The sequence below is a fragment of the Solanum tuberosum genome, unplaced genomic scaffold, assembly GCF_000226075.1.
Source record: "Solanum tuberosum cultivar DM 1-3 516 R44 unplaced genomic scaffold, SolTub_3.0 scf00503, whole genome shotgun sequence".
Taxonomy (NCBI): Eukaryota; Viridiplantae; Streptophyta; class Magnoliopsida; order Solanales; family Solanaceae; genus Solanum; species Solanum tuberosum.
Window position 1 is genome coordinate 38,913 of NW_006239427.1, and position 68,668 is coordinate 107,580.

Here is a 68,668-nt window from a genome sequence, read left to right on the forward strand (position 1 = left end):
TGAGTACCTTTGTTGAGCTTGAACTTGCATTTGAAGCAAGTATTGTTAACTTGAGCATTTTTTATAATGGTGAATCACAATTTGAATCTTTGAGTGCACAATTGATCATTGCATGAGTAAGTTGAGCCTTGTTGTGTGCATTCATGTTGAGTCTTATGCAGCACTATCTGAGACATCCTTTTTGAACTACTGATCTTGAATTTTACTTGAGGACAAGCAAAAGTTTAAGTTGGGGATGTTGATGAGTCCGATATTTGGATTCATTTGGGGTTTTGTATATATAGATTTAGTGTCCTCAAATGCTTAATTTGTGCCATAAACTGATGTTAAAGCCTTGATATTCAGGTATGTGGATGGAGGAGCAAAGCAAGGACACTAACAGGTAAAAATGTTAAACACAAGCTGAAGAAGGGGAGAGAAACAAGCCTGACAATTGACAAGAGCACTCAGCGAATCACCGAATTACCCCTAGACCGCCTTATTTTATAGAACATTGTGCCTGAAATGAGAAAAACTTAGGCGAACTATGTTCTATATCGGCGAATTATCGACTTCATCGGTGAAGGAAGATTGTTTCGCCGAACACACTGATCGAGACCAAGATAAAATTAAATTGACGAGCTAAAGGACTAAAGGGCGTATCACGAAAGTGATCGGCAATCCCAATCTAACTCTCCTAAAGATACAATGCTTGATGGAGGAAAATGTGAAGAAAAATTGGGCGATGGACAAGGACGATCGGTGAGTCACCGACTGGTCAGCGAAGCCCAACTTTCCTCATCGATCAACTCCAAAAAGCCACATCTCAGATCAGTATAAATTGACTTTTGGAAGAGAGAGAAGGTATCCAGTCATTTTGGAATGAAATAGAGAGAATAAAAACACTATTCTTGTTAATTTTAAGCAAATTTAGCAAGAGATCTCAATTGTGTGTTGTAATAGATAAGATATTATTCATCTAAGAACTTCGATTTTCAATACCCAGCTATGGAGCATGTATTAGGTACTGAATTTCCTTCTTTTATGATGATTAGCGAAACCCCCAATCGTGGGGGTTTGACAATGTGATTAATTGCTGAATTTGATTTGATGGGTGTTAGTTATTATCAATTTTAGTGCTAATTTGAAGTGGGTTTGACTTATGATTGTGGTTTAACTACTCTATTGTATGTTTATTTCAATATAATTTTGTGTTTTATGCTTGCTTGAGAAAGAAGTGTAAAGCTAAAGTGATAAGTTGACACTCATAGTTAGTGGGTTATGATAGATTCAGCTCGAGAGAGTGAATCCCAAGACTCATTCTATGTATCCAGATTGAGAGAGTGGATGTGGTAAGGTTGTGGACTGGTCTATATGTTTAGAGCATTGAGGTTCGAGAGAAGTCAATTGAACCAAGGTAGTTGTTCGAGAGAAAAGTGCCTCATCTAAAGTTCATCTTACCCATGAAGAGTTAGCACTTTTGGTTAGCAATTTGCACCCATTGAGTTGAGTTTAGCAATTGGTTGGTCAATCCCCAAGTATCTTTCTCCTATTTGGTTGTTCCTAGTTACTTGTTGAGGCTGCTTTCTGATCTAAAAACCCCTCACCCTGACATTGTTGTCACCCTTCAAATTTCATTAATAGTTTTCGAAAATCTATTGTCCTTCAGCTACAAAAATCACTATTGTAACTTCATATTTGAATTCAAAATAGAACTACTCTTTGTGGGATCGACCCCAAATCTTTTGTTGGGTTTATACTGCTTAACAATCGTCTACACCTAGTATCGGATGAGGTGTAGTTGATGCGTTAATCACAATTCCATGACTGTACCCAAATTGTACAACAAAATTAAACATCCTATGAAAACTGTAGGAAGAGGTGGAGCATACCACGTCACCACTGAACCCCAAATCCTAGTAGAAAGGTCAATAAGAATTCCTACCTAGACCTGCATGCATGAAGCAAAAATGTAGTGGCCACAGGCAATGGGACATTTGTATAAGTAAAAATGTACCGGTATGTAAGGTAGAAAGTAGAATCATAAATAGGTGTTGTAAAAAAGGTAATAAAGATACCACCAGAAACAGAAACTCTATAGCCTCCATGGCTTACATATGACCTTATACAAATTAAATATGCATGGTATGCTAGCATAATCGTATGTCATGAATACACACACACACATATGTATGTCATACCCAACCAAGTTCTAGCAATGGTGGTGCCTTACGATAACTAACCGACACCCTATTCACCAACTTGTAGCCATCAGTGTCTCATACGTACAAATATAGGCAATAGCCCCCATACCTTCCGATTATAACTTAGAATAGAATGCATACCATGTCATGTCATGGATTTGTGATACATCTATGTCACCATAATCATGTTGACAATCTTGGCATGTTGGTACTCTTGTTCTCACATTTTCGTTATCACTTTCATATGCTGAGTATCTCGTAGATCCTCATATGCTTGTATATTAAACTAGAACACTTAACTTGAATTAAGAAATGTAACATAAACTTGAGGATGTTCATAAAGAGCTTAAGGGGCTTCACTTAGTTTCTATATATGTTTCCTTAGTAATTTGTAAAAGAAAATATTTGGAAAAAAACATGTCCTTTAGTAGTTTAAACGTAGAACTTACATTTAAGAGTTTTGGAAATCGACATATTATTTTAAAGTTTTTTTAAAACAAAAAATTTAGTGAGGAAGGAGGAATTATTTCAAATTCTTAATGGTCCTCCGTAATCTTTTTTAACTTACAACACCTAAAGAAGAATAATAATATATACACATGAGCCTATAGTTAAGGGAATAGAAAAAATGACATATAGACGCCGAGTACCCTACATAATCGAATGAGAGGAATATCAACATTATGGAGTCACAAAAATACGTCAATTGTAATCCCAATGCCTTTCACATAAGGTCCTTCTAGAAAAAGAATAGTAAAACAACACTTGACCATTTAGGATCTAAAATTTGTGCTCAAAGGAAATACAACACTTAGCCTTAACATACCTCAATTCTGGGTCTTGTGGTATTTATATGGACTTTACCCCTTCTTATAGTATGTACTATGCACAAAATCTGTAAAACCCCGTATCCAAAAAAAGAGAAATGGACTAAATTTTGGGAAGTTGTAGGTGCCAGCCACGGAGGCAAACCACGGCCCTTGGGTTGAACCATGGACCGTAGGTGGGTCAGTGGGTTGGCTACCCTGCCAAGTTTTCAGAGGCTTAGGACCACGGCCCAACCTACAGACCGTAGGCCAGACCACGGTCCATGGCTAGGGTCCATTGTTTGAGGCCCAAAAATAACAGATTTTCTGATCGCCAACCAAGGTCCACCAGGACGGATCGTAGGACAAATCACGGCCCGTCGACTTTGGTCCGTCGGTGGCCAGCTGTCAGTTATTTTTAAGGGTAGTTGGGTCTTTTCCTAATAAATTAGTTCCTATACTACATCATTTTACCCTTCACTAAAACCCCTGTATAAGCCTTTTCAACCCCCAAATTAACCCATTCACTTCATTCTTCCAAATTCACAAAAGAAAACCAAATCTCCTCTCCAAATATTTCTATCTCTAGAAAGAAGAAGAAGAAGATTCAACCTAGGATTTCAAGTCAAGGTCTCAATTCCTCCATTGAAGGCTAGATTTTGGACTCAAGGTATGATAGTTTTCATCCATAGATTTCTTCCATTCATGGAGTTCCCGAATTCCTTTATTTCAAAAGGTAGAATTCCCAAATTGAGTTAGGGTTTTCTTTGATTATCATGGGTTCTTTTCATTATTGATTTAAACGATTTGATTATGATCTTTTATGCATAAATTGATGAAATATGATGATTTTATGATGATTTCCCCATGAACCCATGTAACCCCCATATTTTTAAGTTATGAATCATATGATGTGAGATTTTGATCTTCAAGGAAGAGTTTTATGAAATTGAGTATGTATTGCAAGCTTTACCTGTATTTATGACGAAATCCATATCTAACCCATGTTTTCTAACCATTGATTATTGAAAGTGGGTTTTGAACTGCAAGAGGTAAATTATGGACTTATGCATTGTTTTAAGAAATCTATGCAAATGTTTTTAGGGTTCTTTGAGAGTAAGTACAAATGATGATGTTATGATGTGAAATTATATTCTCACTAAACACATAACTAGCATGATGTGAAAGGTTTTCTCACATAGAAAGGATTCTTAGGTTGAAAGAATTTCTCACCTAATTGAATCAAAGACAAGGAGTTATCTTAATGAACTAGCTTGGTTTGGTTGTCTAAGGGCACCTTTCCATGATTAATGAAGTCAAGTAAGAAATGACTATTTCGTAGGATTTATGCTTAGCACCGAGTGGATATTGATGATAGGATGGAAGCTCTCCTGTTAGTAGAGGCCGGGTTTCTAGAAGCAATCTCATGAGATAGGAGCTCCCCCGTTAGTAGAGGCCGGGTTTCTAGTAGCAATCTCCTTATCCCTTAACTATGTGCCACCATAGGTTGTGTAACACCCCGTACTCGAGAGAGGAAAAGTTAGCAGATTGTAAGAACTTTCAGATGTCACACACTAGGGCCAATGACACCACGTGGTTGGACCCATGCCCCATTGGTGGGCCTTGTGGATAGGCACCATGGGAGACAGTATGGGGTAGTGAACCACAGACATGACCCAAACCCCGTGGATGGGTCCACACCCCGTGGTTAGGAGTCATGGGTAAAAGTACAGAAAATCAACCCCAGAACACCAACACACAGTTCACCCATGGTCCGTCGATGAGGTCTCGTGGGTGGGGCCTGTGGGACGGTTAAGTTGAGGACTTAAGGGTCTTTTCTGATTTTAATCCAACTTAAGTGAAGTCATTTTTCCTAAAATTAGGGTCACTATATAAGCCTTTTTAACTCTTAAATTCACCCAATTAAGTCATATATTCCCAAAGTTCATCCTCTCCAAATATTCTCTCTCTAGAACTTAAAGAAGAAGAAGAAGAAGAAGAAGAAGGAAGTTAGAGCTAGGGTTCAAGAAAAAAGGTTCTTCACATCAAATTCATTGGGTTTTGTTGTTAAGGTATGGTAGATTTCATCCATGGATATATTTCATTCATCGAGTCCCTTCAAAATTCCAATTACGAAGATAGAAATCCCCAAATGTTAGGGTTTGATTCCAAAGTCATGGGTTCCTTTCAAAATCGATCCTAATGATTGAATTATGTTATATTAAGCATGAATTAATGATTTCCTTGGTTTTTTATGATGAACCCCTAAGAACCCATGAAATCTCCATATTTCTCAATTGTAATCTTGTGATGTGGGTTTTTGTTGATGAAAGAAGAATGTTATGAAATTATGCATGTAGTGATAGAATTACTTGAAATATGATGATATACATGTCTAATGTATTGAATTCTAGATGTGTTTGATTTAAAGTGAGCTTTGAACCTTAAAAGAGCAAATTATAAGAATTATGCATGTTTTTATGAAATCTATGTAAGTACTTTAAGAACACTTAAAAGTGAAGTTTCTATGATTATGATGTAGTTGTTGTGTTTTCGAAAGGATATTCGCATATACACACTTATGCATGAATATGATATGATGTGAAAGGTCTTCTCACATAATGAAGATCTAAGGTGGAGAGGCTTTCTCTCCTAATTGAATCTTAGACTTGTATGTAGACATGCATGGTGAAAAGTTATTATAACGCATGATCTAAGAGCTATCTTATGAATTAAGCTTGGATTGATTGTCAAGGACATTCTTTCAAGAATATGAGTTAAGTCAAGACTTAATAAGTACACTATCAGAATTAATGCATAGCACCGAGTGGATATTGAATATAAGATGGAAGCTTTTACGTAAGTTGAGTCTGGCTTCCAAATGGGATCCTTTTACACTAGTTGAGTCCGGGTGCCCAAGTATATATCATGAGGTGGAGGCTTTTTACGCTAGTTGAGTCCGGGTTTCTAGTAGCAATCTCCTTATCCCATAAACTATGTGACCCCATAGGTTATTTAGCTAGTGGATCCACCTAAGCTAAAGTTATGGTTCTACCTTAGGCAAGTAGGACACCCTTTTTTGGTGTGGGTAACACCAGGGGATCATGTATAGCTCACATGGTCTCATGTTCGTTAAGGCTTATTCCAACATCAAGAACAAGAATATGAATTATGAACTATGTTTACTCAGTAAGCTTTGTATATGAGTTTCCAAAGGCTTTTAAGATGATGATGACTATGTTGGCTGTCTTTTATGACTTATGCTCTCTAAACTCTTAAATCATGTTTGAATTGATAAATTGCATACTTCCAAATGAAATGTCCCTTTTAGCATATTTTCAATGTTTTCTGCATGGCTATCATACTTAGTGCATTTTTGTACAAAAGTCTACTTTTCCTACATTTCTCCCAAGTGTATGGCCTGGTTCTCGAGGTGATCATTCTAGAAGCTAGAGCTTAGACTTGAGAATCTTCCGAGCTTGTTGGTGAGTCCTCATGGTTCGAGGATGGTTTTTTTTCCATGTTGTAGTTTCGTTCATGTATTTCGCTTTTTGGACATATTTTATGGGCTAGGCCCTATTTCATTCAAACATTGTAATTTATGCCTACGTTGAGACTTAGTGTCTAGACTTCTGCTTTTCTTTTATGAAAATTTTGGACATTGAAATTTGTTTTAATATAATTATTCTATTGCTTATGTTGTGAAGACTAAGTTGCTTGTATGGAGTCCTTCCGGGTTCTATACGCCATGTTAAGTCTAGGGGGTACCCCTGGGTCATGACAAACTTGGTATCAGAGCACAAAGTTTAGAATGATTCTAGGATTATGTCTCATAAGCCACGTCTAGTAGAGTCTTGTTCATGAGTGTGAAGCACGCCACATTTATGAATAAGAAGCTACAAGATATTTAGGAAATTCCACTTCTTTCATTATTCTTAAGTCGTGCGATAAAGTTTAACTCTATAAGGTTTTTCTCATAATCCTTATATGTTGATCTATAGGATATGACTACCCGAAGGGTGTTCACAAGAAGGAATGATGAAGTTTATTATATATGTGAGAAATCAAAAGCAGGACCATCAACTTTTCGCAAAGTTTAGTAAGTGTGAATTTTTGTTAAGATATGTGGCTTTCCTTGGTCACATTGTATCAAGTAGGGGTATTGAGGTGGATCCCAAGAAGACGGATGTGGTCAAGAGTTGGCCAAGACCTCTATCTTCTTTGGACATTAGTAGCTTTTTGGGTTTGGCCGGTTATTATAGAAGATTTGTGGAGGAATTTTCTTCCATTGCCTCTCCGATGACAGTTTTGCCTTAAAAGAAGGCTAAGTTCTTTTGGTCGGAAGCTTGTGAGAAAAGTTTCCATGAGTTGAAAGATAGACTTACTTCCGCTCCGGTGTTGACTTTACCAGAGGGTACATATCATTTGGTGGGGCCTATGGGACGGTTAAGTTGAGGACTTAAGGGTCTTCTCCGGTTTTAACCCAACTTAAGTGAAGTCGTTTTTCTAAAATTAGGTTCACTATATAAGCCTTTTTAACTCTTAAATTCACCCAATTTAAGTCTTAAATTCACAAAGTTCATCCTCTCCAAATATTTTGTCTCTAGAACTTGAAGAGTAAGAAGAAGAAGAAGTAAGTTTGAGCTAGGGTGCAAGAAGTAAGGTTCTTCACATGAAATTCATTGGGCTTTGTTATTAAGGTATGGTAGCTTTTATCCATGGATAGATTTCATCCATGGAGTCCCTTCAAAATCTCAATTACAAAGATAGAAATCCCTAAATGTTAGGGTTTGATTCCAAAGTCATAGGTTCCTTTCAAAATCGATCCTAATGATTGAACAATGTTATATTAAACATGAATTGATGATTTCCTATGGTTTTTATGATGAATCCCCATATTTCTCAATTGTAATCTTGTGATGTGGGTATTTGTTGATGAAAGAAGAATGTTATGAAATTATGCATGTAGAGATAGAATTACTTGAATTATGATGATATCCATGTCTAGTGTATTGAATTCTAGATGTATTGATTGAAAGTGGACTTTGAACCTTGAAAGGGTAAAGTATGACAATTATGCATGTTTTTATGAAATCTATGTAAGTGCTTTAAAAACACTTTAAGAGTGAACTATCTATGATTATGATGTTGTTGTGTTGTTGAAAGGATATTCTCATATACACACCTATGCATGCATATGATATGATGTGAAAGGTTTTCTCGCGTAATGAAAATTCTAAGGTTAAAAGGATTTCTCACCTAATTGAATCTAAGACTTGTATGTAGACATGGACGGTGAAAGGTTATTCTCACGCATGATCTAAGAGCTATCTTATAAATTAAGCTTGGATTGATTGTCAAGGACATTCTTCCAAGAATATGAGTTAAGTCAAGCCTTAATAATTACTAAGTGGGAATTAATGCTTAGCACCGAATGGATATTGAATATGAGATGGAAGATTTTACGTAAGTTGAGTCAGGCTTCCAAATGGGATCCTTTTACACTAGTTGAGTTCGAGTTCCCAAGTTTATCTCATGAGATGGAGACCTTCTACGCAAGTTGAGTCCGGGTTTCTAGTAGCAATATCCTTATCCCATAAAGTATGTGCTCCCATAGGTTATTTAGCTAGTGGATCCACCTAAGATAAAGTTATGGTTCTACCTTAGGCAAGTAGGACACCTATTTTCGATGTGGTAACACCGGGGGATCATGTATAGCTCATATGGTCTCGTGTCGGTTAAGGCTTATTCCCACATCAAGAACAAGAATTTAATTGATGAACTATGGTTACTCAATAAGCTTTGTATATGAGTTTCCAAAGGCTTTTACGATGATGATGACTACGTTGGCTATGTTTTATGGCTTATGCTCTCTAAACTCTTAAATCATGTTTTAATTAATAAATTGCATACTTTCAAATGAAATGTCCCTTTTAGTATGCTTTCAATGTTTTATGCATGGCTATCATACTTAGTGCATTGTTGTACTAACGCCTACTTTTCTTTCACTTCTCCCAAGTGTAGGGTCCGGTTCTCGAGGTGATCATTCTAGTGGGTAGAGCTTGGACTTGAGTATCTTCCGAGCTTGTTGGTGAATCCTCATGTTTCGAGGACGCCTTTTTTTCCCATGTTGTAGTTTCGTTCATGTATTTTCATTTCTGGACATGTTGTATGGGCTAGGCCCTATTTCCCTATTTCATTTCAAACATTGTAATAGATGGCTGCTGATACTTATTGTCTAGGCTTCCGCTTTTCTTTTATGAAAATTTTAGACATTGAAATGTGTTTTTACTCTTATTGTTGTATTGCTTATGTTGTGAAGACTAAGTGGCTTGTATGGAGTTCTTCGGGGTTCTATAAGCCATGTTACGTCTAGGGGGTACCCCTGGGTCGTGACAGTTTTATTAGCTAGTGGATACACTTAATCTAGAAGTTTATGGTTATACCTTGGCAAGTAGAACAACTCTTTTCGGTGTGGGAGACACCGGGGGATCATGTTATAGCTCACATGGTCTCTATGTCGGTTAAGTCTAATTCCCCACTAGTAATAATGAATTAAGGTTACTTCAAGAAGTATCGCATTTGATTTCAAAGGTTTTAAAGATGAAGTTAGCTTGCATTTACCATAGTTTATGACTTATGTTTTATCATTCTTTATTATCATGTTTAGCTTGATCAATTGCATGTCATGAAATGAAATGATCCTTTTAGCATGATTTAAATATTTTATGCATGGCAGTCATACTTGGTACATTGTTTTGTACTAACACATACTCTTGCATACATTTTTCCCAAATGTAGGGTATGATATTCAGGGTGCTCAATTTCGTGGCTAGTGGGTGAGTTGATATACTTCCGAGCTTTTGGTGAGTCCTGAAGCTTTGAGGACGGACTTTCATTGTTATAGTTTCTTTCTTGTATTTCTCTTTTGAAAATGATGTATGGGCTAGGCCCAATCTCATTCTATTGTATTAGATGGATATGATGAGACAAGTGTATTAGACTTCCCCTTTGCTTTTATAAAATGTTTTGGGCTTGGACTATTGTTTTATTTCTAATGTTATGAGAACTAAATGCCTTGTATGAAGTCCTTCGGGGTTCTATACACCATGTTGCATCTAGGGGGTACCCCTGGGTCATGACAAACTTGGTAATCACAGCATAAGGTTTAAAATGGTTCTAGGATGTATCATAAGTCAAGGTCTAGTAGAGACTTGTTCATAAGTGTGAAGCGTGCCATATTTGTGAATGAGAGGCTAAATGATGATTAGGAAACTCCACTTCTTTCATTACTCTTAAGTCGTGCGATAGAGTTCAACTCTATAAGGTCTCTCTCCTAATCCTTATCCTATGTTCTTCAAGAATGGCTTCACGAAGATCCTATACTAGAAGGAATGCAAGGGAGAATGCGGAACAAGAAGCTCCTCCCCAAGCACCTCAATTTCCGGTCGATCCTTTGGCCGAGCAAGTATCTAATGCAGAGTTTAGGGCTACATTTCAAGTATTGGCTAAAGCCATAACGGCCCAAGCTAATAGGGAGGTAGTGGTTCTCATGAACCCAAATGTGGGTACGACAGCTTCAAGAGTAAGGGACTTTACAAGGATGAATCCTCTGGAGTTTCATGGTTCTAAAGTTGAGAAAGATCCTCAAGAATTTATTGATGAGGTCTATAAAATTTTGATGATCATGGGAGTTACGGTGGCGGAAAAGGTGGAGTTCGCCGCTTATCAACTAAAAGGTGTGGTTCAAATATGGTATAACCAATGGAAGGAAGAGAGACCGGAAGATGCGGGTCCTCTTGATTGGGAAAAGTTTAAGGCCACTTTTCTTGATAGGTTCTTTCCCCTTGAGATTAGGGAAGCCAAGGTGCTTGAGTTCATTAACCTTCGACAAGGAAGTATGAGTGTGAGGGAATATGCTCTAAAGTTCACTCAATTGTCTATGTATGCTCCATCCATGGTTGCCAATTCAAGGGCTAAGATGAGAAAGTTTGTTTCGGGTGTGTCCGAAATGGTGGTTAAAGAGTGCCGCACTGCTATGCTCATTAATGACATGGACATATCTCATCTCATGGTTCATGCACAACAAATTGAGGAGGAAAAACACAAGGAAAGGTCTAGAGATGTAAAAAGGGCTAAGACCAGATATGGAAATTTCCCTAATGCAAGGTCTGATGGACAAGGTCGTCCTAGATTTCGACAAAAATTTTCCGGTCATGCTTCCTCCATTGCTCCTCCTAAGTTCAACAAAGATAGGGTGTCTAACCCTAAGCCTCAAGGAGTAAATGGTAGTGGATCTTCATTGCCAAGGTGTAATTGCACTAAATGTGGAAGGAAGCACGAGGGTAGGTGCCTAACCGGCACAAATTGTTGTTTCGGTTGTGGTAAAAGTTGTCATAAAATGAGGGATTGTCCGATGCTTACGGCTAAAGGAAAAGTGGGCAAGCAAGCTACTACTAGTTGTGCAGGTCCCTATGCTCCTAAGGAAAATCGTTTCTATGCCCTTTAGACTCGTGGTGAACAAGAGAGTTCTCTATGGTGCTTAAGAAAACCTGAATACAACAAGAAGTTATGTTGCGGTCACTAATCCTTTTTGATAGAGTATGAGTTAAAGCAAAAACTAAAGTTCTCGGATGATGATCCTGATATAGTTACAGTGTTAACTAACAGTCAATAAAGGCCAATGTTTTGGAGAGTGCCAGACTTCATATTGGGAAATGGTGAGGAGAAAACAGCTCCATGACAGAGAGATATGAAGAAGTCAAGTTGGCAAAGAATTGACGAACAATCTTACCACTAGTTTGTAGGCTCTTCGCACGCTTTGGCGTATTGTTGGCACTCCTGTCCTATAAAAGATGAAAAACACCAAAATTACTTGTACATGGCAATATAAAGGATCAAACTTAAGAAAATCAATGCTTAATGACCTCTACAAGGATTCAACAGCAGACCTTTACAATTGGCTCAGCAACCTCACCATAACCAAGAAGGTGTTGCTCCTGCCAGCCTAGCCTACAACGAGCAGCTGAATCTCATATTGCCCTTCCTGATGCAGAAATTTGGTAACCACTTCCCTGTAGAATTAATTTAAATAGTTCATATTTGTATATATATGCAAAACAAAATGCCCAACTTCAGTAAATAATCAAATCAGAACAATAAAGTTCATCAAAAGCTTTCTTCTACATAAATATGATGGTCCAATCTGACAACCCTTCAGACACTTCACTTGAGGCTCAGACTGGGAGATTGAGGTCTTTGACAGCAATGCGACTGCAGGAGTATTGAACTGCAAAGAGACAGCTATGAGGTGTGCACCCACCAACTCCCTCTACAAGTAAACTCCTTCTAGTTCAACCTCACTTTTGTCAAGGACTTTAATATATTACTGTCCCATCACCATATGGCAAGATGGTGGTACCAAGCTAGGCTGGATTTTTATCACTCATGTAGTTGATAATGTTTTACATAACTAGGTGGACTATCTTGATGGATGACTCTGGCAGGGGGAATCAAGCCCTTGATATATGGTTGAACAATGAATTCACTTTTCTTTATTAGCTACACGTTCTTTTTAGAGAAAGGTAATTGTCTTACAAAGCTAGTACTAAGTAAGTGTTGTAGTAAGTACAATTGAGAAAAAAAAAATCCCTATCTAATTCCTATAGGTATTGTAAGAGACTAAGTATTGATTATGCTTAATTTACAAATTCCTCTTTAAAGCTTACACCAAAAGAAAGCAAAAGTGCTTGAGTTAGCTATGCCTTCAAAGCAACTATTGTTCATTTCCTTCAAAATAGTCGACCATAAGCATGTTGGAGTTACTTTTTTTTTTAAAAAAATTAGTTATACATTGTTTACAATAACAAATAGAAACTTTAGCTACACATGGGCACAACCATATATGTCCAATCTAAAATCGAGTTACTCCTTACTTAAAACAAGTCTTTCCCTAGTGGCCCTTATCCCAAAGTAAGGCCATACTGATTTCCGTCGAAGTCAACAAAAGAAGGATCTCCATGATCAACTTTGAGAACTTGATCAAATTTAAAATACGTCGATGATTCAACTACTTAGGGTAATAGGCTTCCCCATATATCAATTAAAAGGTGTACAACACACATCATATGTGAAGATACATCACATAACAACAAAGTAAACACAGTGTTACCTCATTGTCAACACCCAAAGAAACAGGCAGAAGAGCAATAGGAATTTGAAGCTCTCTATTTTGTGTCCTATGCCTTTCATATGGTAGAAGTAACTAACATACAGAGAAATCATGAGATAATAGAATATACAGAAACAAAAAGTAAGAGACAAATAATTTTTTAGAACAAATTCTATTCAAAATCACTATATAAGTTTGGCAATTCAAATATGGAAACTTTCCAGTAGAAGTGAGCTAGAATGTCCAGCTGCCATCTTACAATCATATAACCAATTGCACAATCAACGATGGAAAGAAGAAGAAAAACAGAACCACGAAAATGAAAAGAAGCAAACTATTCAACTGACTTTATAGGCTACGAAAGATGGGCTGTTAATATAAGTTTTCTAACTTGATACTTCACAAAGCACCCACCAATTTTTTTGATAAGGTTAAATAAATTGTTAATGATTGAGGAAAATCTTGTATACAAGCCGTATACGAAGATATAGAGAACCTATACAAAAATATGGTCCTCTACAAAAGACATTCAATTATCGATACAAGCAGGGACCTCATAGGTGCACCAAAAGAGAAACTAGAGATAAAAAGGCTAATCCTTACATTTACAAACTCAATTTCTATCCCTTCAAGCACTCTATCCTTCTCCTTCCATACAACCCACATAAAAGATAACATCGCAAACCACCTACCCACTAACAAGGCGACATAATTCACCTTATACCAAATATTAGCAGCATGGTGGACAAAAGTCAAAATATGCCTATAACTATCAAGGGAAGAGAACTTCAGGTTATTACCTTCTCATAGAAGCTACGGAATATCCAAAAAACAGTAGTGCAAGTCCTGAGAAACAAGATTATCAGATCCCCAAAAAAAGCATTTAGAGAAATTCGTATAATAGTAGATAAAAGGCATTGGTATTGAATTATATATTCAGTTGATTATCATTCCTGTAAATTCTTATCTTATTTGAGCATCAAAATATAGTTTGCTCATCACAACCCCATTTCACATTGAGAAAATCTAGCATAAGGAAGCATCCTTCCAGTATCTCATAAAGTCTAGACTTTCTATTTAGAAGAATCTGTAAATATTTTAGGCTTCAAGTACCTGCGTGCTTAACTCCAGAACCAATTACCACCACTCAGATATGTGTATAAGATCCCTGGTCCTCTATATTTGACCAAGACCTAATAAAAAGAAAGATGCAACATTCCTTGGGTATGTTGTTGTTTGTTGTTAATGCAGTGTATGTTTCTTAGCACTTATAGCCAGAGTTGCTCGGACTCGGTGAAGGTGTCCAATATGGTGGATCCAGATGTTGGATCCTTCATGATCTAATTTTTACGATTCCGGGATATGGATCCATGTAGGGATACAGGTGTAGGGATTCACCTTAAATAATTAAAATATCTAAAAGAAGAGTTAGAAAACCTAAATTATGAGATATTATAAGGGAACTTGAGGAGAATCCAGGAAGGAGATTAACGGAAAAGGAGTGACATAGAAATTTCTATATAAAAGGTATTTCATCTTCTTCAATTTCACCTTAGCTTTTGTATTGATTACAGACAATCATTAAAACTGTCCACACTTACCCCCATCGATTTTGGTCAAAGCACCAAAATTGGTTGACCAAATTGGACACGGATCCCACACCCATGTCGTGTCAACACAGGTAAGACTCTGAACAGTTTTGCTTATAGCTTTGATGTTGGAATATATGTTGTTACTAGTTTTTTGACACATGTGTGGCACATGATTATCAATTCCAAATATATATGTTATAGTAAATAATATTTCTTATTTAAGCGAAGATTTGAATAATAAGCTCAGCAAAAAATAATATTGCAGATTTTTTTGTGAATGTTCAACGTGAATCGTCATATATATCTCTTATTGATGCAAATCTACGAAGATGGTCAATGTTTATTAGTTAAATGCAATTATGTATATATTTATTTCAATTTGATGAGGTTCAATTATGTAATTAGTCATATCTCACTAATATTACCTTATAGACAATATTTGTTTTGTATTTTTCTTGTCATCTAACCAGATGTGCTTTGCATGTGTATTCCACGTTAAATTGTTTAGATATCAAATGAACATGTGAAGAGAACAACTACATTTTATATATTCACATATTTTCGCAGTTGTTGTGAGTTTTCTTTAAAAAAACTCGGAACATTTTAAAATAATATATTTTGAAGTTAGAAGATCTTATTAACTTGATAATACATTTGTGACATATATAATACTCTAATTTATATACAAATACCTACCCAAATATAAATATATATCTGCATTAATGAAAATATTTATCTCATAAAATTAAATATTAAATAAATAATAAAAATTAAACTAATGCAAACTTCAACTGGCGTTATTACAAGTCATATAAACTTTTTTGCGTCTAAAATATTGAAATATTATGAAATAGTAAAGAAGTAAAACAAAAAGGCAATGTTTATATAGTATTAACTATTTTGAAGAAAACTTTATGAGAGTTTAAATCACATAAGTAGCATTGATAAATAAAATCATTCTTTTGTCTTAAGCATCAAAAATAAATCGTGACGATTCTCTATATTTTGGAAAAAATATTCAGAAGCATATATCTACATCTCAAGAGAAATTGTTGACAAAAACAAATGAATTTATACTACATCATGTTAACTTCATATATTGGAACATTACATACTAATGTATATTGGAGCATACATTATTCTATCATCAAAAATATTTTCCTCAAGTACTCGAGGTTATGAAATATACCCTCTTAGGATAGAACGACTTACTTCATTAGATAAGTGGTACCTCATATTCCGCTAAACTTCGAACTCACTCAACGACAATAAATCACACAAAAAATTATAAAATGCAAGAAGAAGAGTAGAAGATTAAAAAATTGTGGTTGAAAAATGAGAGGAATCCCCTCTATTTATAATCAACAAAGGCTAGTATACACAAATGTTTTTTGTGTCTTATCTAAAAAGTCATGACCTTTTCGAGAAGTCACAACCCTTTGGAAAAGTCACAACTTATTGGAAAAGTCACAACTCTTTGGAAAAGTCACAACTTATTGAAAAAGTCACAACTCTTTGGAAAAGTTACAACTCATTGAAAAATCACAACCCTTCGAAGACAGTCATAACTTATCGAAAAAGTCACAACTCATCGAAAAAGGTCGCAACCTAAGTTAGGGATATTATAGTAATTTAACATTCAAGTTAGGAGTTCAAGCTTTTAAGGTAACATATATATATATATATAGATATAGATATAGATTATTGCAAAAGCATTTCATGTTTTCTTCGTATTTTCAATTTTAGTAGTTTGAATACTCTCCCTGCTATAAAAAGAATGCCTCTTTCCAAAGTTACCAAGTTCAAAGAAAAGAATGCCTCTTTCCTTTTTTGGCAATTCTTAATTTCAACGTGTGACAACTCACATGACATGTTCAACACCACAAGATTAAAGGACATTTTGGTACATTCTACGCATCTTTGGTTTATCTAAACTCAAATCTAAAATGATGAACCTTCAACCTAAAATTCCTATTTGGATAACTTTTTATTGTTTTTGATCCATTTTGATAAGTCTAATAAAGTTTTGATAATCAACATAGTGAACCAGGTTCACCCTGCATAAATAAGACTGAAATAAAAAAGGAAGAGTTCTCGCGCTTAAAAGAAAGTTGGGTCGAAAAGGGAAAATCATCAGCGAAAGAAGTCCTGCATAAATAAGGAGATGTGATAAGTCGAGTTGTAAAAGGAAAAGGTATTGCAATTAAAAGAATTAATTAAAATTGTTTCCTAGCACAATGAGGACTTCTCTCATTATACAGGTCGGATTCAAACAAAGTTCAGAATCTATAAAAGGACAACAACAAGGACAGAAGAAGTCATCTTAGCATAATCCAGAAAAAGAGAGAGCGAGAAAGAGAGAGAGAAAATTCATAGCGAAGACCAAAGTGCTCGAGAGGTAGAAGCGAGAGAATTCTAGAGTTAGAATTACTTTCAAATAGTTGAGTCGCATTGATCTGTTCTTGGATCAGTGTTTGTGAGAGTCTTGAGACTGTGTGAGAATTGTAAACGAGAAGTGGGTTTTGACTTCTAGTTAAGGGGTAGAGTTAGTTGAGAGATTAAGAGTTTTTGTAACCAAGAAGATAGTTTGACTTCTTGGAGAGTGAGGGTGGTTTTGATTATAGATAATCAAAAGGGTAGACGTTTAGATTTAGGTTCATTGATTTACGGAGTTGTAATTGTTAAATTAATATAAAACTCTGTGTGGTTTTTGCCTTCCTTGAGTTAGGAAGGTTTCCACGATATCTTGGTGTTACTATTACTAACGTAAGTATCTTGTGTGTGTTATTCAAGAAACTGGTTCTTGAATACTTGGTAAGGTTTCTTCATTTGGTATCAGAGTAAGGTCTTTTCGTTAAAAGATTCACATCTTGAAAAGAATCAATGGCAGCACCACCTACCCCACAAGAAGGAGCTTCTCAAACTTGACCACCATTGTTTAATGGAAAATACTATGGATGGTGGAAAAACCGTATAATGGATCATTTGATATGCAAAAACCCGATCTTTGGAGCGTAGTGCTGGATGGTCCTACAATACCCATGAAGAAAGGAGACGATGGAGTCACGATAATACCGAAGGAAAGAAAAGAATGGGATGCCACAGACAAACTCGCTATCCAAAATAATACCAAGTCTAAAAAGATCTTAATCTGTGGCATAAGACCAGATGAGTACAATAGGATTTAATCATGTCAAGACGCAAAGTCAATTTGGGAAACTCTGCAGACCGCACACAAAGGAACAACTAAGGTCAAGAAATCTAAAATCAATAACTTGAACAGACAATATGAATTGTTCAGAATGATGGAAAGAGAAACGATTCAAGATATGCATACCAGGTTCACTGTAATCATCAATGAGATTTACTCTTTAGGAGAAGTAATTCCTAACGGGGAGGCATGTCAGAAGATGAATCCGAAGGTGAAGAAACTGAAAATCAATCCCTACTTGCAATAGAGCAAACTGATAAATATGACTTTCTTGCACTAGTAGCCATAACTGAACCAGGTGAAGCGGAAAATAGTTGTCAGACACAGGAGACAATTCTGGCACTAATGGCTGGATCAGACTCAGAGGAAGAAGAGGAGGAAAAGCAAGATCAAGTTAGTCTACTTCACATTAAAGAACATCTTGAATCCTACTCAAAAAGAAAACTTGAATCTTTATTCCATACTCTCATAAATGCATATCAATCAAACTGTTCTGAAAAGGACCTATTAATGGAAGACTATGCATCTTTGAGAGAAGAAAATATGAACCTAGAACAACAAAACTGTCTTCTGCAAAATGAGGTAAAAGAATTGAATAAAGAACTTAACTCCATAACTGTAAAAAATGAAGATCTCTAGAAGAAACTTCACATGACAAAAATGGAAGGAGAGCACAACATGAGATAGACCAGATCCTCCATACTTCTCGATAGGATCCAAAAGAGTCAATCTACAACAAGACATGGAATAGGCTTTCATGAAGCAAAGAATCCCAACATAAATTGTATGTGTTCCCACTGTGGACTTACAAGACATAAGAGTTATGCATGCAATAAAAAGAGAACTGCACGTAAAAACAACTTTGCCTTCGTATAAAAAAACACAGAAATTACTGAAAGGCAACAACACAAAGCTAGTTCCCACACCTAAAACCCTTCCATTATGGGTTAAAAGAAATCTTATTCATCCCTTCTCTAACAAATAGGGACGTAACTGGATTTGGGTACCCCAAACTAACCCTGTCTAATAATTGCAGGATTCAGCGGGAGGAAAGCCAAGCCACTGGTACCTGGACAGCGCATGTTCCTGGCATATGACTGGAGATAGAAGCAACTTCCTCTCATTAATAGATTTTAAGGGTGGAAACGTAGCCTTTGGGAAAGGAAAAACTGGAGAAATACAATGAATCAGAAAGGTGGGGATCAACCTCAAACAAGCAATTGATAATGTATACTATGTGAATGGATTACAACACAACCTGCTAAGTATATCTCAAATGTGTGACAAAGGAAATAAAGTAATATTTACTACTGATGAATGCAAATTGGTAAACTCAACCACAAAGGAATTGGATCTCCTTGGAAAAAGTCACAAGAATGTATACAAAACAGAGATAATGAGTTCAAAATATTCACTCACCTACCTCAGTGCCATCACTGAAAATTCTCTTCTATGGCACAAGAGGTTGGGGCATATTAGTTTTTCTACAATTAACAAATTAATAGTAGAGGACCTGGTTAGAGGACTACCTGAGAAGAAGCTGAATAGTGAACAAATTTGTAGTGCATGCGCTCAAGGAAAACAAATAAAATCATCTTTCAAACCAAAGGGAGTAGTTAGCAAAACAAAACCTCTGGAACTGCTCCACATGGATTTATGTGGACCAATATGTATGCTAAGTAGAGGAGGCAAAAGGTACATATTTGTAATTGTATATGACTACTCTAGATTTACATGGACCATATTCCTGGCAACAAAAGATGAGGCATACGATATGTTTGAAATCTTTGTGAAACTGGTTCAAAAGAAATTCAACAGTGAAGTCATCAGCATCAAATCAGATCATGGTTTAGAGTTTGAAAACTCAAAATTCCTAAACTTCTGCACTATCAATGGGGTTGATCACAATTTCTCTGCACCAAGAACTCCACAACAAAATGGTGTAGTCGAACAAAAGAATAGAACATTAGAAGACATTGCTAGAACCATGCGGATATCAAGCAATCTACCAAAATCCTACTGGGTTGAGGCTATTAATACCTCATGTTATCTTATTAATAGATGCATGATAAGGTCAATTCTGAATAAAACTCCTTATGAACTGTTGAAAGGAAGAAACCTGAATCTCGCACACCTTCGACATTTTGGGTGTACCTGCTATGTGCATAACAATGGGAAGGACATGTTGGGTAAATTTGATGCCAAAAGTGATGAAGAAGTGTTTCTTGGATATTCAACACAAAGTAACGCATATAACATAGTTAAGAAGAGAACAAATCGAGTAGAAGAAAGTATGCATGTCATCTTTGATGAAGGACAAAACCAAACTCTTAAAGGCATGGTAGACCATCTCGAGGATTTGGGTATGAATCCACCAAAGTTACTCGAGGAAATTCAATCAGACGAGGATGAAACTGAGGAACATTGACACACTAAGTCCAGCTACTCATGAAAATGATGACACATCAGGAGACAGAGTCGTTGAAGAACCAGGTCAATCAACAACGGACGTCACATAGGGTGCTCAACCAAGTAGTTGGAAACATCAAAGCTCTCATCCCATACAAAACATCCCCATTCCTTTGGACTCACGAATTCACACTCGATCAAAACTTAGGAATACATGTGCCTTCTCCGCATATGTGTCCTTAGTTGAACAAAAAAATATTAAGGAAGCACTAGCAGACCCAGAATGGATTATCGCCATGTAGGAGGAACTAATTCAATTTGAACGAAGTAAGGTTTGGAACCGGCTCCCAAGGCCCAATAATCAATCTGTGATAGGTACTAGATGGGTATTCCGGAATAGGCTAGATGATCAAGGACAAGTTACACAAAATAAGGCTAGACTAGTTGTACAAGGATACAATCAAGAAGAAGGGATCGATTATGATGAAACTTTTGCACCTGTAGCAAGAATGGAAGCAATAAGTATGTTAATTGGTTTTGCGGCTCACATGGAGTTCAAACTATATCAGATGGATGTAAAAAGTGCCTTTCTAAATGGATTTATTCAAGAGGAAGTATATGTGAAGCAACCCCCTGTCTTTGAGAACTCGAATCACCATGAGTTCATCTATAAACTAGACAAAGCATTATATGAGATGAAAGAAGCTCCACGAGCTTGGTAAGATCGCTTATCCACGTTCGTTCTCACACATGGATACTCACGCGGAAAAATAGACAATACATTATTTCTTCGGAAGCAAGGTCAAGATCTACTCATCATTCAAATTTATGTCGATGACATCATATTTAGGGGAACTGATGCCTCACTTGGAGATGAGTTTGCAAAGTTAATGAGCATTGAATTTGAGATGAGTATGATGGGTGAACTAACTTTCTTCCTAGGTCTCCAAATCAAGCAGTCTTCATTGTGTACATCAATCCATCAACAAAAGTACATCGAGGAATTACTAAATAAGTTTGAGATGTATGAAGCTAAGCCAATTAATACCCCTATCGTTACTACAACTAAGCTTGACAAGGATGAAACTGGTTCTCAGGCAAACGATACACAATATAGAGGGATGATTGGATCTCTTTTGTATCTAACTGCCAGCAGACCCGATATTGTGTTTAGTGTTGGGCTATATGCCAGATTTCAATCATGTCCCAAAGAATCCCATCTAAAGGCTGTCAAAAGAATACTTCGATATCTCAAAGGAACTGTGGACTTAGTGTTGTGGTATCCCTTAGGTGCTTCCTTTGATCTAGTAGGTTTTGCTGATGCCGACTATGCTGGCTACCTGGTTGATAGAAAACGCACATCTGGCACATTTTTGAGGACCTTGTCTTGTTTCATGGGCAACCAAAAAGCAAAACTCAGTTGCACTTTCAACGGCTGAGGCTGAATACGTTGCAGCTGCTTCATGTTGCACCCATTTACTATGGATCAAACAACAACTAGAAGATTTTGGAATCAAAGTAGGTTGTCTGCCCATCATGTGTGATAAAACAAGTGTTGTCAACATAGCAAAGAAATCGTTTCAGCATAAACGCACCAAACATTTAGACATACAACATCACTTCCTTAGGGACAATGTTGAAAAAGGCCTCATAGTGATAACATTATTCAAAACTAAGGACCAGATTGCTGACATTTTCACTAAGGCACTTGGAAGAGAACCTTTTCAGAAGAACCGACTTGCTCTAGGGCTAATATTTCAGGCCTAATATTTATATCTTCCCCACTCCTTTCAATCAGATCATAATGTGTGCGAAATAAATTAAGTATCTGCCCTTCCTTAACTCCTCTTCGTACCTTGTTTCAGGTATACTTTTCAGCAGACGCAACATGTTGATCAGGTCTAATGATATTACCCTTAGTTTCTTATAACTTTGGTGAAGGACCACTCACACGGTCTGAACCAGGTTCATAGGACATCAGGTATGCACTCCACTCCATTATGTCTCCATACATTTCACATGTAAACATGACCCTGTCGTTAGTTTGAAGCATAAGGAACCTGGTTCACCTTTATCTTTAATATCCCTCCATCCTGGCAACTTTACACAGGAAATCCACCTTAAAAAGGAAATTCATTTTCTTACTCTTTCCCATACGTCACCCCTAAAAAGCCAACCGTCAATCACCCCTTTCATCTATGTCAGGCCATCATCATTACCCTTCCCTTTCCAAGATCCTCACCCACTAAGTCTTCATTACACATTCATCATCCCTACACTAATTACAGAAAACAAGACACAAAATACCTCCAAGAAATTTTTGAACACTCCGATGGCTAACCTTTTTGTTGCATACTCCGACGACGAAAGCTCGTCCGCCTCTACGGCGCTCTCATCAGCCCCAACATCCCCCAATGTACATTCGTAGGGGGAAGAAAACCACTCCACATACACATCCCTCAGCTCTTTACCCAAAGATCCATCACCCACTCGTCCACCATCTCCTTTAATGGCTTTTACATCCGACGACCCGTTCACACCCTCTCCATCGCCTCCATCTTTAGAAATTCCAAACCCTCACCCCATTCTTTCCCCATCTCTTCCCCCAATCGAAACTCCCATTCCCACCACCACCACTGTTCCCTCTCCATCACCCACTCCCCTTCAAGTACAGGATATTGATGATGTTCCCCTCAGTGTTTTGCATCCTCAAAAACCCCGTCGTCCATGCAAACACGTCACTATGAAGAAGACCTCGCTACGCGTGCCCTTCACTCGCAGTGCCAGTCAGTCCCAACTAAAAGAGGCCATGGAATCAAGCACCAAACATCGCCATGTTGGTAAGTCTCCTATTCCACCGACCTCATCTCCAGTAATGTTTGATTCTGAATCAGAGGAAATCTCCACATCTATATCATTCGCCTAAAACCCCACCTCCCAAAAACCCAGTAAAAATATGCTGAAATATCTAGAAATTGGTAAGGAGAAGTATTTTTGTACCAAGCCTGTGCTTAGGGGTAGGAATTTTCATACTGAGATCCTATCAATAGATGCAGTAAAAGGAGTGTTTGAGTTATTGAACTTTCAGGGGTAGGGGGATTTGTTTCTTGATACTAAACTATTGGTATTTGAAAAGGAACTGGTCGAATTTTCTACAAATCTCTCTGTTTTGGAAGGGAATGTTATAACCTCTACTGTTAATGGGGTGGAATTGGTTTCGACCATATTAGGCTTGGGGAAATACTTAAGATCCCTACTAATGGGCGTGCTGAGTATGTTTGGCTGACTGATGAGAACTGTCTTCTTACCTCTAAGTTCTCCTAGGTAAGAGTCTCCACTAGGGCTAAGAAGGTATTAAATGGTGAAATGTCTCCTTTTCATAATCTGTTGTTTGAAATTGTTCATAAGGAAATTTTACCTAGGGGACATAGATACCATGATGCTTGTTTTCGTGATCTGGGAATTACACATGCTTTGGAGAACATGGAGCCCATAGATTGGCCATCCCTAATGATTAAACACATGGCTAGAAAAGTTGATCCTCAACCAGGTTCACATCAACTTGCATATGGGAACCTCCTTTCTATAGTGTTTAAGGACTTTTCTGTGCTATTGGGTGAAGGAAAAAGTGTGACTCGAGCATACATAGTTACCAAATGAAGAAACCTTACCCAGTATTCAAGAACCCATTTTTTGAATAACACACACAAGATACTTATGTTAGTAATAGTAACACCAAGATATCGTGGAAACCTTCCTAACTCAAGGAAGGGAAAAACCACACAGAGTTTTATATTAATTCAATAATTAAAACTCAGTAAATCGATGAACCTAACTCTAAATGTCTACCCTTTCGATTAACTATAATCATTAATAAACTAAAATAGCTTACTCAATCTCGACAATTGCTTATTCATATGCTATTATGAGTTCTAGACAGACCACTATGGTGAAATTGGTAAACACACTACTCTTAGGAAGCAGTGCTAATGCATATCGGCTCGAGTCCGAGTGGTAGTATACCATCTTCTAAAACGGATAAAAAGATCTTATAATGAATTCAATTCCCGATTTCCATTTAGAATTATGTAATTAAGGGACACTACTTTTTAAAAGATTTTTTATGATATTTTCAACCTTAGAGCATACAATAACTCACATTTCCTATTCGATCGTTTCAATTGCAATTGTTAAAAAGTCCCTCATCGGAAGAGGAATGAGAAATTTGACTACTTATATGGACTTTGACAAACCTCCCCTCATGAGCTAGCTTTTGGTGTTGAGGTAGACTCAGGTGTCATATGTTTATATGGTATTAGAGTCAGACTCATCTCAGTTTGTTATTCACCGATGTTGGGTCCCCATTTATAACGGTTCACGCTCTAGTTGAGGTCTGGGCGTAAGAGGGGATGTTAAGAAATCCCAGCGATGAGAAATTGGACTCTTTATATGGACATGGACAAACCACCGCTTATGAGCTGGGGTTGAGTGGCGTCCAAGTGCCATATCTTTACGGTAACTACCATTCAATTGATAACCCTTTTAGTCGATGAAATCGTAAAACTATATGATTCATCAGAGAAAGGCAATAGTTTCTCTTTTCTATATAACAAGATTATGTAAGTCGTTGGATTTCTTCGGGACATTTCCCACTAAGCTATTTATATGAATCATTAATTTTGCTTTCATGGAGTTTCTCCCTAATTCATATAATTTTGTATTTTGAAAAAATTGTTATAATTTTAAGTAAAATAACTGGACCAAGTGTTATTTTGATCCAAGGCTACAAGATTCAAAAAAATTATTTACTTTCTTAAACTCTAAGTCAAGTCAAAATCAGACAAACAAATTAAAACAACGGGAATAGTTATTAAGGTTTTATACAGTTGATGAACAATTGTTCTTCTACCACCTTCTGATATACTGTTATACCAACCAAGCAGCTTATTCCTCCCACATGTACCCAAAATATATCGTAACATTTCACATCCAAAATATTAATATGCAGTCAACAAAAAAAAACTTCAAAACCTTGGCACATCATCAGTAAAACAATGATGGACAACATCTCCCTTACATAGTATATATTGGGGAAGTTGATGTTTGACGAGTAAAGGAGATCATAATAAGTTGCCAAAAAAATAGAAATAAACAGGCCCAACTAAATGCTCACTTGGGGGGATTAAAGGACTCTCCCACTTTCCGCCACAACTTGAATCATCTCAGACTCATACCATATTGCATCATTAATTAATCAACCTAGTAACAGAAGAAAATACACAACCACCAATTGAATTTTTTTAATTATACTATGGAGTACATAGCTACATTGCTTATTTCTTAAAAATAAATTAAGAATACCCTCTCTAAGAACTCGAGGTTCACACTGTGATATTTGGAAAGGGAAACATAGCCCTCCAGGGATGCTTTACACATAGCTGTGTGAACAAGCAACAAAAAGCCTTTAAAAAAATGACTACATAAAATCATGGTTAATCCAGAAATAATTCCACTTGACTGTTGATCAATTGCTTCTGATTAGCTGAGGACATTTTGGGGAAGTGACTAATATCCTCTGCAGCTTTTGAATCAATTAAAAAAGTAAAATCTATAAATGAGAACTGATCAAATACAATTGCAGAATAAAAGGTTTACCCAATCATAGCCATCTAATCTGATCACAGATATCCATAACCTAGCACGAAGAATATGACGAGATCTAATATGTACCAGGAACAAGATGAAAATAAAAGGGCTCAATGATAAAACCATGATACTTACTTTAGGTAATTAAGCTGATGACCATAAAACCTAGGCTGTTTAAATTCCATCGCCTTCTCCCGGTAAAAGGTGCCTAGTTGTCCTATAAATGCAGCTTGATCCTTAGGGGATCCTTCATCATCTTCACCATCAGCTTGATTCTCAGATGCTTCCCCACTATGTTGTCCTGCATTTGCAGTTGAACGATTGATCAGAAACATTGGACTAGTTGGTTTTGGCATTTATCCAATAGAAAAATCAGTAACTTCGATTTTCACTTTCGGAAACTCATCCGACCTAGCATCACCATCATTGGTAATCATTGTAGCATTTGTCTTTATCTGAGGGTCCTCTTGTGTAGCGATCATCAAATCATTACCATTCTGATTGACCTCATAGATCATTTTCTCACTCTGATCAGCTTCATTCACTTCTCCTTCATCAATCTTTTGTACTTCGTCATCAGTCACCTTCAAATAGCCACTTACCATATCATCTGTTCCAGCATCAATAGTAGGTGTTTTGTTCTCCATCACTACATTGTCGTGTGCCTCTGGCTGACTCTTAGAGTTGAGTTGGTCCTCTGGCTCACTTCTAGCATTCTTCAAGTCCTCTCCTTTTAAATCACTCTGATCATGTGTCTTGTCCTCAGCATTGCTTTTGCCAGTCTTAACACCATTTTCGTACTTGATCGGTGACTCATTGGACACAAGGACATCACTAGCAGGGACATTCTCTTCAGCATTCACCATCTCTACATCACCCTTATCCATTCTGACAACTAGTCACAGGCAACATTCATATGTATCAAATTTTCGGCATTCTAATACTCATTTCCTCAAGAAAAAGCACCCAAAAGTAAAAGGAAAGGGGAGAAATAACTTCCAAAAAACTGATATGCATCACTCATTCCACTAGTTATATGATCCTCTACAAATAACTTCCAAAAAAAATGTTTTCACTTTTTTCACTCCAAATCAATCACAAAAACAACTCCAATTTATATTCACAACCAAACAGAACTCCAATGTTCAATTGAAACTTGGAGTTGTGTTTGGTTGTGAATATAAATTTGAGTTGTTTTTGTGTTTTTGCGAGTTATTTGAAGAGAAAAAAGTACCTTTTTTTTTCAAATCCTCTCAATTTTCATGGCCAAACTCTCTCATATATAAAATCTATTAGCAAAAGCATGCATTCCTCCACACAAACACACACAATAAAACCCTAACCCTAGTTTCATCAAAACATAATTGAGGAAACAAAAACAAATAGAAAAAAATAATCTTGTTTTCATCCCCGTTTGTTAACTCTAAACAGAATGAAAACTAAAATAACATCCTCCCGTTGATAAATTCACCGGAAAAAAACTTCAAAACTTCATCCACATCTCAAATGTGCTTAGTTATTTCATTTTTTCAAAAATAGAGCAACGTTCAACAGATAAACAAGTAATGCCGATGAGTAAAAAAAACTTACTGGAATCCATCAAATTCAGCAACAGGTAGGAATCTGCAATCGAAATCGGAGGTTGATGAAGCAAAATAGCTTAACAAAGAAGGAAACAATCGTGAGCTTAACCCTCCAATGGCGGAATTTTCTTCTTCAAATATTTTTGGCATGAAGTAACTGAAGAGTGTTAGTAGGATATGAGTTAATTTGTTTGTCTTTAGGTGAAACTTTCTGAGAAAATAACTAAAACGACACTTAATTTAAGAGTAATAATGTTTTATTTTGGTCTTATATTTTAGGAATAGTTTCAATTATATATAATAAATTAGTAATTATTTTACAATAAATATAGTCATAAAATTAAAAAATCATTGAAACTATACATTGACTATATATATAATATATTTTGTTAAAAGTCATATAAAGTATATAATGAGTACTAACTATTTAATATAGCATATTTATACATGGAGATATACTCCAAAAAATAAATATAGCATAATTATATATGAAGTATACATTGACTATACATGAAGTATACCTTGACTATTCAATCTCGATCAACTCGAAATCACCTCTAAATAGTACCAAAATTTAGATATGAAATTATCTCGATGTTTTGAGTCTTTTGATATATAATTCACTTGAAACGATTCACGTTTGCTGAACATCACATAAAAAAAGAAAAAAACAACAAAGAAGAAGAAGAAGAAAGCGATATAGAAAGAAAAAGGAAAGACAATGTCATGCCCCGAGGTTACCTCCTAGACGTAAACACGAGACCTATGATCACGAGTGACCCCAAGCTAACCCTGAGCTGGCATATCATAAGCATACAAAAAGGTTATTGAATAAAATATACTATGTGGAAGCTTAAAACCATAATTAACTGAAAGTGAGGAATACCCAATATTAATCTGAATATATAAATTACTATGAGTTTAATAACAACGGGAAGAGCAAACTCAAAACTAAATTTGAATCTAGTACTATGTCAGAAAAAGCCTCTAACTTACTAGAATTGTTGGGACATGCCCCTAGCTAACTCTAGCAAAATTGAAAACTGAATAAAAAAGACTAAAGTGTAAAGCATGTCTATTGTCCTCGAAGTATGAGGACTCACCACTAAAGCTGTTGAACTGGAGATTGGGAATCGATCTATGCATGATCTGGATGCTGAGTACCTGAACCTACATCACGAAAGGACGTAGCGCAGAGTATGCGTTAGTACTTGGAATGTACTGAGCATGCATGATATAGAGTATAGCTGAATAAAATACATAACTGAACAAAGCATACTCAGCAATAACGTAATCTAAACTGAATGTAAATGCTGGAATATACTAAAGGCTGAGCTAAATGCAATGACCAAGTACTAATTAGGACATGACATACTAAGACTGGATACTGAAATATAACTGAAAACCTGGTCGAATGCACTGGAGTCTGACTATGGGAGCTAGTATTAACCGACATAAAATCACGTGAGCTAAACATGGATTCCAAAATGTGGAGTCCGATGTATACACCCCATCGAGAGGACTTAAGGACCCAATATACCTTGCCAGGGGTATAAAGGCATGACTATTCGATGTATACGCTCCATCGAGAGGACCCAATATACCTTGCCAGGGGTATAAAGGCATGACTGGCGTGATCACTAAATCTGATGCCCAACATAGGGGACTTATAAACATATGCACGTAGTTCTGGGACTATGAGGGTTCGTTGAACCTTAGTTCAACTCGGTCTAAGCCTACTCCCAAATGGAATGTGTATAAACAACATAACTGAAATACTGGATAGCTAAATGTTCTGACATGCAAAATCTAAGAATGCAACATTTAAATCCTGACAATGAAACATTTGTAACTGGAGCATGTATATCTCTTTAACTGATCTAGCATGTGCAATTCATGAACTAAGAGAATCTACACAACTAGGGTTCTGAATTCCATGCAAGAACTAAGTAACGATTTCACGAAAACATGATAATCTGATTAGGAATACTATAACAACTAATTCAAGACAATTCTGCAAGGTTGTAGAAACCCTAGGTCTAAACATGATATAGAGAATCAAAAATCTGACTGAATTCTAGGGACCTAGTGGATGAAAGGAACCCACTAGTGAAATCCTACATACCTGGTGACGAAATATATGGAGAAATCCATCGATTTCGAGGCTGAAACTTTGAAGAACACTGTTGCTTGTTCTTGGGAGTTTTGGTCGACTTTTCCTCTTTTTTTTGCTCCAAGTTTGGATGATTTTACGTGAATGAGGGTTCTGGGTAAGTCTAACTAAGTTATTAGGCTTAGACTGAGTATAAAGACGTAGTTTAGGCATAAAATGACAAAGTTTAAGTGCCCAACGCATGGGAAAAAGACCTAAATGACCCTAACTTAAAAGCTGCCGAAGGCCACCCATGGAGGGACCTACTAGCCGTAGGTTGACCTATCAACCGTAGGTGGGGTCGTCGGTCAAATATCCCCGACAGGGCTTCACTAAAACGAACATAACATTTTACTCGGAGATGGGATTGTAGCAAACTTGGTGACGTTGGAAAGAGGATTCAATTATCTATCATTTGGTAGGTCATGGGCCACCTTATTTCTTTTTTTGCTAAGGGTTATGACCATTTGAAGTTTACCCAACAACAATTTCCCTCTAACTGGCTGCTGACCTTCACCTACGGTCCGTAGGTCCAACCACGGACCGTACTGGTCGATCGTGGGTGGGATCAGAGACCATAAATATTTGGTGCTCAATGTTGGACTCCACCTACGGACCGTGTGTCAGACCACGGACCGTCGGTGGCTTCCGTGCTTCTTGCACCAGGTCTTGTAAGTTGTAATTTTTTTCTAGTTTCTCAAATTCGAGGTGGTACAAACGATGAGGAAGAAAAAGAAGGAAGAGGAGTAGGGATGGCAATGGGCGGTGCAGGGAGGGGGAGGGGCAGGGTGGAGTAGGGATGGCAATGTGTTAAATTTAAATGTGGACCCCACGTGGTTGACAAAATTGATCATTGTTATTTTTTTATTAATTCCAATGAAAGAACTTCATGAAATATAACATCATTGTCTCTACTTTCTCTAATAAAATTTAATATTTTCTCTTGCTTAAAACATAAATCGGTGGAATCATATTTTGGAAATGAGAACATAGTAAATTTTGTTGGAGAAAGTAGAGAAAAATAGTGTTAGATTTTATGGTGTTCTTTCTTCTGAGCTAACAAAGACGACAACAATGGTGAACTTTGTTAGTCACAAAAGGTTCATAGTTAAATTTAGCTTCTTTTTTTTATAAATCTGTTAGGTTTAGGGTAAATGACCAAAATGAACACCTTTTTTTTTTATACATTAAGGATCATTTCAATTGAGTGAAATATATTAAGGACCACAATGAACATCTTTTGTTACACATTAAGAACCATTTCAATCAAGTAAAATGTATTAAGCACCAATATATATATATATATATATATATATATATTACTTTTTAGGTAGTTTTTATATATGTAAATTTAAATTTTCATGTCTAAATTCAAAATCGCATTAATTGCATAAATTAATTAGGTGAATGAAGAAAAAAATTCTTGAAATTGTCCATCATTTATTCAATAATAGAAGATTAGACCTTTATTTTACTTTTGTATTTATCATCCTAGATTCCATACATTATATATTATGTTCCAGTTCTAATGGTTTTTTTTTCTTTTTGTGGATAACTAGATGAAGATGTATTGTCAACTTCAATTGTTGAAAAGTCAAATTTTGTCCAATTATGACACAATTTTTTTATCAATTGGACCACCAACATGAACTATTTGTCTAGTTTTGAGTTTTGTCTCTTTCATTATAAAGCCCAATATGAAATTTTACAATTTTATTTTGCATATGAATATAAATAGTGTGAAATATATTATTTACTCCTTTATTTTAATTTGTTTGTTCTATTTTGACTTAATACAGAGTTTAAGAAAATAAAAAATGTTCTTTAATCTTGTAAACATGGCATGTGGAAAAATCAAATTTTGAGAAAAAGTTCATCTATGTCATCCATTAAAAGTTTGGCTCATTTATGTCATTTCTTTTTGAGAAAACGCTCATCCATGCAATTATTTGTTAACTGAAATGACAATAGATGAGCCAAACTCATAACGATAACTTAGAATGAGTCTTTTCTCAAAGTATGATGGCATTTTTAATTCCCTTTCCTTTTAAAAATGATTTGATTTAATGACGTGACCGAATGATAATTGACCACGTGTAGATATGATTTTGCAAAATCGGAACCATTTTTCGTTAACAAATAATGACATGTATGATCCTTTTCTCAAACAGAAATGACATAGATGAGCCAAAATTTTAACAGATGGTATAGATAACCCTTTTATCAAAGTTTGATGACATAATTGAGTCTTTTCCTTATTTGATATTCCCGTTGTGCTATTTACTTGTCCATTTTTTACTTGACACACCTATTAAGAAAATAACTATTGACATAATGAGTTAACCATTTTACCCCTATTAATTGATAGAATTTCAAATTAATTTACCCATTAAAAGAGGTTCTACTTCTTTTCAAAAACATTAACTCTCTAAATAAATTGATGATATAATAGGTAAAAAAAAATATTTTTTTTATTCGTCAAATATGACGTTCAAAAAGTCAAAATTGGACAAATAAAAAGGGACAGGGGGAGTAATAAAAAATAATTATCACATTAATTGCATAAATTAATTATGTGAATGGTGGAATCAAACAAACTTTGAAATTGCCAACCACTCACTGATAGAAAGCTAGACCTTCCTTTGAAAACATTTATCATTCTAGATTTAGTTTGGTATGCTATATTCTGATTTTAATATTTGCGTTTTCATCTTTTAGTTTATACCCAAATAAAGTATGTACTGTCAACTTCAATAGTTAAAAATTAATTTTTGTTCTATTATAGCACAATTTATAGTATTAATAAGGCACATTAAGTGTTCGTTCACACAATCCTTTGTTGTCTATAAATTGAGGGATTTCCTCTTATTTTAAAACAATGAAAATTTTAAATTTCTTCTTCATCTACACAATTAAATATTCGTGTACTTCGTTCATGTTAAGTGGCTCACTGACACCATTGTTTTTGTATCAATACATTGGTGAATAGAATCGTTCCGTCCTAAGAGGATCCATTCCTTTAAACCTAGGTACTAGAGGGGAATAATTTCCTTAAGAGGACATTGTGCATTCAGTGGACTCAAGTTTTTCCTTTTTGTTTCATTTTATTGCTACAGATCCTCGTATGTTTTTTTACAATCACTAATTTATCCTTATGATATTAATTGTTACTTTTTAGTACATGTTTTAAGCTTTGTTGTTTATGTTTCTGCAAAGTTATTGTTATAAGTATTTGTTAGTACAAATTAAATAACACACGTTAATTGAGTATTCACACAAGTTTTCTCTACTGAAATTGTTGAATGTATGATAAAAAATATTCCTTAAAGATCTATATTATCATCTCTTGAAGACAAATTTCAAATTTGGTATGCCATTGTAAGGACATAAAAACCTTAAAAACTTTTTCACACCTTGATGTGCAAAGTGAACTAGGAATAGACGACAAGAATTAATAAACTTTTGAAATGGGTTCAAGGATGTGCCAGATGACCTATAGAGGAATATAACTAGACTGGAGCCTCTATTAATGCCAAAAACAATATAGACAAATTCCCAGGTCTACTCCAAGTTGTAAATACTATTCTCTAAGTAATAAATGTGTTTCTCCACACTGCGATTGGAATAGAAGTGTAGTTTCACATTGAACTCCATCACTATGGTATGTCAATTTTAAAAAAAAACACCCAAACAAACTGAATAGCTTTGTGTAATATTTTTCCCTTTCAAGTATATATATGACAAGTTGAATTGTTGTCCAATGTGATACATTATCCCTTTAATTTTCCATTTTAATAATTATTTATGATACATTTAAATGGGGAAGTTTAAAATGATATATGTAATGCAAAATGTAGCACTCTGGTATATTGATTTTAAAAAAACACCCAAACAAACTGAATAGTTTTGTGTAATATTTTTCTCTTTCAAGTATATATATAATAAGTTGAATATTTGTCCAATATGATACATTCTCTCTTTAATTTTTTATTTTAATAATTATTTATGATACATTTAAATGGGATGTTTAAAATGATATATGTAATGCAAAATGTAGGGCAGAAATTTCTACACGTTAGAATTAGAATATTTTTTCACTTTTTAGAGCCCTTTAAATGTCATAACTATTATTTATTTATTAGAAAATTTAATATCTGAGGCTGATATTCATTTGATTCCCCAAAAATATCAAATAGTAACACTTCCTGGAAACAAAAGGATAAATTATAAAATCAAATTAAAGATGATTGATTAAAGGATAAATGAGATGATGTTATAATTATCATTTTCCCTTACATTATTAATGTTCGTTACTACGTATTCTTATATGTAAGATAATATAGTGTTTTAGTTTTAATAACTGATAGGTTTTAAGTATTATTCTATAAATTCCATGTTATTAAATTTCCGTGCGAGGCGCGGATAAATTTACTAGTTAAACCAATAAAGAAAATCCCATCGTCTTCTCCAAATACAAACCCCAACACCCTCTTGTCTTCTCCAAATACTCCTAACCTTTTGCAGAAACATCAGCACGCTGCGCACCATTTCTTTTACAAAAAAAAACGTACTTACTTTCTTCCTTCTTTGTATTAGCTTGATAGTAATGGAAGCATTTCATGAATGGGTTTATTCTTAAATTTTAAAAATATTTTTCATCATTTAGCTGAAAATTTCATTCACAATGGATGAAATTTAACTTGGGTAAAATGGTGGTTGAAAATGGAGAAGAAGAAGAAGAAGAAAATAATTAAAAATTAATCAAAGAACCATTTCATGCGCCTCTCAAGGTGTGATATACACTCATGCCACGTAAGCAAAAAGTGTCAAAATGACATAGTAAGACATTACATGATGTGTCTAAAATGAACATCATCAAGTTAAAGTGTATAAATGAAATTTCGTGCCAACTTTAGGAGGCGACCGATGGGTTACATAAACATCAACATAAATGATTTGATTGATTTTGTCTCTCTTATTAGCAAGCCAAGAATGTAATTGTGCAACTTTATTTTGCAAATGAATGTATATAGTGTGACGTATATTATGTATGGATGTTTGGTCAGTTCGATTCGATTTTGAAGTTTATCTTTTATTGTGATGAAACGGTAAGTACTACTTCATTCTTAACGAGAGGTCACATATTCGAATATTCTAAATACAAAGTCGCCTTTGGTAGGAAGCATTTTACCCCAATGTGAGACCTCCCGACGTAATGAATTAGGTATCCATTTGTGCAAAATTTCCTATAAAGGAGTAAGGTACACATTTCTACCTGCAGAGTGGTATTCTCCCACTGTTATCCTATCTGTGATCTGAACTACTTTGTATTGAGTGATTGTGTTAGTTCGTATCTAGAACGTGTAATTTGTTAGATGTTTCCGTCAATATGAAAGGCAACTCAGGATTCGGTCTTGTTTACGATCTAGTTATTGTGATAGTAGCAGTATTGACTATTGGCCTTGTATAGATTGCAGGTTTTGTTGTTGGACTTATACCTCATATCAGAAATTCAGTTATAGGTGATGCAGCTCCTCTTCGTGTGATCCAAGATACAACTTTGTTACTTGGATATGAGACTCTCTAACTTGTTTAAATGAGTCGAAGCAATAACAAGAATATTTCTAGTAGAACATCTTTCACAATCCCTAGAGAAATGGTTCACTAATAGACCGAGTTATAAGTCCTTCCACTCCATCATTCACATCCAGATCATGAATGTATAAAACAAACACTCAAACTGGATCTCAGCTTAGCAAATACTATGTAATCCAACTTTGTTCTCATTTTGTGTCTAGATGATCATTTTGTAAGTTGAAGTACTCAACTGACACAGTGAAGACGAGTTGAGGTATCTAGATGTGCATACTCAAAGTACTTACTTACCAACAAGGTCAAGTTTGAGTGTGTTCACTTAAATTATCAATCCTTTTGTCTGCTTGAAGAAATTGATATTTACATTTCATCAATGATCCATTGTATCAGAACATCAAGAAAGAGAGATATGTTTTAGTATCAAGACAACATACTACTCCAATCTATGTTCATCACATATCCCTCTAAGTTTCTACTGGGGAGGCTGAAGCCGAAATACCTCCCTTGCTATCTGGGCCATTCAAAGTTTTTGACCCACAGTATCATCAACAACAACTAACAGTTATGGCCAAGCATTCACAATATTGGCCAACTTCTAATACTCCTGCTTTTTTAACTCAGAGATTTTGCTGCGCAAAGGGCACATGAACATGAAGACACCCATGAAGGGTGACAACAGTGTTGGTCCGAAGTTGATCAATTATAGCAGGCAAGGTGACCACCTGGAAAAAAAAATTATGTCAGCCAACTTACAAATGGAGAACCTATTGATTGTCGTAGACTTCTTAAAGTGTTGTGATCAACGAATAGAAACGTAACAATGATATAGTTTTCAGATCCATTGAAGAAATATCAAGTTTTCTGCATGACAATTTCTCTTTACCAGAGAAAATTACCAGTCCAAAAAGATGCAAGTAAGGAAAAGATTGAATTAAAGTCAAAATCAGTAAAATAAATAGCAAGGTGTGTACCTTCTTGAAGGCAGTAACACCCCAAAGATTGTCAAGTTGGTTTGGCTGACCAGTAATGACCAGGCGACCAAGTAGATCTGATTGAACCCGTATCTATGCTTACCAAGAAATAAGGACATTAGAGCTTTTAGATGGTGTAAAAAGCCGAAAACAAATTGAATGCACTTGATGGAAACAAGTAGCACGATTGGTATTATACCTCCTCTCATAAAAATCCAGGCACTAGTGGATAGACCTCAAAGGAATCATTATGTTTGCATAAAATCATTACAAATCACATGAGAGAAATGGAGTGCATAATCTAGAGGTTCTTAATTCTTTTATTCTGAGAGGAACTTACTGTTTCAGGAACATTGATTTTAACCCAATTAGTAGGGGGTCCAACATCAACAACTTAGACATCCAACCTGGCAGATGGAAATCAATTTATCTTTACATCAGAAAAGGATGAACCAAAAACAGAGAGAGATAGAGAAATACTATTGAAGTTCCTAGTACTCCTTTTCTTTGGGTGATAAAAACTGCTGGTGTACAAGATAAAAACATTAGAAGAAAGGATCAAGATAAAGTAAGACTTACGGCTTAGATGTTTCAGTTTCTGCAGCTTTCATTGGGTGCTCCACTTCATTTTTCCCCTGGTGCCTAAGAGAACTTGAATACAACAAGAAGTTTTGATGCGGTCACTATTCCTTTTTGATAGAGTATGAGTCAAAGAAAAAACTAAAGTTCTCGGATGATAATCCTGATATAGTTATAGTGTCAACTAATAGCCACTAAAGGCCAAAGTTTTGCAGAGTGCCAGACTTCATATTGGGAAATGGTGAGCAGAATACAACTCAATGATAGAGATATATGAAGAAGTCAAGTTGGCAAAGAATTGACGAACAATCTTACCACCAGTTTTTAAGCAATTTGCACGCTTTGGCATATTGTAGGCATTCATGTCCTGTAAAAGATGAAAAACACCAAAATTACTTGTACATGGCAATATAAAGGATCAAACTTAAGAAAATCAACTTTGAGAACTTGAACGAAGTCAAAATACATCGATTATTAAACTACTTAGGGTAATAGGCTTTCCCATGTATAAATTAAAAGGAGTACATCACATATAGTCAAAATACAGAAGATGTGAAGATACATCACATAACAACAAAGTAAACATAGTGTTACCTCATTGTCAACACCCCAAGAAATAGGAGGAGCAGCAATAGGAAGTTGAAGCTCTCCATTTTGTGTCCTATGCCTTTCATATGGTAGAAGTAACTAACATACAGAGAAATCATGAGTTAGTAGAATGTACAGAAACAAAAAGTAAGAGAAAGATAACTTTTTAGAACAAAAGATGGGTTGTAAGTAAAAGTTTTCTAAGTTGATACTTCACAAAGCACCCACCAATTTTTTTGATAAGGTTAAACAATTTGTTAAGGATTGAGGAAAATCCCGTATACAAGCCGTATACCAAGAAATAGAGAACCTATACAAAAATATGGTCCTCTGCAAAAGACATTCAATCATCTATACAAACAGGGACCTTATAGGTGCACCAAAAAATAAACTAAAGATTAAAAGGCTAATCCTTACATTTACAAAATCAGTTTCTATCCCTTCGAACACTCTCCTCCTCTCTCCTTCCATACAACCCACATGAAAGATAACATCGCAAACCACCTACCCACTAACAAGGTGACATAATTTAGGTCCCAGAAACTCACCTTATACCAAATATTAGCATCATGGTGGACAGTAATCCAAATATGCTAATAACTATCAAGGGTAGAGAATTTAAGGTTATTACCCTCTCGTAGAAGCTGCGGAATATCCAAGAAACAGTAGTGCAAGTCCTGAGAAAGAAGATTATCAGAGCCCCAACAAAATCATTTAGAGAAAGTCATATATAAGTAGATAGAAGGCATTGGTATTGTCTTATATATTCAGTTGATTATCATTCCATAAATTCTTATCTATTTGAGCATCAAAAGATATCTTGCTCATTACAACCCCATTCTTTATTCTAAGTTACTCATCTAATTGGAGACATCAGACATCAACACTTATTTCACATTGAGAAAATCTAGCATAAGAAAGCATCCCGTCAGTATCTCAAAAAGTTTAGATCCCCTATTCAGAAGCATCTGTAAATATTTTAGGCTTCAAGTCCCGGCGTGCTTAACTCCAAAACCAATTGCCGCCACTCAGATACGTGTATAATATCCCTGGTCCTCTATATTTGAGCAAGACCTAACAGAAAGAAAGATGCAACATTCCTTGGGTATGTTGTTGTTTGTTGTTAATGCGGTGTATGTTTCTTAGCACTTATAGCCTAAGTTGCTCGGACTCGGTGTGGGTGTCCGATATGGGTGTGGATCTAGATGTTGGATCCTTCATGATCTAATTTTAAGATTCAGGGATATGGATCCATGTAGGGGTATAGGTATAGGGATTCACCTAAAAATAATTAAAATGTCTAAAAGACGAGTTAGAAAACCTAAATTATGAGATATTACGAGAGAACTTGAGGAGAATCTAGGAAGGAGATTAACGGAAAAGGAGTGACAAAGAAATTTCTATATAAAAGGTATTTCATTTTCTTCAATTTCACCTTAGCTTTTGTATTGATTACAAACAATCATTAAAACTGTCCACACTTACTCCATCGATTTTGGTCAAAGCACCCAAAATTGGTTGACCAAATTTGACACGGATCCCACACCCATGTCATGTCAACACAGGTGTGGCACCTAAAGTGAAGAGTCCGAGCAACTTAGCTTATAACTTGATGTTGGAATCTATGTTGTTATGTTTGCAAAAGCACTTCATGTTTTCTTCATATTTTCAATTTTAGTAGTTTTAATACTCTCTCCGCTATAAAAAGAATGCCTCTTTCCAAAGTTACCAGGTTCAAAGAAAAGAATGTCTCTTTCCTTTTTTGGCAATTCTTAATTTCAACGTTTCACAACTCACATGACATGTTCAAGACCACAAGATTAAAGGATATTTTGGTACATTTTACGCATCTTTGGTTTATCTAAACTTAAATCTAAAATGATGAACCTTCAACCTAAAATTTCTATTGGAATAACTTTTTATTGTTATTGATCCATTTGAATCATTACTAAACTAAAATAGCTTACTCAATCTCGACAATTGCTTATTCATATGCTATTGTGAGTTCAAGACAGACCACTATGGTGAAATTGGTAGACACACTACTCTTAGGAACCAATGATAATGCATCTCGACTCGAGTACGAGTGGTAGAATACCATCTTCAAAAAAGGATAAAAAGATCTTATAATGAATTCAATTCCCGATTTCCATTAAGAATTATGTAATTAAGGGACTCTACTTTTTTAAAGAATTTTTATGAAATTTTCAACCTTAGAGCATACAATAACTCACATTTCCTTTTCGATCATTTCAATTGTAATTGTTAAAAAGTCCCACATCGAAAGAGGAATGGGAAATTGGACTCCTTATAAGGACTTGGACAAACCTCCCCTCATGAGCTAGCTTTGGGGGTTGAGGTAGACTCAGATATCATATCTTTATATGGTATTAGATTCAGACTCATATCAACTTGTTGTTCACCGATGTTGGGTCCCCATTTATAACGGTTCACGCTCTAGTTAAGGTATGGGCATAAGGGGGATGTTAAGAAATCCCACATCGGAAGACGGATGAGAAGTTGGACTCTTTATATGGACTTGGACAAACCATCGCTCATGAGCTAGGGTTGAGTCGCGTCCAAGTGTCATATCTTTACGGTAATTACCATTCATTTGATAACCTTTTTAATCGATGAAATCGTAAAAATATACGATTCATCAGAAAAAGGCAATAGTTGCTCTTTTCTATATAACAATATTATTAGTTACTCATTGGATTTCTTTGAGACATTTCCCACTAAGCGATTTATATGAATCATTAATATTCCTTTCATGGTGTTTCTCCCCAATTCATATAATTCTTTATATCAAAAAAATTGCTATAATTTTAAGTAAAATAACTGGACCAAGTGCTATTTTAATCCAAGGCTACAAGATTCAAAAAAATTATTTACTTTCTTAAACTCTATGTCAAGTCAAAATCAGACAAACAAATTGAAACAACGAGAATAATTATTAAGGTTTTATACATTTAATGAACAATTATTCTTCTACCACCTTCTGATATATTGTTCTAGCAACCAAGCAGCTTATTCCTCTCACATGTACCCAAAATAAATCGTAACATTTCACATCCAAAATATTCATATTCATTCAACAAAAAAAAACCTTCAATATCTTGGCACATCATCAGAAAAAAAATGACAGACAACATCTCCCTTACATAGTATATATTGGGGAAGTTGATGTTTGACGAGTAAAGGAGATCATAACAAGTTGCCAAAAAAATAGAAATAAACAGGCCTAACTAAATGCTCACTTGAGGGGATTAAAGGACTCTCCCACTTACCACCACAACTTTAATCCCGTTACCTACAGAAATTAAGGAGCTTAATAGTACACCATCAAAAGTACGTGGGAATAACACAAAATTGATCTCACAGACTCATAGCATAGTGCATCATTAATTAAACAACCTAGTAACAGAAGAAAATACACAACCAGCGCTTTAGTTTTTTTAATTATACTATAAACTACGGAGCTACATTGCTTATTTCTTAAAAATAAATTAAGAATACCCTCTCTAACAACTCGAGGTTCACATTGTGATATTTGGAAAGAGAAACATAGCCCTCCAGGGATTTTTACACACGACTGTGTGAACAAGCAGCAAAAATCTTTTAACAAAAATGACCACATAAAATCATGGTTAATCCAGAAATAGCTTATTGCACTTGATTGTTGACCCACTGCTTCTGATTAGCTGAGGACATTTTGGGGAAGTGACTAATATCCTCTGCAGCTCTTGAATCAATTCAAAAAGTAAAATCTATAAATGAGAACTGATCAAATACAATTGCAGAATAAAAGGATTACCTGATCATAGCCACCTAATCTGATCACAGATCTCCATAACCTAGCACGAAGAACATGGAAGATCTATATGTACCAAGAACAAGATAAAAATAAAAAAGCTCAATGATAAAACCATGATACACTTACTTTAGGCAATTAAGCGGATGACCATAAAACTTAGGTAGTTTAAATTCCATCACCTTCTCCCGGTAAAAGGTGCCTAGTTTTTCTATAAATGCAGCTTTATCCTCAGGGGAGCCTTCATCATCCTCACCATCAACCATCTAAAATTTGAAAACAAATTTTAAAATATTCATGATGAATAGACAACGATCCTGGATTCCTGATTATATGCTTATATATTGTCGTGCTTATATACTTTTATATATCTCATTATCGTACAAAATATTATGAATAATATAAAACTAAATTAAAGAAAAGGAGTATACAGTAATAGATTGCCTTTTTTCTATTTTTATAAAGTGTGATATCCAATATTCTAGTCATTATGGATGTATTTACCCAACCTAAGTAGCTATCTTTTGTACATGTATATCATAATCATGGATTCTTATATGTCATATTTTTCTTTTAAATGTATTTTCAGAAATAATACTTTTTAATCTAAAATTTGAAAACAAATTTTAAAAAACTTATGATGAATCAGAGTATGTACCATTGCACAAATATTTTCAGATGCTTCCCCACTATGCTGTCCAGCATTTGCAGTTGAAGGAAATATTGGACTAGCTGGTTCTGGCGTTTTTCCAATAGAAGAATCAGTGGTAACATTTGTAGGAATTGTTTTCATTTGAGATTCCTCTTGTCTATCCACCATCAAATCATTACCATTTTGATTGGCCTCATAGATCATTTTCTCAAAATTCTGTACTTCATCATCAATCACCTTCGCGTAGCCACTTACCATATCATCCGTTCCAGCATCAATAGTAGGTGGTTTGTTCTCCAGCACCACATTGTCATGTGCCTCTGGCTTACTCTCAGAGTTGAGCTGGTCCTCTATCTCACTTCTAGCATTTTTCGAGTCCTCTCCCTTTGAATAACTCTGATCATCTATCTTGTCCTCAACATTGCTTTTGCCAGTCATAACACTGTTTTGGCACTTGACCGGTTACTCATTGGACACAAGGATATCACTATTAGGGACATACGTTTCAGCATCCACCATCTCTACATCACCCTTATCCATTCTGACAACTAGTCACATGTAACATATCATATGTATCAAATTTTGGCATTCTAATACTCATCTCCTCAAGAAAAAGCACCCAAAAGAAAAAGGAAAGGGAAGAAATTATTTCCAAAAAACCTGATATGCATCACTCATTCCACTAGTTATATGATTCTCTACAAATTTCATACCTTTATTTCAAATTCATTTTTTTACAAGAAAATAAACTTTATATCCTATAACTTCATTTTGTTAGCATGATGGACAACTAAATGATTGTATATATTAATGTAATTATATAGTGATATAAAGCATGATCATATACATATGTTGTAGAATCAAAGAAATAAATATTATGATAGAATAGCTGATTTGGAGGGATAGCAAGGCAGATTTAGAGGGATTCAATAGCAGATTTGTAGAGATAGAATAGTTGATCTTCAGGGATAGGAATGACGGATCTTTAGGGATGTGTAATCTTTATTTTCTCTATATAATGGAAAGACCCTCTCACTTTGAGAGGAATTCAACTGAAAATTGACATGGTATTAGACCCTTCTCTTGGCTGTCTTATTTCATAGAGTAATCTGTGGTTCCTTCTAAAAAAAAATTTGAAAATCTTGGTTTTTGGTTGACTGTTCATCGACAATCAGTCCTACCACCTGGGTTGTTCTAGGTCATTCTAGTTGATTTCTTGAGTCTTTGTAGTTTTCATAGATATTTAAAAGCATGAATTCACATCACTTTGAATCCTTCAGTGTTAGTTTCATTGGAAAAAAATATTCTTCTTAGGAGTTTTAGTTTCAGTTCTTTGTCACTGGAAAAGATCTATGGGGCCATATAGATGGAAGCGATCCTTCTTCTACTGATGCAACAAAGCTAGGTGAATGAAAGATTAAAGATGCTCGGGTGATGACATGGGTTCTAGGGTCAATTGACTCTCTTATTGTTTTTAATCTCAGGCCGTAAAAGACAGCTAAGGCCATGTTGGATTACTTACAAAAAGGTTTACAACCAAGATAATTGTCACGACCCGAGTCTACAGCCTGGACGTGGCTGATACTCAAGAACCATTGTTGGTCCCCAAGCGAACCCTCATCCTGACTGACTACAAGCGGAAGACTAACTTAAGCATGCAAAATCTTAAAAACTAAATAAAATTTATTGAACTCATTTACAGGTCTTTAACTCAAATAATTTACTCTGAAAAAAAATAGAATATTCAAGTAGCCAACAATAGGCAACTTAAGTCTTTAAAACATTTAACAAAATAAATAAAACAGACTTCACAAACTCTACTTTCTATCTATGAAGCCTCTAATTGACAAATATGGAAGTCGGGACAAGACCCACGACATCCTAACAACTTATATAACTGAAAGTACAAGAGGAACCCTCCGGAAGCAAGGAGGCTCGCCATAGCTAACTCGAACTCCATGTGGTATCAATGAAGCGCCTGTTGATGATCCTGAATACATGTATCTCCATCATGAAACGATGCAGGCCAAATGACTCGGTACGTGGAATGTACGAGCATGTAAGGGGAATTCTAAAGCATAACATAAGCTTGAACTTGATAAAAGGAAACATATTTACCTTTTCTCAACTCTCAACTAACTTAACTCAAGAATAAGATACTCAACTCAAAGATAAAATATTCAACTCAGTGAAATAAGGCTCAACTTAATAATAAGATACTCGACTCTTGGTACTCAAACTCTGGATACTCAACTATGGATATTCAACCCAATAAAAAACAACAATAGGAGATGCAATATATGGAAAGCTTTTAAAATAGTAGAAAGCAACTCAATGTAATTAAGAATACAATACACTCAGTTTGTATGCAAGGATACAATATAAACTTTGTTTGTATATGAAAATACAAGTAACTTTGTGCATATAAAAATACAAATATCTTTGTGGGAGTTTCTCTAACCAATAACTATCACTATGAGTTATGTGATGATACAACGTCTCACCCATGCTGCCAGAACTGTCCTATACTTTGCCAGGGTATAAGACCTACTCACTAAGTGGATACACTAGTCTATGCTAAAAAGCATTAAGGAATCATCTAAAAAGTATGACCCTTTCTACCCACGTTGGCCACATGGTTTATGGGGGGCTGTGAGTTATCTGAACTCTCCCCCATATAGGTGCTCAATACTACTCCCAAAATATACTAGCTCATATGTGTAAAAACATAACTTTTCTGTGGTTTGAGATAATTACTCAAAAATCTTTCTCTTAAAAGAGATGGTACTCAAACTGCTCAAAACTCTTTTGGAAATCTTAGTTTCCTCTCATCTTAAATGTGAAAACATTTACTCTTGGGAATACTTAGTTTCCATATATCATTTTAAAGAAAATGAACTCAACTATGCTCTTTCTCAAAAACATTTCAAAATCATATTATAATATGATCATTGATGACTCGGGAAGTCATACTGCATAAACATTGATGGTATATCTAGATACCATACTGCTCATACATTGATGGCATACTCGATTGTCATACTAATTAGGTTTTAGAAAATTCTTTTCTCAAAACTCATCTTTATTTTCCCAAAAATCAGTTTAAGAACTCAATAATTAGGAATATAATTTTTAAAAGAATCATGAACTTAAGAACACAAATCAACTTAACTCAAGAATACTCAAATCTAGGGGTAGGATCCTAGATTTCTCTTTTACTGATTTGAAAGAAGATGTAGGGCGTGAGAACGAACTAGTCCAACACTATTATAGCCTTACATACTTCAAAAAAAAAAAAAGGTTCTTGAAGATTCTTAAGGAATCTTGAAGAATCTTGAAGAAGAACTTGATTAAAAGCCTTGAAACCCTAGCTTGAAGGTAAACAATCAAGAAAACCTTTCTTGAGATTCTTGAATTAGTTTCTTGAAATCTCTATGGCCAAGATTTATTATTTTCATTAGTGATTCATAATTGTATGGAGGAACTTGAGTTAGAAAGAATGGCATTCTTGGAGAAAAACTTACCTTGAAGAAGAATCTTGAAAAAGATTAAAAGAATCTTCAATGAAGTCTTCTACTTTGATTTTTCCTTAGGGTTTTGCCGTAGGGTTTGGGATAGAAGAGACTGATGGATTAAAATATGAAAATCTGATTGTTTTGAGCCTTTTATTAGTCAAGAAATTCGTTTAAGGTTTTCTTGGAGGTAAAAAAACAAAAACGACTCTTTTTAATGTTTTTCCGTCGGCTAATTCGTAACATCACTGTATAGGTTACTAAAATAGTCGTAACATTTTACTCAGAAATTGGATTGATGTGAAATTGGCAACGTTGAAAAGTAGATTCAAATACCTTTAATTGGATAGGTTATGGCTCACGTAACCCTTTATATTCTAAGAGATATGGTCGTTTGAAGTTGACCCAAGTAGAATCTTACATCAAAACTTAATCGATAAGGAAAATTCAAGAACACTTATCAAGAACTCATCAAGAAATTAAATCTTAATGAACCCAACACTATGGAAGCTTACATACCTCAAAGAACTAGGTTCTGGCGAAATCTTAAATTTCTTGAACGAACGCTTGAAACTTTGAACTTTTTCTCCCCTTGAATGTTCTCTCTAAAACCCTAAACGCTTTTGGGGATGAATGAAACTAATTCTAATCAGTTTAGACTCCTAAAACCTTACTAAAAACGCTTAAATCTGATTGGGTAACGAAAAGACCAAAATACCCCTTACTATGTTCGGGTAACTTTCCTTAACTGGACAGCCTGACTTCAAAAGATCATATCTCACTCATCCGACCTCGAAACTTAGAAAACTTGATGGCGTTGAAAAGATAATTCAAAGACCTTTCATTAATTATCTTTTAGCTCACCTAACTCATCGTGTACTCAGAGTTATGGTCATTTGAAGTTGACCCAAAACTCATAACTTAAGTGGAAATAGCAATTTCCAATTTAGTTATTTTTGGAACTCAAGGTGCTACATCTAGTGACCTTAACACTGAAATTTTTAATTCCTCGGTAAAATCCTACTCATAATGAAGGATGGTTCGAGTCTGAGCTCAATTTTTTGGGATGCTACAATAATAGCGCAAGACGCTTTTAGTTAGAGTATGAAATTGCTAATTACTCTCAAGGACGTCTTTCTGTTCAGGATTATTTTTTTTGGATTTCAGAACTTATGGGCTGAATTTACAGATATTGTCTATGCCAAAATACCTACTGAATCTCTATCAGTGATTCAGGCAGTTCATAAGCAAAGCAGCGAGACCAATTTTTGATGAAATTACAATCCGATTTTGAGAGTGTTCTCTCTAACTTGATGAATCGTGACCCATCTCCCTCTTTGGATGTTTGTTTTAGGAAATTACTTCGTGAAGAGCAACGTCTTGTCACACAAAATGCTTTCAAGAAAGAAAATGATGTCACTGTTGCATTTGCTGCTCAAGGTAAGGGAAAAGGGCAGGGATATGAGTAGAACTCAATGCTACAGTTAAAAGGAATATCGTCATATTGCTAGCAATTGTAGCAAGAAGTTCTGTAATTATCGTAAACAACAAGGACACAATATCAAAGAGTGTCCCACGCACCCTCATATTCGTAGGATCAATGCATTTCAAGCTGGGATAAATGGTTCCACTTATGATAACTCATCTTCAGGACAAGTTCTTACTCATGAAATGGTACAACAAATGATCGTGTCAGCCTTCTCAGCATTGGGATTCCAATCATATGACCAACTCAACAAGCATCCTAAAAAATGTTCGTAAGTATCAAGGTCCATCACAAATACAAATTGCCAATGGTAGTAATTTACCCATTACCAAGGTTGGGGACATTTGTCCAACTTTCGAGAATGTTTTTGTTTCACCAAAGCTCTCAACTAGTCTTATTTTAGTTAGACAATTGGTAAATAACAACTGTGATGTGAATTTTTCTCATAATGGTTGTCCTGTGAAGGATCAAGCGTCGGGGATGAAAATTGTAAAGAGGCTAAAGTTGGACGATTGTTTCCTATACACTTTTCCATTCCTCCAGTTCTATCTTTTGCTTGTACTTCTACTGCTAGTAAAACTGAGGTTTGGCATAAGCGTCTAGGACATCCAAATTCTGTTGTGTTGTCTCATTTATCAAATTCTGCTTTATTGGGAAATAAAAATCAACTTTCTGTTGCTTCCATTGATTGTTCTACTTGTAAATTAGGCAAAAGTAAAACTCTTCCTTTTCCTAATTTTGGTAGTTGTGCTACAAAGTGTTTTGATGTCATTCATAGTGATGTTTGGGGCATTTCACCAATTATTTCTCATGTTCATTTCAAATACTTTGTGACATTCATAGATGATTATATATAGTCGGTTACATGGGTGTATTTTCTTCGATCCAAATATGAGGTATCTTCCATGTTCAAGACATTTTTGGCTTACATTGAGACTCAATTTTTTACATGCATCAAATTATTAAGATTTGATTCTGGTGGAGAATATATGTCTTATGAATTCAAAAAATTCTTGCTTGACAAAGGAATTGTCTCACAACACTCTTGCCCATGTACACCACAACAAAATGGAGTTGCTGAATGAAAAAATTGCCAACTTTTAGATGTCACTCGTACTTTATTGATCGAGTCCTCTGTACCATCTAAATATTGGGTGGAAGCTTTGTCTACTGCTGTCTATTTAATTAATAGATTGCCATCTAAAGTGCTAAATCTTGAGTTTCCATATTTTAGTCTTTATCACCAAAATCCTAACTATAGTGATTTTCATACATTTGGTTGTGTTTGTTTTGTGCATTTGCCTCCTTTGCAGTGCAATAAACTTTCTGTACAGTCTACTAAATGTGCTTCTATGGGTTATAGTACTTCACAAAAAGTTTTATTTTCTATGATCCATGTTCTCACAAATTTCGTATTTCTAGAAATATTATTTTCTTTGAGAATCAGTATTTCTTTCCTACGATTGTAGATTCATCTTCTGCATCTCCTTTTCTTCCTACTTTTTAGGATTTATCATCTTCTTTTAAGAGGTTCAAATTTGGATTTGTGTATGAACGATGTCGGCCAACTTTACCCTATCTCGACACTGATTCGCCGCCTGAAACTGTACCACAACTAGAATATGAGAATTCTTCAAGATCTAGTCCTCTTGAGCCTACTCGACGATCTACAAGAGTATCTCGTACTCCCAATTGGTATGGCTTTTCCTCTACTTTATCCAACATATCTGTTCCATCTTGTTACTCACAAGCTTCCAAGCATGAATGATGGGAGAAAGCAATGGAGGAAGAACTTTTGGTTCTTAAAGAAAATGACACATGGGACATTGTTTCATGTCCTTCAAATGTCCACCCTATTGGATGTAAATGGGTTTATTCAGTCAAACTTCATTCTGATGGAACTCTTGATCGGTACAAAGTTCGATTGGTTGTTCTTGGTAACAAACAAGAGTATGGGGTGGACTTTTGCACCCGTAGCCAAAATGACTACGGTACGAACTATTATTGTCATTGCTGCTTCACAAAACTGGTCTCTGTATCAAATGGATGTCTAAAATGCTTTTCTCCATGGTGATCTTAAAGAAGATATTTATATGAAATCTCCACGTGGTTTGTTCTCATCACCTACATCAGATGTATGCAAGTTGAAGTGGTTTTTGTATGGATTAAAACAAGCTCCAAAAGCTTGGTTTGATAAGTTTTGATCTACTTTGCTACAATTTTCTTTTGAGCAGAGAAAATATGACTCATCTTTGTTTCTTCGAAAAACATCTACAGGTTGTGTTCTTCTTTTGGTGTATGTAGATGACATTATTATCACAGGAGTTGATTCTTCACTAATCACTAGCCTCCAACAGCAGCTTAAAGATTATTTTCATATGAAAGATCTTGGTACTCTTACTTATTTTTGGGTTTGGAAGTTCATAATGTTGCTTCAGGTGTGTTTATAAACAAACACAAATATACTCACGATCTGATTTCTTTGGCTGGTCTTCAAGTTTCCTCCTCAGTAGATACTCCACTGGAATTGAATGCCAAGTATCGTCATGAGGAAGGCGATCTTCTTCCTGATCCAACTATGTTTCGACAATTAGTTGGGAGTCTAAATTACGTTACTATTACTCGGCCTGATATCTCTTTTGCAGTTCAACAAGTTAGTCAATTTATGCAAGCTCCCCATCATCTCCACTTGGTGGTTGTTCGTCGCATCATTCGGTACCTTCTAGGAACATTTACTCGTGGATTGTTCTTTCCAAGTGGTTCTCCTATTCGTCTTAATGCTTTTAGTGATTTTGATTGGGCGGGATGTCCTGATACTCGTCGTTCAGTCTCTGGTTGGTGCATGTTTCTTGGAGAGTCATTGATATCTTGGAAGAGTAAAAGGCAAGATCGTGTGTCAAAATCTTTAACAAAGGCTGAATATCGATCCATGTCTACTGCTTGCTCCGAGGTTGTATGTCTTCGTGGATTACTTGCTGAGATTGAAGAGGGAGTGCAATATTGCTTTACTAACCAACAGATATGTGTTAATCAGGGCTACACTCTTGGAAGATTATGTTATTCTGCTTTCTAAACCAGTTTTCTACTTAACTCATCAAAATTGGTCCTATACGATGAGGACCCTAAAGTGGGATCCATTATTTAACCCAGAGGAGGAGACATCAACGGCTATAGCATGGATTTCCTTTCCTTCATTGCCCGCAAATTTCTTTGGGAAAGAAACTGTATTCTCATTAGCTGCAGCAGTTGGAAAACCATTGCAGGTGGATATGGCGACTAAAAATCAGACTCGACCTAGCTGCAGCAGTTGATTGTCGTAGACTTCTTAGTGTTGTGATCAACAAATTGAAACGTAACAACGATATAGTTTTCAGATCCACTGAAGAAATATCAAGATTTCTGCATGACAGTTTCTCTTTACTAGAGAAAATTACCAGTCCAAAAAGATGCAAGTAAGGCAAAGATTGAATTACTCTATCAAAGTCAAAATCAGTAAAATAAATAGCAAGGTGTGTACCTTCTTGAAGGCAGTAACACCCCAAAGATTGTCAAGTTGGTTTGGCTGACCGGTAATGACCAGGCAACTAGCTGGATTAGATTGAACCCGTACCTATGTTTACCAAGAAATAAGGGCATTAGAGCTTTGAGATGTTGTAAAAAGATGAAAACAAATTGAATGCACTTGATGGAAACAAGTAGCACGATTGGTATTATACCTCATCTTGTAAAAGCCCAGGCACCAGTGCATAGACCTCAAGATAAAAACATTAGAAGAAAGGATCAAGATAAAGTACGACTTACGGCTTAGATGTTTCAGTTTCTGCAGCTTTCATTGGGTGCTCCACTTCATTTTGTCCTTGGTGCTTAAGAGAACGTGAATACAACAAGAAATTTTGCTGCGGTCACTATTCCTTTTTGATAGAGTATGAGTTGAAGCAAAAACTAAAGTTCTCGGATGATGATCCTGATATAGTTACAGTGTTAACTAACAGCAACTAAAGGCCAAAGTTTTGGAGAGTGCCAGACTTCATATTGGGAAATGGTGAGGCGATAACAGCTCAATGATAGAGATATATGAATTGGCAAAGAATTGACGAACAATCTTACCACTATTTTTTAGGCTCTTCGCACGCTTTGGCATATTGTTGGCATTCCTGTCCTATAAAAGATGAAAAACACCAAAATTACTTGTACGTGGCAATAGACAGGATCAAACTTAAGAAATATAATGCCCAAATACCTCTACAAGGATTCAACAATAGACCTTTACAATTGGCTCAGCAACCTCACCATAACCAAGAAGGTGTTGCTCCTGCCAGCCTAGCCTACAACGAGCAGCTGAATCTCTTACTACCCTTCCTGATGCAGAACTTTGGTAATCACTTCCCTGCAGAATTACTTTAAATAGTTCATATTTTATTATATATACATATACTACAAGACTACATTAGTCTTTTCCTAGTGTCAATTAAAAAAAGTCTTTTCCTAGTGTCCCTTATCCCAAAGTAAGGCCATACTGATTTCCGTCGAAGTCAACTAAAGAAGGATCCATGATCAACTTTGAGAACTTGAGCGAAGTCAACATACATTGATGATTCTAACTACTTAGGGTAATAGGCTTCCCCATATATCAATTAAAAGGTGTACAACTTACTGCAGATGTGAAGATACATCACATAACAACAAAGTAAACACAATGTTACCTCATTGTCAACACCCCAAGAAACAGGAGGAGCAGCAATAGGAAGTTGAAGCTCTCCATTTTGTGTCCTATGCCTTTCATATGGTAGAAGTAACTAACATACAGAGAAATCATGAGATAATAGAATGTACATAAACAAAAAGTAAGAGGCAGATAACTTTTTAGAACAAATTCTATGCAAAATCACCATATAAGCATGGAGATGAAGTAATTTATTAAACTTAAACATCTAAGTTTGGCATTTCAAAATGTGGAAAGCTAAGGAGAAGTCCAATAGGATAAAATGAGCCAGAATGTCCAGCTGCCATCTCACAGTCATATAACCAATTGCAAAAATAAAAGCAGAACCACGAAAATGAAAAGAAGCAAGCACAAACTATTCAAATGACTTTATAGGTCACAAAAGACGGACTGTTAGTAAAAGTTTTCTAAGTTAATACTTCACAAAGCACCCACCAATTTTTTTGGATAAGGTTAAATAATTTGTTGATGATTGAGGAAAATCCTGTATACAAGCCGTATACCAAGAAATAGAGAACCTATACAAAATATGGTCCTCTACAAAAGACATTCAATCATCTATACAAGCAGGGACCTCATAGGTGCACCAAAAAAGAAATTAGAGATAAAAAGGCTAATCCCTACATTTACAAACTCAAATTCTATCCCTTCAAACACTCTCTCCCTCTCCTTCCATACAGCCCACATAAAAGATAACATCGCAAACCACCTATCCACTAACAATGCGACATAATTCAGGTCCCAGAAACTCACCTTATACCAAATATTAGCAGCATGGCGGACAGTAGTCAAAATATACTAATAACTATCAAGGGAAGAGAACTTTAGGTTATTACCTTCTCATAGAAGCCGCAGAATGTCCAAGAAACAGTAGTGCAAGTCCTGAGAAAGAAGATTATCAGAGCCCCAAAAAAAGCATTCAGAGAAAGTCGTATAATAGTAGATAGAAGGCATTGATATTGTCTTATATATTCAGTTGATTATCATTCCAGTAAATTCTTATCTTATTTGATCATCAAAAGATATCTTGCTCATTACTATTTATTCTGAGTTACTCATCTAACTGGAGACATCGACACTCATTTCACATTGAGCAAATCTAGCATAAGGAAGCAACCCGTCAACATCTCATAAAGTCTAGACTCCCTATTCAGAAGCATTTGTAAATATTTAAGGCTTCAAGTCCCTGCGTGCTTAACTCTAGAACCAATTGCCACCACTCTGATATCTAGTCCTCTATATTTGACCAAGACCTAACAGAAAGAAAGATGCAACATTCCTTGGGTATGTTGTTGTTTGTTGTTAATGCGGTGTATGTTTCTTAGCACTTATAGCCTAAGTTGCTCGGACTCGGTGCGGGTGTCCGATACCCCAAATCATGACCTAATTTTTAAGATTTGGGGATATGGATCCATGTAGGGATACGTCTGTGGGGATTCGCCTAAAAATAATTAAAATATCTAAAAGAAGAGTTAGAAAACCTAAATTATGAAATATTATGGGAGAACTTGAGGAGAATATGGAAGGAAATTAACGGAAAAGGAGTGACATAGAAATTTCTAGATAAAAGGTATTTCATTTTCTTCAATTTCACCTTAGCTTTTGTATTGATTACAGACAATCATTAAAACTGTCCAAACTTACCCCATCTACTTTGGTCAAAGCATCCAAAACCAGTTGACCAAATTGGACACGGATCCCACACCCATGTTGTATCGACACGGGTGTGGCACCAAAAGTGAAGAGTCTGAGCAACTTAGCTTATAGCTTGATATTGGAATCTATGTTGTTATTTTTGCAAAAGCATTTCGTGTTTTCTTCGTATTTTCAATTTTAGTAGTTTTAATACTCTCTCCGCTATAAAAGAATGCCTCTTTCCAAAGTTACCAAGTTCAAAGAAAAGAATGCTACTTCCCTTTTTTGGCAATTCTTAATTTCAATGTGTCACAAGTAGAGTCCGAGCAACTAAGCTTATAGCTTGATATTGGAATCTACGTTGTCATTTTAGCAAAAGCACTTCATGTTTTCTTCCTATTTTCAATTTTAGTAGTTTTAATACTCTATCCGCTATAAAATAATGCTTTCTTCCAAAGTTACCAGGTTCAAAGAAAAGAATGTCTCTTCCCTTTTTTGGTAATTCATAATTTCAACGTGTCACAACTCACATGACATGTTCAAGACCACAAGATTAGGGATATTTTGGTACATTCTACACATTTTTGGTTTATCTAAACTCAAATGTAAAATGAACCTTCAACCTAAAATTCTTATTTGAACAACTTTTTATTGTCATTGATCTATTTTAGTCATTACTAAACTAAAATAGCTTACTCAATATCTACAATTGCTTATTCATATGCTATTATGAGTTCAAGACAGGCCGCTATGGTGATATTGGTAGACACATTGCTCTTAGGAAGAAGTGCTAATGCATCTCGGCTCGAGTCCGAGTGGTAGTATACTATCTTCTAAAAAGTATAAAAGGATCTTATAATGAATTCAATTCCCGATTTTCATTTAAAATTAGGTAATTAAGGGACTCTTATTTTTAAAGTCTTTTTATAATATTTTCAACCTTGAGCATACATTAACTCACATTTCCTTTTCGATCATTTCAATTGTAATTGTTAAAAAGTCCCACATCGGAAGAGGAATAGGAAATTGGACTCCTTATATGGACTTGGACAAACCTCCCCTCATGAGCTAGCTTTTGAGGTTGTGGTAGACTCCGGTGTCATATCTTTATATGGTCTTAGAGTTAGACTCATCCTAGTTTGTTGTTCACCGATGTTGGGTCCCCATAACGGTTCACGCTCTAGTTGAGGTCTGGGCGTACGGGGAAATGTTAAGAAATCCCACATCGGAAGAGGGATGAGAAATTGGACTCTTTATATGGAAATGGACAAACTACCGCTCATGAGCTGGGTTGAGTTGCGTCCAGGTGCCATATCTTTATAGTAATTACCATTCATTTGATAACCTTTTTAGTCGATGAAATCGTAAAACTATATGATTCATCAGAAAAAGGCAATAGTTGCTCTTTTCTATATAACAAGATTATGTTACTCATTGGATTTCTTCGGGACATTTTCCACTAAGCGATTTATATGAATCATTAATGTTCCTTTCATGGAGTTTCTCCCTAATTCATATAATTCTGTATTTTGAAAAAATTGTTATAATTTTAAGTACGTAAAATAACTGGACCAAGTGCTATATTTATCCAAGGCTACAAGATTCAAAAAAATTATTTACTTTCTTAAAGTCTATGTCAAGTCAAAACCAGACAAACATTTGAAACTTCGGGAGTATTTATTAAGGTTTTATACAATTCATGAACAATTGTTCTTCTACCACCTTCTGATATAATGTTCTAGCAACCAATCAACTTAATACTCTCACATGTACCCAAAATATATCGTAACATTTCACATCCAAAACAACAGAAATAAACTTTAAAATCTTGGCACATCATCAGTAAAACAATGACAGACAACATCTCCCTTACATAGTTAATATTGGGGAAGTTGATGTTTGACGAGTAAAGGATAAATATTCATATCAAGTTGCCAGAAAAAAAAAAGAAATAACCAGGGCCAACTAAATCCTCACTTGGGGGGATTAAAGGAGTCTCCCATTTGCCGCCACAACTTCAATCTAGTTACCTACAGAGATAAAGTAGGTTAACAGTACACCATCAAAAGTACGTGGGACTAACACAAAATTCATCTCACAGACTCATAGCATATTGCATCATTACTTAATCAACCAAGTAACAGAAGAAAATACACAACCACGGCTTCAATTTTTTTAATTATACTATAAAGTACAAAGCTACATTGCTTATTTCTTAAAAATAAATAAGAATACCCTCTCTAACAACTCGAGGTTCACACTGTGATATTTGGAAAGAGAAACATAGCCCTCCAGGGATGCTTTACACACGGCCGTGTGAACAAGCAGCAAAAAGCCTTTAACAAAAATGGCCACATAAAATCATGGTTAATCGAGAAATAACTCCTTGACTTATTGCACTCGATTACTGACCCACTGCTTCTGATTTGCTCAGGACATTTTGGGGAAGTGACTAATATACTCTGCAGTTCTTGATTCAATTAAAAAAGTAAAATCTATAACCGAGAACTGATCAAATACAAGTGCAGAATAAAAGACTTACTCGATCATAGCCACCTAATTTGATCACAGATCTCCATAACCTAGCACGAAGAACATGAAAAGATATAATATGTACAAGGAACAAGATGAAAATAAAAAGGCTCAATGATAAAACCATGATACACTTACTTTAGGCAATTAAGAGAATGACCATAAAACTTAGGTAGTTTAAGTTCCATTGCCTTCTCCCGGTAAAAGGTGCCTAGTTTTCCTATAAATGCAGCTTGATCCTCAGGAGAGCCTTCATCATCCTTACCATCAGCCATCTAAAATTTGGAAACAAACTTTAAAAATTTCATGATGAATAGACAACGATCTTGGATTCCTGGTTATATGCTTATATATTGTCGTGCTTATATACTTTTATTTATCTCATTATCGTACAAAAAATTATGAATGGTATAAAACTAAATTAAAGAAAAGGAGTACAGTAATAGATTGCCTTTGTCTCTATTTTTATAAAGTGTTATTCTTTCGTGAGTTAGTAAAAATATATTTGTATTGATGCATATTAAGTTATAATAAATTACTTCGGTAATAACGGGCTCGGGTTTGTATCTAGCTATCAAATGCACGGATATATAGTTGATTTTAGCCAAAATATTATTTCGCTCGTTTGTGGATCATGGGCAAACCTTTAAAGTTTAAAGTCAAAGAGTTAAAATTTATTAAACTTGAAGTCTTTACACAGAGTAAACAGAGTCAAAAGTTCAATATCATATTTGTAAATCACCCAATTGCAGGGCCTTCATTTAAGATATATATAGATCTAAAATATGCATGTGCTTCCATTTGATACATGTAGTTAAACAGAATTATGGTTGGCATTCTTTTCGTATATATCATAGTGTTTTTTATAAAATAATAATGTATGAAATTCAATCAAATATGTTTAGTGTTCATGCATAAATGATTAAATTCCAATTAAAATTATCTGAAGTTTGTAAGGTGCACAACTAGTTTTTGAATACTAGATATCCAATATTCTAGTCACTATGGGTGTATTTGCCCAACCTAAGTAGCTTTGTTTTGTACATGTATATCATAATCATGGATTCTTATATGATCATATTTTTCTTTTTGATGTATTTTCATAAACAATACTTTTTAATCTAAAATTTGAAAACAAATTTAAATTTTTTATGATGAATCAGAGTATGTACCATTGCACAAATATTCTCAGATGCTTCCCCACTATAATGTCTAGCATTTGCAGTTGAAGGAAACATTGGACTAGCTGGTTCTGGCATTTTTCCAATAAAAGAATCAGTGATAACATTTGTAGGAATTGTTTTCATTTGAGAGTCCTCTTGTCGATCCACCATCAAATCATTACCATTCTGATTGACCTCATAGATCATTTTCTCAATATTCTGTAATTCATCATCAATCACCTTCACGTAGCCACTTACCATATCATCCATTCCAGCATCAATAGTAGGTGGTTTGTTCTCCAGCACCACATTGTCGTGTGCCTCTGGCTAACTCTTAGAGTTGAGCTGGTCCTCTGCCTCACTTCTAGCATTCTTCAATTCCTCTCCCTTTGAATCACTATGATCATCTTTCTTGTCCTCAGCATTGCTTTTGCCAGTCTTAACACCATTTTCGTACTTAACCGGCGACTCATTGGACACAAGGACATCACTAGCAGGGACATTCTTTTCCGCATCCAGCATCTCTACATCACCCTTATCCATTCTGACAACTAATCATAGGCAACATATCATATGTATCAAATTTCGGCATTCTAATACTCATCTCATCAAAAAAGCATCCAAAGTGAAAGGAAAGGGAAGAAATAACTTCCAAAAAAGCTGATATGCATCACTTTCAAATCAATTTTTTACAAGAAAAGAAACTTTATATCTAATTCATTCTTAAACGTCTTTTTTTTCTCTGCTATTGATATAACTTGAATCCCTGTTTGTCAGTTTTTGTGAGTGATTTGGAGTGGGGGGAAAAAGTGAAAAACATCTTTTTTATGTTTTCTAAATTCATGAAAATTTGGGGATTTTATGGCATAAAATTCCCAATTCTTCATGAATTTGAAAAATATAAAAAAGTTGTTTTCACCTTTTTCTCTCCAAATCACTCACAAAAACTCAAAAATAACTGCAATTTATTTATATTAACAACCATACCCAACTCCGATTTTCAATTGATAATCGGAGTTGTGTTTGGTTGTGAATATAAATAAATTGGAATTGTTTTTGAGTTTTTGCAGGTGATTTGGAGTGAAAAAAGTACCTTTCTTTTCAAATTCTCTCAATTTTCATGGCCAAACTCCATTACATATAAAAGCTATTAGAAAAAGTATGTATTCCTTCACACAAACACACAAAAAAAAATTCTAACCTTAGTTTCATCAAAACAGAATTCAGGATACAAAAACATACAGAATAAAAATAAAAATCCTGTTTTTCATCCCCATATGTTCAACTCTAAACAGAATGAAAACTAAAAAAAGGTCCTCCCGCCGATCAATTCACCGGAAAAATACATCAAAACTTCATCCACAACTCAAATGTGTTTAGTTTTATTCATTTTTTTCAAAAACAGAGCAACGTTCAATAGATAAACAAGTAATGCCGGGGAGTAAAAACACTTCCAGGAATCCATCAAATTCAGCAACGGGTAGGAAGTGCAATCGAAATTGGAGGTTGATGAAGCAAAGTAGCTTAACAAAGAAGGAAACGATCGTGAGTTTAACCCTCCAACGGCGGCTTTTGCTTCTTCAAATACTTTGGGCACTAAGTAACTGAAGAGTGTGAGTAGGATATGAGTTAATTCTTTTGTCTTTATGTGAGACTTTTTGAGAAAATAACTAAAATGGTACTTAATTTACTAGTAATATTTTATTTTGTTTTTTTAATATATTTTAGGAATAATTTCAATTATATATAATAAATTAGTAATTAGTTTAAAATAAATATAGTCATATAATTAAAAAATCATTGAAAGTATACATTGACTATATATATAATATAGTTTGTTAAAAGTCATAGAAAGTATATAATGAGTACTGACTATTTAAAATAGCATATTTATACATGACGATATACTCAAAAAATTAAATATAGCTTAATTATATGAAGTATACATTGACTATACATGAAGTATACTTTGACTATTCAATCTCGATGAACTCGAAATAACCTCTAAATAGTACCAAAATTTAAATTTGAAATTCTCTCGATATTTTGAGTCTTCTGATATATAATTCACTTGAAACGATTCACGTTTGCGGAAAATCAAATTTATATTGTTATATACCAAAACTGTATGGATTTTTTTGATAAAAATATGACCTTGGTGCAAATATCATATACCCAAATTTTGAACCTCAAAGAATTTGATGCTCAAATTTTGATTATATATATTTATATTCTCCTTGGGACCTTAAATCAATTATTAGAGCTTTATATCCATCCTTCTTTGTGAAGCGATAAATACAATATCGCAAAAGGACAGCTGAGTACACGAAACATCCCACATTCAGATAGAGTCGTATAGGCTAACCTACAAAGTGCATTCCTGTCCTTACTAGTTTTTATCTTTGTTTTTTTGGTTTACCACCCAATGCCCCATTGGAGCTCCGACTAAATTTGAATGACGTACTGCAGAGCCTATTATGGGGTAATGCTCCCAACATGACTTTCTTCATACTAGTTTTTTTCTTTCTTTCCTATTCATTTTAAACAGTCTATTCCCCATTGATATAACCAATTTTTTTCTCCAGACAGCATTGTTAACAAATATAGGATCTTTTTGGCTTAGATATTGAGATGTAAAACTTTTAAATTCATAGTTCTTGAGAAGAGATGATTTATGTCAAGGAATAAAGAGATTTGCTCTAACGCGAAGAGAATGAGAAGAAAATGATGGTAACAAATGAAGAATTACTTGCAGATTAGCAAATAGGCGCGGGAGAAGGTGATGTAGTAAGGTCACTCTTAGCTTTCTATCCTCCAGAAGCTTCTAACTCAAATGGAATTAGTTGGACATTGTGATGGATAAGTTCATTTGAGCTTTATTAGATCGTTATGTATATGAACTCGATCATCATGTTGTTTCAGTCAGCATTGTAATCACAAGCCTTGGTACTGATTTCACCAAGTTGGAATCTTTCGGGAAAGTTGATGTTTTTGCTGAGAATCTGGTGTGGTTAAATCCATCCCTACTTTGAGAAAACTCTCTGTTCCTTCTTCTTTTAATGCTTCATTTGGCATTCTTACTTCGGTCCTCAATGACTTTTAACATGTCAGTGGATTATACAGAAGCTGGCAAAGGCCTCCGGGAGTGAAAGCAAAACTCATTGATAGTAAAGCTTCTAAAGGTATATGAACACAATCTAAAACACTCGCTAAAACTTGCCTCGCTACAATGGTTATTTAAGGTTTACTTATAAATCGAACAGAGTCTATTTATAAAGCAATGAAATGGAATGCATACTATTGTACCGACAGAATTAGAAAGTTCTTTTATGAAATGATTTTCGACTAGTCAAGAAGAAAAGCTCTTATTCCTAGAGTTTCGAACACGTAAACTTAAAATCCTGAATCTTCCTCTGCCATTCAAGAAACTAAGTGAGTTTATCTCACTGAAGTAGTTGTGACTTTGCTTCAATGTTTAGGAGTTTATACTTGCACATGATGTGAGGACGTTCAATCTTTTGAGCCGTTGATAATTGTCACTCTTATTAATCAAGGTTGTATTACATCGAGTACACTCTCCAAAATCCCAGTGAAAGTCTCAGACATCTATTTGCAGTGCTCGGGATAGGTGACAATGGGATTTACAACAGACTGCATACTCTCACTGGACATGTCAGCTAAATGAAGCAAAAAGACACGCATTATAAACTTACTTGGCTTTTCATTTTTCCATTACTAGAGGATGATGAAGAGATCAATAGACTGTAAAATTGATTAAGATTTAATTTATCTTGCAGTTTGTAAAAGAGGAGGCAGAAAAATATGGTGCCAAAATACAGTAGGTAATTGTTATATTCTAGGTGTTTTGATGATTCTCACAAATACTGGGACCTAGTAGTCCCTGACAGAGTGCTCTCGTCCAGATTCAAATGGGTACAACTATAAAGTTGTCATGTCAGGTGGTAGGTGAAAAGTGTAGTTTACTGCACCAATAGAAAGAGCGGACGAGACTTTCTCTTTCAGTGGCTCACAAATGCAGGGACCTTGTCCCTGGTAGAGTTCTCTCGTCCAGATTTATAATGGTGTACAACTGTAAAGATGTCCTGTCAGTGGGTTGGTGAAGTCGTCAGCATAGTTCACCAATAGAAATGGATGAGGTTGCTTGTCCAATGGTCAATAACTCTTTTTGGTCGATATAATCAAAATGACAAACAACAAGAAGATTCATTCATTCAAAAGGAGAGAGAGCCAACAAGTCTTCTCAAGAACTCACTAATGAAAAGTTTGCAAGGGACTAGGTCCCTGCAAGACTTCGTATGTGAAAGGACGACAAGATAGCTGTCAGAAAAGTTGCCACCTCTAATGTGGTAGGTGCACATCTTTCCAGAGAAGCAGGCTCTCAGCCAATGGGCGGTCCCAAGGAGTTTGTGTCTTTTTGATATAGTCTCTTCTCCAAAAACACAAACTCAAGATTTGGCAAACAAAAACACAAGCTTAAAAAAGAGAAGGCCATCTTCAAGGAAGAACTAAAGCACAAGAACACATACAGCAAGGACCTGATCAACTGAAGAAGTGTTTTCCGTACTTGTTGTTGTTCTTGAATGTTTGTATTGAGCTAAACTTGTAGGATTCGTTTCACTTTGTTAAGAAACGTTTCAAACTCTTGTGTGTAGTGAGGGTAAGAACATTTTTAGAGTTAACTTTGTGTCCTACGGTAAAAATCTATATTAATCAGTGAGGGTTAGTATAGTGGGAAATGGATGCATTGCTTAGGCTCGTTTAATTAATAGTTGTATTACTTAGTGTGAGATTAGGAGGTTAATCTCATTGTTGTGGTGTAAATTATGTTTCGCTTTTGCTTGAGAAGATTAGTGAAAAGAGTTGAAAATCATGTGTGACAGGTTGTGGTTTTACTTTCTTGAGCAAGGAGGTTTCCACATTAAATTCTTGTGCTTGTTTTACGTTGTGTTATTTATTTTTTGAACTGTTATTTTGTCGAGGGACCTGATCTTGTGATCACTGGTGGACGCATAGATTCCAACAATTGGTATCAGATCTTGGGCTCTCTATATGGTTAATACCAAGAGAGAGGTTCTTGCAAGCAATGGCGACACAACTGAACCTGCAAAGAAGTCAGTCTCCCACAAGACCACCTCTCTTCTATTGTAAGTTCTATAGATGGTGGAATATTCAAATGAGAGACTATCTCATGTCTGAGGACATTGAGGTATAGGACGTCATATGTGAAGGTCCTTATGTGCCAACTATGGAGGTTAAGGATGGAGAAATCACAAGAGTCATTCCCAAAACTCGACAACAATATAATGACTTTGACAGAAGATTAGTCCAGAAAAATCACAAAGCCAGGAAGCTACTGATGTGTGGCATTGGAGTAAATGAATACGATCTGATCTCATCTTGTGAATCAACTTAAGAAATCTAGGATCTTTTGAGAACAACATATGAGGGTACTGAGGAAACAAGGAAATCTAAGCTAGATCTCTTTACTACTCAGTTTGAAAGTTTCACCATAAAAGAAGGTGAATCCATTCATGAAATGTGTACCAGATTCTCCACAATGATTTTGTGACTGGCAATGAGACAAGGGAACCTGAAGTAGTGACATTGTATGCACTATTTGAGCATCTTCAGGGAGGGTCTCATTCTCAAGAGTGAAGACATGAGGAAAAATCTGATTATTGATGCTGATCAAAAGAGAGATGCAAACAGGGATGAATCACTTGCTTCCAAGGTGTCACAAAGTGAAAACCCTGAAATAGATGAGAACATGGGATATTTCACTCAAAGATTTCAAAAAATCGTGAGTGAACGTGGAGGTTTCATGAAGAAAGAAAATCATGACAGTGCTACAAGCTCTAGTGAAGTGTGTTACAAGTGTGATCAACCAGGTCACTCCATTAGAAATTGTCCTATGCATAAAGTTGACCACAAGGAATATGTTAGGATCGAAGAAGGTACACACAAAGAGGGGGACCAGGTCCGTGACAAGACAAGTAAAAGAGAAGCTTTTTTCTAGGCGATGAAGAAGGATCTGATTGCATGGGAAAATTCCTCAAGTGACTCAGATGATTCTGAACACTCTGATGATGCTTTCATGGCAACGTCAAATGAGGAATACGGTGATGAAAATGTAACTCTATCATATTTCAAGCAAAACTTTAATACCTTTTCTACTAGTAAATTGAGAAAGCTAGTTGTTGTATTACATGATCTGATAAGTGAGCTAACAACTGAGAATGATCTACTGAACAATAGCCTAGACATCTCTCAAGATGGAAAAAATGCTTTAATTGCCCAAATATCTGATATTGAAAGCCAAATGGTTGTTCTAGAAGCTGAAAATCTAAAACTGAAAGAAAAAATAAAAGGGGTGACTACTACAGTTTTTAAAGGAAAGAACGAGGCCAGTAACTTGCAGCTGGAGCTTGAAAATAAGTTGCACACTGCTGAAATGAAGATGAAATTGGCTTTAGAGAGAAATCTTGTACTAAAAAGGGACCTGGTCTGTGTAAAAGAGGAACTGGAAAGATCCTTCAAATGGACCAACCCCTTTAAGATTCATACAAATCTAATTGGTCAAGGCAACAACAATAGAAGAGGACTGGGTTGTGAGAATATAGATTCCCTATACAATCCTCACAACAAAAATGTTTCTAATGTTGATAATATGTTGTATGTGCATTGTGGTCGAGTTGGACATCTTAAGAAAGATTGTCCGATTTTGAAAAAATATGAAGGAAGTTTGTCAAACTATTCCAAACAGAGGAATAAACTGAAGAAGGGACCCAATCTTGCTTTTGGTCCTGTGTTGAAGAAAACCAGTTTGGCTTACTGGACAAAAGATTTTCTTATCACTCCGTAATCTTCTTACTGGGAACTCCGTCTCAAATAGGTTCTCAAGGCTAACAAGTGATTTGCTATGCAAGTGAGAGGAGGTAGCATCAATCAGTGTTGGTTTATGAATAGTGGATGCTCAAAGTACATAACTGAGAAAACTACAAAACTTCTTCTCTCTCTCTCTCAAGGAACTTCAAGGTGGAGGTGTCTCTTTTGGTAATGGCAAGAAATGGTATAGTTTTGGTGTAGGCATGTTTGGGAAATCTATAGAACACACTACTGAGGATGTGTACTATGTCAATGGTTGAAGTATAATCTTTCAAGTGTTTCACAGATTTTTGATGAATGAAATGAAGTTAAGTTCTTCTCAGAAAATTTTGTGGTCACAAACTTGCTCTATCGGGTGATGATCTTGACAGATAAGAGATGCAAGAACATGTATATTGCTGATTTGATTACTGCTCGTAGCGACAGTCTCACTTGTCTTAGTGCTCAAAGTGGGAATGTTGAGGTATGACATGAGAGGCGTGCTCATGTGAGTACCTCTCTACTGCACAAACTTGTGTCAAGGGACCTGGTCCGTGGTCTGCCTAAAATAAAATTTGCAGATGACAAGTTTGAAATACTTGTGTTATAGAGAAGTAGATCAGACCTTCCTTCAGGTGGAGTAAGAAGGCTTTTAATCTTTTAAAGAACTTTCAGATTGAAGTGGTAAATGCTACATGTTTTGTGACCAAAAGGATGATATTGAGAAGTTTGATCTCAATGGTAATGAAAGAATAGTTGTGGGATATTCTTCCTACAATTGGCTTATCCGGTGTATTAATTGTGTGCATTGAAAAAATATGTTTATGTGCCTTTTTATGAGTGTGGAAGAATTGAGAAGTAGCAAAATAAAGAAGATTTTGAGATGGAAGAGCTGCTTCAGATTCAGAGAGATTGTCTACATAGTGAGCTTATCGAAAAACATCCTCTTCATGAATCTAGCAATCTCAAGGAAGCTGATGCAGATGATGAACTTGATGAGGGACTCGGTCCGATAGACAGTGCTGAACAAAGATGATGCAGTTTAAATTGATAATGTGAATTCTGAAGGTGAGAATGAAGAAGCTTATCAAGCTCAGTTTGAAATAAGCAAAGTATGAGACTTGGTTCCCCAACAAGCTGATAGGTTGTCCAACTTCCCCTTCAACAATGGCTTCAAAAGAGGTAAAATTGACAAAACCCTCTTTTTGAAATCACAAGGAAAGGAATTGCTGATTATTCAAGTACATATTGATGATGTCATTTTTGAAGCAACCTTTGAGGTGTTGTGTGAAGAGTTTGTTGCACTCATGAATAATGAGTTTTGAAGTGAGCATAATGGAAGAATTAAATTTCTTCTTGGAGTTGTAGATCAAGCAAACCTCTAAAGTTACCCTCAGTTGTCAAGAAAAGTACATCAATGAGTTGCTCAAAAGCTTAACATACTTGAAGTCAAGATAATATTAAAGAGGCGTAATGTCATTATGAGGTTTTGCAAAATGGAAGATCAAGTGGTTGACATCTTCACCAAAGCCCTAAGCAAGGAGCAGTTTGTCAAGAACATGTGTAAACTCATAGGAACTTAGCTAAATGAAAGAAGATAGCACATCGTTTAGGGAAATTGATGTCTATCAAAGATAGGGACCTGGTACCAGTTCGGAGAAGCTGCTGAAAAAGTTTCATGTTATGGATGCCTAGACAATTCATACTCTCATGGGCACTAGCTTGAAGCTAGATGCTGATGAACCTGGTTCATAGATTCCATTCTTATACAAAGGAATCACATTTGAAGGATGCTAAGAAAATCTTGAGACATTTGAAGAAGACAAGGGACCCGTTTCTATTCTGTCCATCAGTAGACTTTTTGATTTGGAGGAATTTGATGATGCTCATTATGCTGGGTATGTGATGAGTCCACGATTTGGACTCATTTAGGGCTTTATTTGTATAGATTTTGTGTCCTCAAATGCTTATTTTGTGCCATTAACTGATGTAAAACGCTTGATATCCAGGTAATTGGATTGATGAACAATGCATGGACAATAACTTGCAAAAAGGGACAAATCGAGCTGAAAAAGTGAAGAAATGAAGGCCTGGTGATCGCAGAGTCCCTTTGGCGAGTTGCCGAATGGCCATTACCTTGCCTAAAGTTCCAGTGTGCCATGCCCTGAAGGAGAAAATCAATTTGGCGAGAGAAATGAGCATTCGGTGTGTCGCTGAGTGGTTCCACGATGCAGTGTTGGATCTCCCAAAGTTACAGAACTTGAGGATACTAAAGGCAAAGACAAGAAGGAGATGGAACTGACCAAAGGGTGGATCGCCAAGCTGATCGGCGAGCCCAACTTACTGCGCCGAATGGCCCTTCGTAGCATATTTTTGGCGACTATAAATACATTTTCAAACATTTAATCTTAGAACCTTTTATCATAATCTTAGAATCAATTTTTAGAATTTGAAGTTGGAACTCTCAGTTTTGAGCAACTTTTTCTTTAGCTTTGAACAATTGAAGTTTTCCATTTTTGAGAAATTGGAAGTGGGTCTTTGAGATTCTTCAATTTGGACTTTTGTAAAGATGAAATTTATCTTACCCAGTTGATGGAAACACAATTTGGTAACGATTTCTATCTTTTTATGATGTCTAGCTAAATCCCCAATTCTTGGGGTGTGATTATGTGATTGTGGACTGATTTTGTAACGACCCTCAAAATAAAGTAGGATAAAGTAGAGCCTCACATGAGTTTTATGCATTAATAACTTGTCAAAATAATGAAGAATAGCCTTTTAAGTCAGTTTTAAAGAGGTTGGAAGTCAAATGTCAAGGGACGACCAAGACGTTCAGAAACTAGTCTTTTACGTGTTGGTGTGTTTTAGTATGTTGTTCATGTTTTTATGTGTTGTTTGGAGTCTAAAATCAGTGGAGGTGACCTAGTGTCTTAATAAATGTTTTTAGGGTCAAAACGTTTGGATACGACTCCCCGGGGCCACCCTAAGGGTCCTCGAGGAGGACCCCAACCTTGGCCAAGCAAGCTGCCAAGGCAGCTTGAAGGTGTGCATGGAGGGAGTGGCTCCGCGTCGCGGACCTGCTCCACCAAGGGCCAAAAAGTTTGGTCCGCGTCGCGGATACATCGCGGACTCTACTGTCTCATAATTTAATTTCTAGAAACTTGTGGGAACACCTCCGCGTCGCGAACTTGTTTCCCGACGAAATCTGCTAAAATAAAACTCAAGTTTGACCTGTTTAAAAAGGTCCAACTAAGTGAGGGGTAGTTTGGGTACTTTGGGGAATTATTATAAACGGTTATTCTACCTATTTTAGGGTATTTTAAGTTGGTTAAAACCCCAGACCTAAAATTAGACCCCATTCTTCAAATTGACCCTTCCCTCTCAAAATAGATTCTCTCAAAAACCCCCATTGAAGACCTTGATGAAGCTCAAGCTAGAAGATTGGGTTTTCAACTGATTCCTTCTTCAATTTCATGGGTCTTCAATAATTAAGGTATGGTGACTCTTGATTCTTGAATAACCTCTCATTCAAGGAGTTCTATCAAAGATTTTCAAAAGTGATTCAAAGACCAAAATTCCCAATTTTCAATCTAAACATAGGTTCGTTGTCTAACGATTTTCTAAATCATTCTATTGATGAATTAATGTGGAATTAATGTTTTTAAGACAATTTTCAAAGGAATTCTTGAAGAACCCTTGATCCCCAAATTCTCAAAAATTGGCCTATGATGTGGGTCTTTGTGAATATGATCTCTATTGGTGAAATTATGTTTAGATTAGATTGTATTGATGTTTCTTATGATTATCTATACTTATTCATGTTGAATTGTTGGTATATTGTTGAGTTGAGGATTATGGCCTTATGGGCAAAGTTATGGGTTGATCCCTTTGTTATGGAATTGTACTTAGACTATGTTTATGTTATTGAATTACATTGTTGATTCCTATTGCTACCTATGTCAATTGATTATGAATTTGTTGAGGATTGATCCATGGTGATCATGGCTTGGAGAATTGGTAAGTTGACCTAACTTCTAGTTTATAGTATGAGAATTGATGTTGTGTGGTTTCATCCACTTATGGTGGAGGTGTTCACTTCTCGTCTATCTATGCATGTTGAGATCATGGCCTTGAAGGCAATAGATGTGAAGTGAATTGATGATTATGATGCATATGTTTATGAAGTTATGCTATGAAGGTTATGTATGAAATCCTCAATGCTAGCATGATGTTTAAAGTGTGTTGATGATGAGGAGTATAATGTAAATGATAATGTTAGGGATAAGGTGTGTTCTACATGATTGATTATGTTAGTTACTATTGTGGAATGATCCCTCCCTATATGACCCCTATATGAATGTTTGATCATATACATGTTAGGAGTACCTATTCAATGTTGAATGTGTCCTTGTCTCCTATGATGAAGTGTGGGTGTGTGGTCTAGAATCCCTAAGGGATTTATATGTGAATTGCTCATGATTTGGGGACATTGTGAATGTGTGGTGATCCCTTGAAGGGAAGTGCACTCAATATCAATGTTGTTCCTATTATGTCACTATGAGGACTATATGAACACACACACTCTACATGTATAGCTATGAATATGATGTGTTATGGTGTCTATTAAAAGGTTAACTCTTATATGCACCCTTACATCTTATTATGCATACAAAGGGCTTCACGTTTAGCAAGTCTGGCTTCCCACAAGAGAACCTTCACATTTAGCAAGTACAGGTTCCCAAAATAGATGTTGTCTCATGAGATGGAAATCTCTACGCCT

At 35.5% G+C, this 68,668-nt stretch overlaps 3 protein-coding genes and 2 long non-coding RNA genes across 6 annotated transcripts; 1 reads left to right on the forward strand and 4 right to left on the reverse strand.

Moving 5' to 3' along the window:
* Positions 1-11,787: 11,787 nt before the first annotated feature.
* Positions 11,788-13,187, reverse strand: LOC107058401 (uncharacterized). The gene is made up of 3 exons (XR_001472008.1): positions 13,161-13,187; positions 11,941-12,063; positions 11,788-11,835 (listed from the first exon to the last, which is right to left on the reverse strand). It is a non-coding gene; the product is annotated as an uncharacterized lncRNA (long non-coding RNA).
* Positions 13,188-35,672: 22,485 nt separating this feature from the next.
* Positions 35,673-36,647, reverse strand: LOC107058403 (uncharacterized). 2 transcript variants are annotated; one of them, XR_001472012.1, is made up of 3 exons: positions 36,519-36,647; positions 36,320-36,412; positions 35,673-36,070 (listed from the first exon to the last, which is right to left on the reverse strand). It is a non-coding gene; the product is annotated as an uncharacterized lncRNA (long non-coding RNA). The 2 variants fall into 2 exon arrangements; XR_001472011.1 differs by having other exon boundaries at positions 36,320-36,647.
* Positions 36,648-37,497: 850 nt separating this feature from the next.
* Positions 37,498-42,581, reverse strand: LOC107058402 (AT-rich interactive domain-containing protein 5-like). The gene is made up of 5 exons (XM_015304059.1): positions 41,959-42,581; positions 41,430-41,566; positions 41,304-41,343; positions 38,118-38,163; positions 37,498-37,585 (listed from the first exon to the last, which is right to left on the reverse strand). The coding sequence occupies exons 1-5, from the start codon at positions 42,388-42,390 to the stop codon at positions 37,569-37,571; spliced, it is 672 nt and encodes a 223-aa protein (XP_015159545.1). The 5' UTR covers positions 42,391-42,581; the 3' UTR covers positions 37,498-37,568.
* Positions 42,582-48,730: 6,149 nt separating this feature from the next.
* LOC107058397 (uncharacterized mitochondrial protein AtMg00810-like) lies at positions 48,731-50,023 on the forward strand. The gene is made up of 3 exons (XM_015304055.1): positions 48,731-48,941; positions 49,228-49,341; positions 49,389-50,023. The coding sequence occupies exons 1-3, from the start codon at positions 48,731-48,733 to the stop codon at positions 50,021-50,023; spliced, it is 960 nt and encodes a 319-aa protein (XP_015159541.1).
* Positions 50,024-50,977: 954 nt separating this feature from the next.
* Positions 50,978-57,546, reverse strand: LOC107058398 (AT-rich interactive domain-containing protein 5-like). Its single transcript, XM_015304056.1, has 9 exons — positions 57,361-57,546; positions 57,013-57,243; positions 55,979-56,115; positions 55,851-55,890; positions 55,286-55,338; positions 52,510-52,555; positions 51,654-51,746; positions 51,215-51,337; positions 50,978-51,109 (listed from the first exon to the last, which is right to left on the reverse strand). The coding sequence occupies exons 1-9, from the start codon at positions 57,544-57,546 to the stop codon at positions 50,978-50,980; spliced, it is 1,041 nt and encodes a 346-aa protein (XP_015159542.1).
* Between the last annotated feature and the right edge of the window lie 11,122 nt (positions 57,547-68,668).

Coding starts and splice junctions, on each gene's coding strand:
- LOC107058398 (XM_015304056.1), bottom strand. CDS start 57,546: ATGGATAAGGGTGATGTAGAGATGCTGGATGCGGAAAAGAATGTCCCT. Junction 57,244..57,360: donor TGAAGAATGCTAGAAGTGAG/GCAGAGGACCAG, acceptor GGCTACGTGAAG/GTGATTGATGATGAATTACA. Junction 51,338..51,653: donor CTTGGGGTGTTGACAATGAG/GTAACATTGTGT, acceptor GTAATTCTGCAG/GGAAGTGATTACCAAAGTTC.
- LOC107058402 (XM_015304059.1), bottom strand. CDS start 42,390: ATGACTGGCAAAAGCAATGTTGAGGACAAGATAGATGATCAGAGTTAT. Junction 41,567..41,958: donor CTGAAAATATTTGTGCAATG/GTACATACTCTG, acceptor TTCAAATTTTAG/ATGGTTGATGGTGAGGATGA. Junction 38,164..41,303: donor GATTAGGTGGCTATGATCAG/GTAATCCTTTTA, acceptor CTTCTTTCTCAG/GACTTGCACTACTGTTTCTT.
- LOC107058397 (XM_015304055.1), top strand. CDS start 48,731: ATGGAGGAAGAACTTTTGGTTCTTAAAGAAAATGACACATGGGACATT. Junction 48,942..49,227: donor CCGTAGCCAAAATGACTACG/GTACGAACTATT, acceptor AAACATCTACAG/GTTGTGTTCTTCTTTTGGTG. Junction 49,342..49,388: donor TTTTCATATGAAAGATCTTG/GTACTCTTACTT, acceptor ATGTTGCTTCAG/GTGTGTTTATAAACAAACAC.